General features: G+C 45.9%; 2 protein-coding genes across 2 annotated transcripts; both read right to left on the bottom strand.

The window, feature by feature from the left end:
* Positions 1-42,187: 42,187 nt before the first annotated feature.
* On the bottom strand, positions 42,188-42,709 carry LOC126260285 (ankyrin repeat domain-containing protein 65-like). Its single transcript, XM_049957610.1, has one exon. The coding sequence runs from the start codon at positions 42,707-42,709 to the stop codon at positions 42,188-42,190; it is 522 nt and encodes a 173-aa protein (XP_049813567.1).
* Positions 42,710-47,266: 4,557 nt separating this feature from the next.
* LOC126260284 (ankyrin repeat domain-containing protein 65-like) lies at positions 47,267-48,097 on the bottom strand. Its single transcript, XM_049957609.1, has one exon. The coding sequence runs from the start codon at positions 48,095-48,097 to the stop codon at positions 47,267-47,269; it is 831 nt and encodes a 276-aa protein (XP_049813566.1).
* Between the last annotated feature and the right edge of the window lie 23,992 nt (positions 48,098-72,089).

The raw sequence follows: 72,089 nt of genomic DNA, 5'->3' as shown, positions 1-72,089 counted from the left end.
GCGCAATATCACCGAATTCAGCATGGCGGGGCGGCGTCGTTGTGCAGATGTCGGCCGGCCTCATGGTGCTGCAAGGCTGCGCTCATCTATTCACTCCTAGCTAACTTGCTCAGTACGTAGCTGAACGAAAACTTTCTATCTCCAAGCTCAATCGTTCCGTTTACTAAGTCCTAAACTGCAGAGATGCTCACTCTCTCTCAGGCAAGCTGAGTAAAGAATGTCACATCCGCACTCTAGGCAAGCTGGGAACGGAAGACCTCCACGGAGACTTCTGCCAGTCCACTCTTCGCCTCGGTTTCCCCTCCATCAAAATCACTTACGCCAATTGCAGCGCAAGTCGCATTAATTATGTGTCACTTCCCAGTGCCGACCAAGGCATGCTCTGGGAAGTGAACAAAGTACCACAAAATTTCCCTTCCTCTCGACTTCTGCTATTTAGCTCCTCCCAAGCCACCCATCAAGGTTAGCATCTGCATAAAACACCAATTTTTGCGAAATTCTGACTCCCAGGGGAGTACCTCAAATTCCTTGGTCCTACATTCCCATCGGAGGCCGGCGTATTTCATTCTGTCACTCTTCAACTTATTTACTTCAGACTCTGTGGACCGTGAATTCAGCGTGAAGTTGCTATAGTCATGAACACGCACATTTCGGCCTCTGTTGATCGCTCCACCGTAGCTTTGTGCGGCTTTCTCGCATGTTTCACTGAAAACGGGACGATGGACATTTATCAACAGGTGTACAAGTTCTCTGTCTGCATCCCAGTACACCAGCATGGGGTCAACCACCCTCTCACTGTCACTCAGTCATTTTTGATCAGCCCTACTGTTCGCTCAACGTGAGTTCGGTGATCTTCAATGACTTCATGTAAGAGGCATAGTTCTTGCCATCTTACAATGTAACTTCCCTCCTCCAACTCCTTCCGTACTTTCTAATAGTATTAATAGACGGTCCAGTCACATTAATGTGAACACCGCCTATATTCGACGTCACCGTGGAACAACTACTCACAGACAGCAGGTGGCAACAGTGACAGTAGAAGGTGTATGAAACATATTCGGAGGAGACAGTGCATTCATCATCATAACGCGGAAACAGAGAACTGATGTGCGAAGGGGCACGATCATTGGCTGTCGGGCTAAGGGTGGAAGCATTTCCGAAACGGCTAAGTTTGCAAACTGTTCGCGTGCCGCCGTCGTTAAAAGTACACCGAGTATGGTAAAACGGTGCTATCCAAAACTGGCACCGAGGGAGCTGTGGTGCACCCGGGTCCGTGGGTGACAGGGGTGAACGATGGCTGTGGAGACGTGTACGGGCGAATAGATGTGCGGCTGAAACTTCCTGGAAGATTAAAACGGAGTGCCGGACCGAGACTCGAGAACTCGGCACCTTTGCCTTTCGCGGGCAAGTGCTCTACCATCTGAGCTACCCAAGCACGACTCACGCCCCGTCCTCGCAGCTTTACTTCCGCCAGTACCTCGTCTCCTACCTTCCAAATTTTACAGAAGCTCTCCTGCGAACCTTGTAGGACTAGCACTCCTGAAAGAAAGGATATTGCGGAGAGATGGCTTAGCCACACACACACAGCCTGGGGGATGTTTCCAGATTGAGATTTTCACCCTGCAGATGGAAGAGCAATCGCCCGCGAAAAGCAAAGGTTCCGAGTTCCAGTCTCGGTGCAGCACACAGTTTTAATCTTCCAGCAAGTTTCATATCAGCGCACACTCCGCTGCAGAGTGAAAATCTCATTCTAGATGTGCGTCTGTTGAGCGAGTGACCACCCCGATGAGACAGGGGCCTCCTCAACGGCCGTTCAGCGCACTTGGCTGCGTAGGGGCCTCTGCAGCAAGTGCTCGGTTCAGGCGCGCATGCTGACTGCTGTTAATAGCGACGAAGGTTGGAATTTTTCTCCAGTACCGCAGCTGGACGTGCACTGAGGGCGACAGACGTCCTTCTCCGATGAATCACGTGGCACGCTCCATCGGATAGATGACCGTTCGATCGTCGTAAGGGTCCTGGCGGAAGGATGGAGCGTTATGATTTGGGGGATGTTTCCGTGGCGTTCCCAGAGTGATCTCATGATACCGGCGCAATGGATCAACGAAAGTATTCATCTGTACTTGGGCACCATGTCCATTTCTACACTCATGCTCATAAATTAAGGATGATGCTGATACATGGTGAAACAACGCTCTGGTGGGCGGTTTGCGGGTTTAAATCACCTCGGGGTATGACCATGCCCTGCATTTGACCTGCGGTCGTTGCACGGTGGCGCTGGCGGCAGACCACATACGCAGAGGTGTGTTGGTGCATGTCGGAGTACGGTGCAGCGAGTAAGTGTGCAGACGTTTTCAGACGTGCTAATGGTGACTGTGTGTTGAAAATGGCTCAAAGAACACATATCGATGACGTTATGAGGGGTAGATTAATAGGGCCCTCCGTGTGCCACAAAGTGTAATCTCAAGATTGTGGCAACGATTCCAGCAGACAGGAAACGTGTTCAAATGTGTGTGAAATCATATGGGACTTAACTGCTAAGGTCATCAGTCCCTAAGCTTACGCACTACTTAACCTAAATTATCCTAAGGACAAACACACACACCCATGCCCGGTGGAGGACTCGAACCTCCGCCGGGATCAGCTGCACAGTCCATGACTGCAGCGGCCTAGACCGCTCGGCTAATTCCGCGCGGCCAGGAAACGCGTCCAGGCGATACGGAACGTCCACAGTATACAACACCACAAGAAGACCGATATCTCACCATCAATGCTCGCAGACGGCCACGGAGTACTGCAGGTAGCCTTGCTCGGGACCACAGCCACTGGAACAGTTGTCTGCATACAGACGACTGAACAGACGTGGTTTATTCCCCTGGAGACATGCAAGGTGCATTCCACTGACCCCTGGTCACAGGAGAGCCCGTAAAGCATGGTGTCAAGAACGCGGTACACAGTCATTGGAACAGTGGTCCCAGGTTATCTTCGCGGACGAGTCCAGGTATAATCTGAACAGTGATTCTCTCCGGGTTTTCATTTGGCGTGAACCAGGAACCAGATACCAACCCCTTAATGCCCTTGAAAGGGACCTGTATGGAGGTCGTGGTTTGGTGGTGTGGGGTGGGATTATGATTGGTGCACGTACACCCCTGCATGTCTTTGACTGAGGAATTGTTACAGGTGTATCTGGACGTCATTTTGCACCAGTATGTCCGCCTTTTCAGGGGTGCAGTGGGTCCCACCTTCCTCCTGATGGATGATAACGCATGGTCCCACCGAGCTGCCATCGTGGAGGAATACCTTGAAACAGAAGATAATGGAGCGGTCTGCCTTTTCTCCAGACCTAAACCCCATCCAGCACGTCTGCGATGCTCTCGGTTGACGTATCGCTGCACGTCTTCAAACCCCTACGACACTTCAGGAGCTCCGACAGGCACTGGTGCAAGAATGGGAGGCTATACCCCAGCAGCTGCTCGACCACCTGATCCAGATATGCCAACCCGTTGTGCGGCCTGTGTACGTGTGTATGGTGATCATATCCCATATTGATCTACCAGCAGGACAATGCAACGTGTTACACAGCTCGCAGCGTGCGTGCGTGGTTCGAAGAGCACAGGATGAGTTTATCGTACTACCCTGGTCACCAAACTCCCCGGATTTAAGTTCAATAGAGAATCTGTGATACCGCTTCTATCGGGCTGTTCTCGCCTTGGATCCTCAACCGAGGAACCTAGCTTACCTGGCCAGTGCACTGGAGTCTGCATGGTTCCACATCTCTGTCGGTACATCCTGGAACTTCACTGACTCTCTTCCTGAACCTCTCGCAGCAAAAGGTGGTTATTTACGATTTTGGGGGTGGTGGCATTAATGATACTGGACAGTGTAATAGCCGTAATCATGTTAAGGGGCTCCGGAAAGTCTCAAAATCATGAAAAGTTCAATTTTTACTTTTTTGCGTTTTCTGAATCTGCAGACTATTACCTTTTAATAGATATATAATTTATTCAATTCCGAAGACTACAACTATTTTTAAATTTTTTTTGAAATGTGTTCTACATGGGCGTGACCCACTGTGGCGCTGTTAAACTGCTGTCAAATGGTGTTATTATTAACGTCCGTGTTCATCAGGTACATTTTAGTGATGTGAGATAAAGTATATGTGTTGTGGCTAACCTGTGATGGTTCAATATATATCGCTGGTGTGATTGTCGATTGTTTCATGTTTATTTACTCTGTCGTTATCTCGAAAATATTCGTAATTAATTCTGTTTCTTGAGTCTGTGTTTTGTTGAAGTATAATAATGAGTAAAAGTAAAGTTATTAGAAATCCTCTGAAGGCTTTTAAGAAAAGGAGAAATGTTGGAAAGCCAAAGGTATGTGTTATTACTGTAAACAATAAAGACGATGAAAATCCCCAACATAGCTTGTGTCCCAAAGAAGAAGACAGTTGGTGTAAATATAACAAAGGATTGCTAACTGGTGAAGTGTACACTCATAAGCATAGTCTGCCTCATGCAATAATGGAGGTGATAAAACCTATTTTCAGAGACTTAGCAGCACCTGAACTGTTGAAAGCGTGTATTCACGGAAAAACTCAAAACCCCAATGAAAGTGTAAATAGTGTTATATGGTCGAGAATCCCCAAGACTGTATTTGTTGGAATAGAAACACTTCACTTTGGTGTGTATGATGCTGTTGTGACTTTCAATGATGGCAACATTGTAAGGTGCAAGGTATTTAGAAATATGGGAATGAAGATAGGTTCTAACATGGTACGAACGATGCTTGCTTTAGACAAGTAACGCCTTCGGGCTGCAGACAGGGCTGTAAAGAGTCTAGAAATACAAGCAAGAGTAAACAGGAGGAGGAACAAGAGGAAGCTGGAGGAGGAGTTTGCAGAGGATGAAGATAATCCATCCTATGGACCTGGAATGCACTAAAAAGTTAATCCAATCTTTGTCGCTCGATTCCCAAAACTTTTATTTTCTCATACTAATTACATGTTTTCTAAGGATCTTCCAAACATATTTGTTTCAAACTTTCAGTAAATGTTACACAGTACCTTCTGCATAATTTAACACAGCCTTTTTCCAAAAAACTGTATATTTTTGAATATATAAATAAAAAACTGCAAAAAAATGTTGTGAATTTTCATTACAATTGAAAAAAAATCATCTGTAATAACTGAACTAAAATTTTGTAAAATCCCTGTGTTAAGTTGTAGCCCATATTCCAATAAATAATCTGTAAAAAGTTCAGCTTCCTACCTCAAATACTTTGTGAGGAAAGATGTAATTTATAAGCGTTATTTTAACATTGCAAGTATAGGGCGTTCCGGAGCCCCTTAATTGTGATGAAGCAAGAGTTTGGTGTTACCTGCGCTGCCCAGTGGGAAATGAGAGCTGATACCTAGCTCACGGTCAAGACAAGAAAGCTGCTATCTGGTTTGCAGTTTAGTGGGACATGACAGGACAGGGGAGCGGGGAGAGTACTGGCGCTTAGCGACAGCAGCGGCATCGCTTTTTCACACGTTGGTAGGTGTGAGTACTGTTGAATCACTAGTTTAATAAATCATGACTGTGAAACAATAACACGTAAATAGTAAAACACTGCACCAGTTACGTATTTACTCATGCTTACGACAGCACGTTTCGAGGATATATTCTCATTGTCAAATGCAGATATTTACGTAAGTATTATGTGCACTCGACAATGAGAATAAATCCTTGAAAGACGTTGTGGCAAGCACGAAAAAATACGAAACTGGTGCAGGGTTTCATTACTTAAATCATCAGAAAAACCTGTTGGCTGTGTTGGATAGAACATACTGTTTGGAATTTTGAAGTTATCAGAGGTAAAATACAGGGAACGAAAGTTTGTGTACAACTATTAGAGAAACCATAAAGACGAATTATACGGAGAGACTTCAGATAGTGAGTTGCAGATGTAAGAAGTAAGGAACATTAGCAATTAACGCCCCGTCGTGTTACACAAGTCGTCCTACGCTGAGATCACTGCGCAACTGTAGTAGCGCATTCCCTGAAGAGAGCACGTGTTCCGGATTTAATGCACAAAACAGTTTTGCCGTAGAGAGGGTAGAAGTTGCAATGCACCGTGTGCGACTGAAACGATGCTGAGACTGGAAAAATGTACCAAAGTCGAAATTCGCTTGACAGTACACGAGCCTCGTGGGCAAAACGTCTAAACCGCACACAGGTTTATCGCTAAATTCTGTCGGTATGTAGACTAAACGCAATGTCGCTCCCAGCTGTAGTGAAACGGTCAGCAATCCAACCAAACACGTACGTGGTTGGTGGTAATCCACCAACAGTACCCAGATCTTGCACCATGCGATTTCCATTTTCTTAGAGAAGTATCCCGCTTATTTCTTGGAGACTTATATATAATGATCGACAATCCTTGTTCGTCGTCTTAGAAGAACAGGGACTCGACCCAGAAACACTACGATTAATCAGACAGACATTAGCTGACACAACACCGAAAGTCAAATTCCTGGGTGAAATCTCTGATCCCTTCATGATCAAAACTGGAGTGCGCCAAGGCGACGGATTATCCCCACTATTATTCAACCTAGTCCTGAACAAAGTAATGAGGGAATGGGTAAAAGGACTGAAAACTCAAACATACTGGAAACCAACACGATTAGGAAGCTGCCGGAACAAAATAGAAACATCAAACCTAGCTTTCGCAGACAATGAATCAACAGCAACGAAACAAATAGAGGTACTAAAAGAGTGTGCAGAAAAAGTTGGGCTGCAAATCTCTTTCGAAAAGTCTGAATTTTTCAGCTCAAAATTAAACATAACAAAATTAGACACAAAATACGCCAAAATAAACAGAGTTGCACACTTCAAGTATCTAGGTGAAGTCCTTAAACATCCTGGAAGAGAAAAGATTGCACAGAAGACTCGACTACAAAAAATGAAGAGAGCGTTCGGCAAGACACAGCACGTATGTAATAAAAAATGCGTGTCCATTCACACAAAAGTCAGACACTACAACACAGCGATCAAGCCTGAAATACTGTATGCAAGTGAGACGCTAACACTCCATATGAAAAGTGACATGGAAAGCATACTGAAGGAAGAAAGGATCGTGAGGAAAATACTAGGCCCAAAGCTGGCAGAAGAGAGATACAGATTACACTCTAGGAACACTACGGAGAAGACGTCAAACATAGCAGCAGATGTCAGAAAAAGAAGGTTGAAGTTCTGTGGTTACATCATCAGGCTATCACCAAAACGACTCACCAAGAGAATTCTACTTTGTGTACAGCTATCAATAATACTATGGATCGCAAGTCAAACTGGACCTAGAAATAGCAAAAATCGATCCAATAGAAATCGATGACAGAAATGTATACAGGGACAAGATATACAAGTGGAATGTGAGGTCAGAGAATGAAGTCCGAAAGAAACCAGGGACAAAATGGACTGAAGATAGAAAGAGACTCCATGGAGAAAAAAATGAGAGAATCGTGGAAGATCAGAAAGAATGCTCAAATGAGACAGAATGCTTTGCGTGATCCTACAGGGTCTCGTTGCAGATAATATATGTATATATAGAACCAACCCATTGCACAACCCCCACCCAGGGGGTAAAATAGGATCTAGCTTACCATTAAGTACTCCGTCATACGCTGAGGACCAGATAATTCTACAGGAAACAGAAAATAACTTACAGATTGACCCAAAAAGCAATATATTACAACAACTAAATCTGAAAATACAGCAAAGAGAATGGCTTTCAAAGGAACAAATCCAAACAGATCGAAAATAATAAATGAGAAAATTTTAGAGCAAATATTACATTTCAGTTATCTGGGATGTCATATTAGTTTTAACTACGACAACGACGCAGAGAAAAGGTTAATAAGTATTAACAGTTGGTAGAGATTTGGGAAGAAAAATAAGAAAAGGACCACAAATGAAATTCTATAAAGTTATGGCTGCACCTACTTTTGTATATGGTTCCCAATCATGGACAGCTATAAAAAAAAAAGAAAAGAAAAATCACGGATGCAACTAGCAGAGATGAAGTTCATGAGATATGTTAGAAGCTACAATAAAATGGATAAAATAAGGAATGAAACAATAAGATCAGATTTAAATATCTTTTCTACACTCCTGGAAATTGAAATAAGAACACCGTGAATTCATTGTCCCAGGAAGGGGAAACTTTATTGACACATTCCTGGGGTCAGATACATCACATGATCACACTGACAGAACCACAGGCACATAGACACAGGCAACAGAGCATGCACAATGTCGGCACTAGTACAGTGTATATCCACCTTTCGCAGCAATGCAGGCTGCTATTCTCCCATGGAGACGATCGTAGAGATGCTGGATGTAGTCCTGTGGAACGGCTTGCCATGCCATTTCCACCTGGCGCCTCAGTTGGACCAGCGTTCGTGCTGGACGTGCAGACCGCGTGAGACGACGCTTCATCCAGTCCCAAACATGCTCAATGGGGGACAGATCCGGAGATCTTGCTGGCCAGGGTAGTTGACTTACACCTTCTAGAGCACGTTGGGTGGCACGGGATACATGCGGACGTGCATTGTCCTGTTGGAACAGCAAGTTCCCTTGCCGGTCTAGTAATGGTAGAACGATGGGTTCGATGACGGTTTGGATGTACCGTGCACTATTCAGTGTCCCCTCGACGATCACCAGTGGTGTACGGCCAGTGTAGGAGATCGCTCCCCACACCATGATGCCGGGTGTTGGCCCTGTGTGCCTCGGTCGTATGCAGTCCTGATTGTGGCGCTCACCTGCACGGCGCCAAACACGCATACGACCATCATTGGCACCAAGGCAGAAGCGACTCTCATCGCTGAAGACGACACGTCTCCATTCGTCCCTCCATTCACGCCTGTCGCGACACCACTGGAGGCGGGCTGCACGATGTTGGGGCGTGAGCGGAAGACGGCCTAACGGTGTGCGGGACCGTAGCCCAGCTTCATGGAGACGGTTGCGAATGGTCCTCGCCGATACCCCAGGAGCAACAGTGTCCCTAATTTGCTGGGAAGTGGCGGTGCGGTCCCCTACGGCACTGCGTAGGATCCTACGGTCTTGGCGTGCATCCGTGCGTCGCTGCGGTCCGGTCCCAGGTCGACGGGCACGTGCACCTTCCGCCGACCACTGGCGACAACATCGATGTACTGTGGAGACCTCACGCCCCACGTGTTGAGCAATTCGGCGGTACGTCCACCCGGCCTCCCGCATGCCCACTATACGCCCTCGCTCAAAGTCCGTCAACTGCACATACGGTTCACGTCCACGCTGTCGCGGCATGCTACCAGTGTTAAAGACTGCGATGGAGCTCCGTATGCCACGGCAAACTGGCTGACACTGACGGCGGCGGTGCACAAATGCTGCGCAGCTAGCGCCATTCGACGGCCAACACCGCGGTTCCTGGTGTGTCCGCTGTGCCGTGCGTGTGATCATTGCTCGTACAGCCCTCTCGCAGTGTCCGGAGCAAGTATGATGGGTCTGACACACCGGTGTCAATGTGTTCTTTTTTCCATTTCCAGGAGTGTATTAATGACAAGATAGAAGACAACAGAATGAAACGGAAGGATTATGTAAACAGAATGACGGAAAACAGACTGCTAAAAAGGTAAAGAATTATCGGCCTACTTGGAATAGAGGAGGATGACCTCGTAAGAGATGGATGGATCGATGGATGACAGATCTAATGATGATGATTGTGGTGAAAGAACACCTGGGAGAGGGCACGCGGGGAGATACTTTCCAACGATGAGGACGTTCACCCGTGGTGCTCGAATGAATCCGTCACCAAGGAGCGGATGTCTGTCGTCGACGAACAGAGCGATTGGAAGAACGCTCCAGACGTTGTTCACAGAGACTCGCTGACTGTTGCAAAATAGTGTTGTATATTTGTATTACTCTCATGTGTAGCGCAGCATTCAATAAAGGTCACTGGGCCTGCCGTAATGGTGTGTAACTGACTTCATGAAGTCCCCCCGTAAGAATCTAGCGGAATTAAAGGAAAACTATATTTCAAAACAGAAAGAGACCAGGTTGCAGCTTACCGCTGGTGCAAAGACATTGGCTTGAAAATGGAACTGTAAAATATTGTTTATGGAAAGCATCACATTTACGACGTCAAGCCTATTAAGAGGAAATAATTTGGTCAGAAAGGTGAAAAGAATGAAAATCGTCAGTTGTGGTAGCGAGTGTTTTGATGGTGGGAAAAAAGAACTGTTTAGTGACGTTAGGAGCCCGGAGCCCTGCTGATGCTTACGCTGATGCTAGACGGGCGTTTTTTTAACGCAGCTTTTATGCGATAAATAACGCAAGAAATATGAACCCAGTGTTGTGCATGACGCAGCTACACGGTAGGGAAATTAACGCACACTGTCGAAGGACAGCCACATTCTCAAGGTCGTACCGCAGACGGATGTGCCTGGACCCATTTTCTTGCGTCAGAAGTCTCAAGTGGTAGCGGCTACACATGCGTTAAGTAAGGCCTATTTCACATTATACCGTTTTGATCGTGCGGCAGAAAACCGTACGAGTTTTAGCCGTCACTGTGTGGCTTTCACATTGCACGGTTTTTTGACCAGTTGTAGATATCTATTGAATTTGCTCAATGTGCGTGTGAAGATGAACCGTAAAAGAATTTTTGCTATGCGGTTGCTTCATCGTCGTTGCCGAGAAAGAGTTAAACACCGCCTTTTGTGGGTGGACCCTATTAACCAGAGAAGAGAGGAAGTAGGTTTATTTTATACACACTTTGAAGATTATAGGAACGACGGAAAAAATTCTTTAACTATTTCCAAATGTCTATTATCTTCTTTGACCAATTACATATAGAACTTAAGGATGTGTTACAACGACTTAACTTCTGAGGTCATCAGTCCCCTAGAACTTAGAACTACTTAAACGTAACTAACTTAAGGACATCACACACATCCATCAGCAGTTGAATCTAAAGATTTTGTAGCAGGACTGGCTGTATTGTCACTTTGTGGCTATAGGCTCTCTGCGGAAAGGTGGTAGAACTGCGTTAGGCCTTCATGACTGCTAGTGGAAGGCGAGGGGTGTAGTGATGGCACTTTATTTCTTTGTTGCTAAGAACTGCGATGTTGAGAAGTTCGTAATAGTTGAGTCGGAAAAAAAAGTTGTGTTTGATGTAGCTGGAGGAGGATGAACTTGAAACGGATGGTACGTGGACATGGAAGCTGCATTTTCGCTAGGTGAATAAGAATGAACTTGAAACTGATTATAATAGGGCCTGGGTGTGTGTGACGGGTAAATGAAGAAGGCTGAACTGTTAATATCTTTTTTCTTTCGTATATATTTTCTGTAGCTTTGAGAACTCCCATCTGAAACAGCAGATAATCCTGTGCATCAAAATTTTCCAGATGAGGATTGAGACTAAGTAAAAATGACATTTTGCTGCATCGTTTGTCTTCTTCTAGAGCTCTTAGTATTTTCATTTCGATTTCATCAGGTTTTCTTTGTTTTGTGTTCGTATGACGGTCGCTTTTGGATGTGAATTGTGTGGCTGATGTATCAAATGGCTCAGAAACATTCTCAATATTTTCAGCGCAGACCTGCCTTCCAGTCTGGCAGCGTGTTCCGATTGAAAACTGTGCGCAAAAAAGCAAAACTGTAACAAAAAATTTCCTCTCCAAACTAAACGTTATAGGTTTCTTTTTCCTTTCCGTTCGATGTCGACAGTTAAAAAAAGACTCCGGCAGCATTTTATTTAGGACTGGGTAGAATATGAGCAGGACATCCAACTCCTTCTACATTTTTTCCTAGTCCTTTAATTTGGTGAAACACATTCCGATGGCCGCGTCGATGAAGCCCTCCGAAGTTGGTACTGATATTGTCTCCACAAAAAAGCGATTAATTTGCAGTTGTCTTAAAACGTCTAGACAAAACTTTGCCGTTGTCTCTGACGTTTCGTTGGTCAGCGAATCAAACTTCAACAGCTGCTGTTGTACTCCGTTAGTTTCGGTAAAGTATTGAAGAACTAAAGAAACATCTTTTCAGCCTTGTTCGATGCGTCTCTGCTCATGCCATAAAATGAAACTTCTTGCAGTTGTTTTATGCTGTTTAGACAGAGTATGGTGAGAATATTTTTAACAATCGCTGTCGTTTTGCTCCTTCCTGTAGACTCCTTTGCGGATACAGGGTATATTGTGGCACTCAGTTCCACAGTACAGTCAAGACAGCTGAAAGATTAATGATGCTTGACAACTTTGTAAGCTGCTGTTAGTTCTGCAGCAGCAACGAGCAGTTCATCGTGGGTACCTTCTTTAATCATGACTGCAGAAACAGCCTTTGATGTCGATGCTACCGCGAATCTATTTGTATGATTCTTCATACAAATGTGTTGCCTCACATTTGCCTTACCTCCGTGAGTCGATGAGGTGAAATAGCTACAAATCTCACACAACGCTTCCAGATCAGTATCCTTTCTTGACTGAAGGCCACCCTTTCGTGTAATCATTCAAAAAGTGACAATTTCTCTTTCCAGTCTTAGGCATTTTCGTACGCTGTGATAAGAAGAGTTAATTAGACAGCAAACAGACGACAATAATACTTTAGTAATAGAAGTAGACGTTACTATACACTTCACGTGCTATATACGCGCAGTAAATATTTCAAACATTACTAACTTGCACTCGTAGTTTACAAAGAATCATCTTATCAGATCGCTATTCAAATGGCAACTTGCTGATTCTTCCGCGTTGTACTGTTGAAATAGCTCCAGTCCCGTACTACTGCAGAAGTTTGGTATTTTCTCGAATGATGGCGCCAGATCAAGAAGGTGCCTGCATCGTCAACGTATGACACGCAACATGCAACGCTATCTGTGAGACGACCTCGTCACCATAAACTTGTTGACATAAATAAAGTTGAGGCTGCATAATAGCTCAGATGGGGTTACTTCTGTACTTGAGCAAAAGTCGTGAGTCTACTTTGCAAACTCGGGACAAAATTGGGTCTTGTCGGGATGTCGTTACAAAAAGGTCCATACCAGTGATGGTCCCGATGCATCGGGTTGCATGGCGACCCTAAAAAATACATCGTGTAGCAGGAGTGCTCCCTAACATGCGTCTTTTACCGCATAAAACATCGCGTTATTTAACGCATGGTAAAGCCAGGTGTTTGCGGCAAGTAAACTTTGCAGTGATTTCTGTAAAATTGTTGCGTTAAAAAACATCCTTGAAGCCTTAGCCTTCGTCGGCACACGGGACGAGGCAAGTAACGTTGACGTGCACGCAGACTGAATGTCCCACGTCACAAGTTACAGCGCCGCCGGCGAACTGCACGAAACGGCTGAAAGTTTTATTTGGTTTGCAAATAATACAGTTTGTTCACAAAAGTGGACGCGCATAGAATTCCTGCGTTAGCTCTATCAAAATGAACATTTCCTTTCGTAACCATATGCTAGTCATATTCTTCTGTCAGTGGTATACGAGGGTCACTCCAAAAGATATGCACACTATTTTTGTAAAAATACAGTTTTCATTCTGCATATGTGAAAGTTTTACAGTGTGTAGATACATCCTTCCCGCTTGTTTTCAAACTTAGTTCAACCTGTTCCCGTGTGTAGCGCCTTCACAGCATGTCTTCAAGATGGCTGTACATTTGACATTCGTCGGAAGCAACGTGCTGTCATAGAATTCCTGTGCTGTGAAAATGAGACAGTGGGAAACATCGACAAGAGGTTGAAAAAGGTGTAGGGAGATGCTGCTGTCGATCGCAGTACAGTTAGTCGGTGGGCAAGCAGGTTACGTGATGAAAGCAGGCACGGCCATATTGAGGATTGTCCTCGCAGCGGCAGGCCTCGTACTGCACACACTTCAGACAATGTGCAGAGAGTTAACGAATTGGTGACTGCTGACAGACGCATCACAGTGAACGAATTGTCACGCTACGTTGGGATAGGCGAAGGAAGTGTTTGCAGAATACTGAAAGTGTTGGCATTAAAAAAGGTTTGTGCCAGGTGGGTTCCCAGGATGTTGACAGTGGCTCACAAAGAAACAAGAAAAACGGTATGCAGCGAACTTTTGGAACAGCACGAGAATGGTGGAGATGAATTTCTTGGAAGAATTGTGACAGGTGATGAAACATGGCTCCATCATTTTTCAACAGAGTCGAAGAGGCAATTAGTGGAGTGGCATCATGCAAATTTACCCAAGAAAAGAACAATACAAAACCACACCTTCTGCTGGAAAAGTTATGGCTACAGTGTTTTTCGATTCCGAAGGACTCTTGCTTGTGGACATCATGCCAAGTGGAACCACCATAAATTCTGATGCATATGTGACGACACTGAAGAAACTTCAAGCTCAACTGAGTCGTGTTCGACCACATCGATAAAAGCAGGATGCTTTGCTGTTGCACGACAATGCACTGCCACGTGTCAGTCAAAAAACCATGGAAGCGATCACAAACCTCGGATGGACAACAGTGAAACACCCGCCTTACAGTCCTACCTGGCTCCATGTGATTATCATCTCTTTGGGAAACTGAAAGCCTCTCTTCGTGGAACAAGGTTTGAAGATGGTGACTCACTTGTGCACGCTGCCAAACAGTGGCTCCAACAGGTTGGTCCAGAATTTTACCGTGCGTGTATACAGGCGCTGGTTCCAAGATGGCGTAAGGCAGTTGAGAGGGATGGCAATTATGTGGAGAAATGAAAATATTGTTCCTAAAGGTTGTATCTACACACTGTAAAACTTTCAAACATGTAGAATAAAAGATGGATTTAAAAAAAAAATAGTGTGCATTTCTTTTGGAGTGACCCTCATAAATAAAAACATAGAGAATTTTGAAAAAAAAAAAATGGTTCTATTAGTTTCGCCTTATTTAAAGGCATCTTCAGACAGTAGAACTCTGGGTAAATAATCATCTCATGAAATGAGAAGTCAAACGTATAAAATTACACCCAGGCAAAAATGCGCTAAGTCCATTTATAACGCTAAAATACGAACAATGCCGACTGTCACAGTTTGTACCTGGTTACTGCATGTCTGTACATTAATATCCGTGAACGTGTAATCAGACAAACGTGAACGGTACGTGTCCACCCAGGAAAGACGTCAGCTTATAGAAGTTCACCAAATCAAACAAGCAGAGAGTGCACTTATATTTCCATAACATCGAATATTACAGAAATTATTTGTATTAATTTCATACGAAACTGCAGCAACGTTTTAGAAAACGTGAATGTAGGTGGGGGGGGGGGGGGTTTACAGTGGGACACGAACACTCATCCCATGTGTTGTCGGTCTCGTAGCGCGGTGCCTCAAAACACTACGCCCCGCTGAAATTCAGCTTGTATCGGCCTTGTTTACTTTGAAAGGGTACAGTACCGCCCAACATTGAAAATAGGTACAACATACTTCATTATTTTTGTCAGAACAACACATTTTTTCTAATAATAACTCAATTAATACAGCGAAGCCGGATACCAGTGTGGGAAAGAATGACAATTTATTTATTTAATTGATCACATGTGCACTCCCACAAAATAAATCCCTACATCCAGTTTGGTGAGATCTGTGAAATGAATGAATGTATGGTCGTCTGCTAACCGCAGATAGTGAATGTGAATATATGATCATCTTTGAGACGATCCTTTGGTGGGACCAAAGAGATGAAATTTACCTGAGCTTTGAGCGCCTGAAATGTGGCTGACCAATACGGTAGCAAGGTGCTCCCCCACTTCGGCAGAGGTGCGGGAGGACCTGAAGAAGGGCCATGTTTCGGCACTCTGCCGCTGGATCTTGTGCTGTTAAGACCAATCTTAGGTGTGCTCCGTAAAGACAAAAGAGTGGAGACATGGTATGCATGTGGAATAGTTAAGAGTAGTTTGAAATAATAATTTCTCTATTTCAGGAACTTTTGTGGGGAGAATTAAATGTCAGGCAGGTAATATTAATGGGATCATAGTAATCTTCGGAAGTGACCAACGGGCACAATGAAACCACGTGTAGCAATAAGTTGAAATACTTCCGTGTGCTTAAGTTAAGCTGAATTACTAGCGTGTGTACTATAAGTTGAAATATTTAAGGAATGGCGTGTGCAGGACTTGAAATTAGAGACGAGTACTTCCACGTGGTGAGTACTGTGTGAGTCTCAATCTGTGTATGAGACTAAGGATAAAGAGAAGTACTCGTCCATGGTATCAGTTGAGGACTCGTGTGTGTGATGAATATGCTCTTAATATTACTTTGCATGTTATGTTTCCGTGTGACGCTTGATTCAAACTATAATACTCTGAGAGAGAAGCAAGGTGAGTCAGCCATCTATCCAGCAACGCCACTTGGCTTGCATTGCACAGGGGAAGACGTGCATATATCTCCAGCGTTCATAGTAGGAAAGAAGAATTACGAAGTTGGGCAGTGTCGTATGAAACTGGGATAAATACTAATTTAAGTGGGAAAGCTGAAAGTGTTAGTGTTGTGACTATTTATTGTGTTGTATTCATGTTGTAGTGTGGTGTATGTCATGTAATTGGGGTATGTGTGGTTTGCATGGGAGAGTAGCAAGGTAGTTTCAGAGGTAGTGGGTTATGCTTGTTCCTTCTGTACCGCTCGATCTGGAGGAAAGTTTCGTGATGATGATTGTGAGAGTCGAAGTGTGAGATATAATAAAAGATCCACCATCCTATCCAGAAAGTGCACTGTAGCGTTAAATAATTACGAGACCATAAGATAGAGAATCACCAATGTAAAGCCATGCCCACTGGGCGGAATTTCTCATGTGTTATTGTTGTAGGTTATAGAATTTGTGTGTTTAGGTTATAGAATTTATCGGAATAAATAAGATAGTGAAAAGAAAAAGATTGGTGGTCTTTTCCTTCGAATTGTATGTTGTCATGATATCAAGAATTTATAATGTGTGCGCCATTCATATTCAGTGCGATGGCCACGTGTTGATAAAAGCCGTTAAATAAAAAAAAAGAAAAAGGAAAATGTGGTTTTGCCAGTGCGTAGTGAACAGTCAGAGTTCTGTAAATTACTGATAGTCAGATGTGCGTTGCCGTTGCGTATTATTCATACAGGAGGATAATTTGTAACTTGTCAGTACGAGAGTTCATGTTACTCGATAAATAACAATGAATCCACTCGCTTGGCAGACCACTCATCTTGCAGGCCTGACTGCTTGATGCCACAGTATGAGCAAGGCATGTGGGTGCCTCTCAACTTTAATCACCAAAATGCTATCGGCATTTAATTAGATAATAAATCCTTAGAAGAACGACACGTTGTCGTTGATCTTAAATGAGCCGTTGCCTTAAAACAGTTTACTCTCATTACATCCGTCATTTTATTACAACAAACCGTACCAGTAACGATTCGTTCTCGAGACATTCAACACGCTAGTGCTTAGAAACAGCATATATTCACTGCGTGGAACGTGTACTATAAAACCCGTCGGATACGTACTGCAGCTGAACACTACAAACACAGTATGGCGTCTTGCTTGCCGCCTGTGACGTAGGGAGCATTCTTGTTTGCTATTGGTTCTACTTTACGTGGCACGTTGCCGAAATTATGTGAGCGTGGTCTCCGTTCTTTCGGACTAGTACGGAAGAACAGGCAGCAAGCATTCATGCAATTTGAGTGGCCATCTGGGTCAAGAATCCACCGTGTTCAGTGCGGATGCAGAAATACGTCCGACGTCTTGCGGGAATCTCAGGGAGCGAATATGGAGTATAATGGACAGGGTGGCGCTCGGTGGGTGTGTGGGTTAAGCCGGCCGGGGTGGCCGAGCGGTTCTAGGCGCTACAGTCTGGAACCTCGCGACTGCTACAGTCGCAGGTTCGAATCCTGCCTCGGGCATGGATGTGTGTGATGTCCTTAGATTAGTTAGGTTTAATTAGTTCTAAGTTCTAGGGGACTGATGACCTTAGAAGTTAAGTCCCATAGTGCTCAGAGCCATTTTTTTGTGTGGGTTAGAGAGCCTATACAGGGTGTTACAAAAAGGTACGGCCAAAATTTCAGGAAACATTCCTCACACACAAAGAAAGAAAATATGTTGTGTGGACATGTGTCCGGAAACGCTTACTTTCCATGTTAGAGCTCATTTTATTACTTCTCTTCAAATCACATTAATCATGGAATGGAAACACACAGCAACAGAACGTACCAGCGTGACTTCAAACACTTTGTTACAGGAAATGTTCAAAATGTCCTCCGTTAGCGAGGATACATGCATCCACCCTCAGTCGCATGGAATCCCTGATGCGCTGATGCAGCCCTGGAGAATGGCGTATTGTATCACAGCCGTCCACAATACGAGCACGAAAAGTCTCTACATTTGGTACCGGGGTTGCATAGACAAGAGCCTTCAAATGCCCCCATAAATGAAAGTCAAGAGGGTTGAGGTCAGGAGAGCGTGGAGGCCATGGAACTGGTCCGCCTCTACCAATCCATCGGTCACCGAATCTGGTGTTGAGAAGCGTACGAACACTTCGACTGAAATGTGCAGGAGCTCCATCGTGCATGAACCACATGTTGTGTCGTACTTGTAAAGGCACATGTTCTAACAGCACAGGTAGAGTATCCCGTATCAAATCATGATAACGTGCTCCATTGAGCGTAGGTGGAAGAACATGGGGCCCAATAAAGACATCACCAACAATGTCTGCCCAAACGTTCACAGAAAATCTGTGTTGATGACGTGTTTGCACAATTGCGTGCGGATTCTCGTCAGCCCACACATGTCGATTGTGAAAATTAACAATTTGATCACGTTGGAATGAAGCCTCATCTGTAAAGAGAACATTTGCACTGAAATGAGGATTGACACATTGTTGGATGAACCATTCGCAGAAGTGTACCCGTGGAGGCCAATCAGCTGCTGATAGTGCCTGCACACGCTGTACATCGTACGGAAACAACTGGTTCTCCCGTAGCACCCTCCATACAGTGACGTGGTCAACGTTACCTTGTACAACAGCAACTTCTCTGACGCTGACATTAGGGTTATCGTCAACTGCACGAAGAATTGCCTCGTCAATTGCAGGTGTCCTCGTCGTTCTAGGTCTTCCCCAGTCGCGAGTCATAGGCTGGAATGTTCCGTGCTCCCTAAGACGCCAGCCGGCCGAAGTGGCCGTGCGGTTAAAGGCGCTGCGGTCTGGAACCGCAAGACCGCAACGGTCGCAGGTTCGAATCCTGCCTCGGGCATGAATGTTTGTGATGTCATTAGGTTTAACTAGTTCTAAGTTCTAGGGGACTAATGACCTCAGCAGTTGAGTCCCATAGTGCTCAGAGCCATTTGAATCATTTTTGAACCCTAAGACGCCGATCAATTGCTTCGAACGTCTTCCTGTCGGGACACCTTCGTTCTGAAAATCTGTCTCAATACAAACGTACCGCGCCACGGCTATTGCCCCGTGCTAATCCATACATCAAATGGGCATCTGCCAACTCCGCATTTGTAAACGTTGCACTGACTGCAAAACCACGTTCGTGATGAACACTAACCTGCTGATGCTACGTATGTGCTTGATGCTAGTACTGTAGAGCAATGAGTCGCATGTCAACACAAGCACTGAAGTCAACATTACCTTCCTTCAATTGGGCCAACTGGCGGTGAATCGAGGAAGTACAGTACATACTGACGAAACTAAAATGAGCTCTAACATGGAAATAAGCGTTTCCGGACACATGTCCACATAACATCTTTTCTTTATTTGTGTGTGAGGAATGTTTCCTGAAGTTGGGCCGTACCTTTTTGTAACACCCTGTATAGGGAGAGAGTGGCCAATCGGCCCGTGGTCGCCATGTTTTTGCTAGATTGCGCGCGGGACGTGCAAGTAGGTAGCGACGCAAGCAGAAAGCTAGCTTCTTCAAGAGTAAAATAAGGCATGTGTTCGACGCATGAGACCAAAGCAGATCTTCCAGCTTAATACTCGGTACATGATTAAAACAAATGTCATTCGTCTATGGTTATACAGGCCTCATAAATATGTAAGCAAATGGAAGTATCGTGAAGCAGTGTGTATGTCTGCCGAATTTCAACAGCTGTATTTTATGATGCTATAAAAACATTGACAACTGATTAATGAGAAAAAGAAGTTTCATTTAATGTATCTCAGAGTACATTATGCTATTTCAGATTTTTCCGTGCGGGTATTCATCGCTGAAATTGGTAAACTCTTGTCTCTTTCCGTCCCCACATAATGCATTTTAAGTGTGTGTCGATCTTATACATTTACTTATGCTGGCAAAACATGTCATTCTGTTCACACTTTTACGAACTCTATACCACAGAAAATCGAAAAAATATCAATACGTAGGTACTCTACTGAAACAGCAGAAAGTAATTCGAAGTAGGCAACTGAGTATCCACACGATAAATACAATTTACAGGAATGTGAGTAGCCAAGACTACAGAGACAAGTGCGAGTCGCCAGTCCGAAGTATGTAGACTTAGTGTTCCATATGCATGTTACAACACATCGCGTAGCATGAATTGTCACTCTAAAACCATTAAAAGTCTAGAAAATAACGTTTAAAAATACCTGGATTAAGCAGGATTCGAACTCACGACCTTTGGACTGCAAATTCAAAACTTTACCCATGTGCTAGTATATCACACTATCTAGTTACACTGTAGAGTTTGTATAGTGTCGTGGAAGGGATGTATCAGTAAAAATGTTATTCTGTAATTTTTTAATTTCGTTTTGTAGGCATTATAAGCACATAGAAAGAAATTGATTGTTCGATACACAAAGACACCAACCGAGCTTTCTAACAGTTTCTTCATTTCTTCGGAAAATGAGCATCATATATCCATGTTCACTTCGGGTTTTTGCACCCAACAGCGGAGCAACCTGGCAGTCCTCTTGACTGTCCTTGATGATTTTGAATTTCAAATTATCAGTGACGCTCAGTAAATCATGTGAAATAAAAATTTTGCCTCTAAAACTGCTGTGAAGTTCTACAAGTATCGTCATAGATCCGATCAACAGAGTAACTGTAAGGTAATTTACGTAAATAGAACCGACAGAGAACATGCAAAAGTCCTTCAATATTACCGTATTAACAACGTGTACATAATTGTGCAATGGAATTGGCGTTCGAAGCGTTGAAGAGAACCAATGGTACAGAATCACACACAGTACGAAGTCGGCGTCAGTTTGGTAAAAACATGGCGTCCTCGGCTCTTAGCCAATCAGCGACGCTGTCACTATTGGCCACTCTCTCCCTCTATGCAGGCCCTCTAGTGTGGGTAAGTCGGGACGCTTGTCGAGATAGTGTCGATGGCGCAGTGGTTAACTGTAAATGCCTAGTAAGCAGGAGATCCCGGGGTCGAATCCCAGTCCCGTATACATTTTTACTCGCCGCCGCTGATTCCGCGTAATGTCCCGATGCAGCTGAGAGCAGTGTTTCCTTTCCTTGTTCCCCTCTCCACCTTCAATATACATATAATGTTGCCGAAATATTGCACAACTTCTTTTGTTTTGCACGTGACGAAATGACTTCTCAGCGAGAAACAGCAGGAAGTGACGTCACAAAACTCGTGGAGCGCCACGTCACCGTTAGCAAAGTCGTTCCTCATGCCGACAGCTTTAGAACGTGGAGCCTGCGGATGTAAACAGACTAGGGCGTATGGCGAGGCGAGGCGCTTTGGTGGCCAGTGGCCACAATGTGTGCGCGGACCCAGCTGGAGAGCGCAGCCGCGGTCAAGGGCAGCATTGATGGGTCGCGGGGGGGGGGGGGGGGGGGGGGAGGGGTCAGTTAGCGGCACCAGCACGGCACAAAGGCAGCCCCACCTGGCTGGCTGGCTGGCCACTGGTCCCGCACCCTACATTGCCGCAGTGGCCGCGTTGCCACACCGCGATCTGAGGCTTTCGACTCCCATACATCACCGACAATGCACGACCGCGGGGTCCGAGATTGCTGTTACACCGTGTACTAATCCGCTTTTGCTGGCATGTCGTTGCATTTCGTTTCACGTGAGGTATGTAACATCCACGAGATAAATTTTAGCTACAGTGCGACGAGAGGAAATTATGGAAATTATGCCTCTAACAGTTATAAACATTACCTATCCGACATATAGAAAAACAGTGAAATAAAACAAAACGATGATAAAATACGGACGCAACACGCAAATCAAACTGAGGTCTGTTAAGAAATTGTTATTATTTGTTAATTATTACTTGAGAATAGAGTTCATTATTATTATTATAAATATCAGTGAATAATTATTTGTAACTTTATTTCCTCTCTCAATAAGCATTATCTGTGTTAATTATTTCTTTCCACTGCAAGGAGCGCAGCCATTGATGATAGCGAACTGTATCGCAGTTTTATCTGTATCAAAGGTTTGCTTGATGACAATTAGTCTAAATAGTGCAAAATATGAAAGTAAAGTTTAATTGGCATTTATTCAAGTACTTATCCTGTTAAAAGGTAATTTGCTCTAACAATAGAAAGTCTGTCAATTGTCTGCCGCCATCTTAACAATTATCTCATCGACAAATTCAAATTACGCTACGCAACTCCGCAGACATAAATGCCGAAGGTAATAAAAATGTGTAAAAATAAATGTCACCGGTGGTCCCGAACCCATTTTAATGGAATAATTCGAATCAGTTCGTTCTTTAAAAACAGTGCTCATAGCACGATACATATAACAAACTTTTTCTTGCTGATGTATGGAGCCGAAATTAATTACCCACGAGTTGCGAAGAATACTGTTTCAGGTAGCATACGTCAGTGTTGTGCGCGGCTGATATTCGGTGGTTTTAATGATCATTTTGCTGAAGATAACTGTTTCCGTAATAATCAATAGTTGTATGTTGTATGAACTGTGATTTAGTGACACACAACTTACAGACAACACTTTAACACAACGTTAACGCGGATTTCTTTAGCAACTTGACCAAATCTTTAGCCGGAAGAAAAAAGTATTTTGTAATTACTCACTGTAATGAAATAACATTATCATTTTCATTTACAAATTATTGAAATACCAAACCACTGAATAACACAGCGCACGCCAAAGTACAATCAGGTAGTATGATAATGATACATTGTTAAGGCACATCGACTGACGTGACAACTACTTTACCGGCGCATTTAACTTGGACACTATTGTTTAGCCACGTGGTCCAACTAACCAGCAGTGATCTGAGCAGCTGCAGTTACGATGTAAAAAGAAATGAGCAGAGAAACAATGTAGCTTAGAACGTAATTTAAAATTTTAAAAATAGTGAAATAACGTTCGGGAAATGGCCAACAACACAGCACGCTTCTTAGAGGACCAGACGGAAGGCGTAACTTGCTCTCGTTCTGGACTATCATAGTACTGTAATTAGAAACAACGGTGATGGAAAATCTTAACTTACCGCCGGCCGAAGTGGCCGTGCGGTTAAAGGCGCTGCAGTCTGGAACCGCAAGACCGCTACGGTCGCAGGTTCGAATCCTGCCTCGGGCATGGATGTTTGTGATGTCCTTAGGTTAGTTAGGTTTAACTAGTTCTAAGTTCTAGCGGACTAATGACCTCAGCAGTTGAGTCCCATAGTGCTCAGAGCCATTTGAACCATTCTTAACTTACTAGTACTTCTGCGCGAGATGTGTGCGACACTGGCCGAGCGGTTCTAGGCGCTTCAGTCCGGAACCGCGCGACTGCTACGGTCGCAAGTTCGAATCCTGCCTCGAACATGGATGTGTGTGATGTCCTTAGGTTATTTACGTTTAAGTAGTTCTAAGTTCTAGGGGACTGATGACCTCAGATGTTAAGTCCCACAGTGCTCAGAGCCATTTGAACCATTTTTTTGAACCATGTGTGTGACACAAAAGTGTACTGCAGGGATTCCACGGTATAGCTAACTATTGAAGCCACTGAAGGTACTAACTTACAGTCAGTCGTCTAGTAATCTCTCAGTTCCTTCCATATTCGAATCCGAAAAAAAGTATTTCGGTACTGAAACTGTCATCTGCTACACTGATAACTGATCGATCAACAACAGAATCCACGAATCTAACCAAACGCGACATTTTCTCTTCTTTTATTATGAGGTGCTTTCATGTATCCCGCCAGCGTTCGACAGCGACGCGAGCCAAAGCTTTGTGCATCAACTCCAGACCGTCTGGCAGCTTAAATCTCTTGTTATTTCTCGGTACAAATCCCTTAACTTAGCTCCAGATCAGCACCACTGGGTTCATGTTGCAGTGGTATGGTAGCAACCACACAAATGTAGCTTTTTTAAATCGTGTGATCAATGCTGTCAAAATTAATGTTCTCCATCTTTCCACCACGTTTATTAGTCTGGCTCGTGAGAGACCACTTCTGTGCTATGAAACTGTGACGTCTCCTGGCAAGACATTTACAAAATCGTTAGAATATATAAAAAATTATAAAAATTAACATTTGTCTGTATTACTATTTCATTACTGTATGAATGGCTGTAGATTATGTATAAAAGGAAATAACAATTTTTCATTTGTATGTTTGTGCAATATTCATGTATTTATATTTCACAAATAACGTCTATGGTCGGCGAATGTACGTATCGAAGCAGACTATGATAATTCACAGAGAACAAAGAAAGATGTATATTAAATTGCCTATAAATAGTGGAGGTTAAAACTTTACTCTCTCTGTCTTCTTGTAGCTGTTAAAGTTGTAAGAGCCTGTGACGCGCGCTTGAATGCTTAGGTAGCCTTCGTTTGTCCTTTTAACGAGAAAGACGCCATTGGAGGCTTATATTTGTAAAAGGTGTGTACTTTCAATTTATGTTGATTTTTTGAATATAGAAATAATTATTACCATTACCTGTAATAATTTATTGCTAGCTTGCCCAAGATTTCATTCCACATTCTTAGTAGTTTTCAGCACATTTGGAATTTTTCCATGACGCAGAGCCGTCCAGCGATCGCGGGAGCCGCTACCACGACAAATTCTAATTAAATTGAATGAAAGCAGTTTTCCCGCAATATAGCGTGCAGGTAACGGTAAATTAAAATTATCTCTTTCAGCTTCCTGGAGACTTCAGAGGGAAATTGTGGATTTTATTAAGCCATTTTCAGGTGGACATGCGTAGCTGCTGTTATGTTATCAGTAGAGGTCTGCGCAGATAAGAAAAGTGCAATCCACATCCGCAAGGTCCTAATCCGCAACCGCAACCGCATCCGCAGCAATTAATCCGCATCCGCATATATTTAAGTTTTGAATGAGTAATTAATAGTAGTAGACAGTAGTACTTAGAATTGTGGTATGTAATGGCATAGTTATTGTTCCATTTCTGCGACAACTTAACTACTTTTGACTTCTTAAAAAACAGGAAATGCTCTATACCTACTCTAAAGCAGACCATTCCAAACAGGAAAGCATTGGCGCTCCGGAGCACACACAGTAGCGGCTCGGATCTCGTGAGATTGGAAACGCTATTTAAAAAAATAAAATTCAATGTAATAGCATTAAATGATGAAAATACATGTATAGAAACAATTATATTTCGCTGCTCTTGTGCCTAGGCAGCTAAAAATGACGATGGTTTTAAACTGTTACTAGCGCATTGCATCATTTACCGACAGTTTTTTTGTACTCACTGCTAGGATGTGTCAAATTTTGAAGCCATTCATGTCAGCTGATGATTATATTATAGCTTACGCGTTCAGTCCTCGTCATTTCCAGGTGAAAATATTTACAGTATTAGGCCTACACTGCAAAACACTGGCGCACCTGTGAAAAAGTTAAACTGCCAGCAATAATTGACGTTTTCTGGAAGAAATAACTCGTCTTCCGAAGAGTGACAACAAAATCAGTGGTTATAGAAATTAGGAGTCCATTTAGCTTTACCTAAAAATACGATTGAAATCTCGAACCTCATCTTGTGGCTGATTCATCGAATTAAGACCTAGCGATAAATGAAATGTCTGTTTCATTCTCAACTAAACAAAGTTTTTCACACTTTAAAACATCCTCAACATTGTTCTAAATTACTAAGACAAAATTTGCTGTAGATTTCGGAGTTAATACTTTCAATGTTAAAAAATATTTTTTTTCAGAGTTTAATGGAACTGCAAACGATTTCAAGATGTCTATATAAAAACCACTGTCCCATAACTTCAAATGTTAGGCACTGTTCCCTGTTAAGCAATACCGAGTTACAGTTAAAATGTTCAATTTTGTTACGAATTTCAGCCCTTATCTTTGCTAATTGGCTGGTAAATTAAAAGACACATTATTATTTTGGATGATTTGAATATTTTGTAAGTTTTCAATGTGATCAAAATAGTCTTTCACGGGCTATCGCAGTCACAGCTTGTTGGTGGTCGTGAGCCGTAGTTTGAAGTCCCACTTGTAATTAATTACATGGCCCGCCGTGCCACCGCTCCGGCCGGGCTGTTTCACTGTTCACGAAGAGCGACGATGTTCGGAGGCTGCAAGTGTTACTACAGTGCACGCTAAAATTTAGGTAGGCACTTATGAGATCATCATTACCTAGTTTAATAATATTGACGTGTTAGCTGTTGAATGTTCTTGTTGCGAAGAGTAAAAACTTAAAATTGAGCTCTTTAATATGAAAATTACAACAAAACAAATTGCTTGTTAAATATTTCCTTCTTTAACCTAATGCTACTTAAATGTTCTTGTTGGGAATGGTAAAAATACTAACAATATGTCGAGGAAATTCTTCATTATAAATATTACAATAGAAACTCACAGGAGGATTTAGATCCTGGAGAAGCTGCCCAGAACAGATAATCACCTTGAAGTTAGTTATGGATGTCTACAAAAGAAGGCAAAAACAACTAGTCATAACCTTTGTAGATTTCAAAAAGGCGTATGATTGCATCCATAGATCTTCAATGATGAAAATATTAAGGAATTTTGGACTTCATCCTAAATTAATAAAAATGGTACAGTTAACCTTAACAAACACCAAATCCAAAGTAAAATTTAGAGGAGAAATATCTGAACCATTTTCGATTAAAACAGGGTTGAGACAGGGAGATTGTTTATCACCATTGCTATTCAATTGTGCTCTTGAATATATAATGAGAGAATGGTACAAGGAAAATCCTATGAATATTAAAATTGGAACTAAGAAAGATAAAATAAACCTAAATTGCTTGGGATTTGCTGATGACCTAGCATTACTAGCTAATAATATTCAGGAAGCCACGAAACAAATAACAAGCTTACAAAATATAGCACAAAAATTAGGACTCCAGATATCATTTGAAAAGACTGAAATAATGGTAACGGATCCACTTGTAATAGATCACATCACAGTGAACAATAGGGAAATTAAAATAGTGAAACAATTTAAATACCTGGGTGAAATTATAACACATAAATTGGACGAGAAACCTGCATGGCGAGCAAGAACTAATAAAATGATAAAAGCTCAAAAACTAACATGGTCTACGTACAATAAAAATGTCTATCAATTAAAACAAAATTAAAACATTACAAGACGGTGGTTCAACCAGAGGTTACATACGGAAGTGAAACTCTTTTTAAAGTCACCCAGAAAAACAGAATTGACAAAATTTTAAAAGTAGAGAGAAGAATTGCTAGAACATGCATAAATAAGAAATATCAAAAAGCTGGGCAATGGCGGATAGTTCCAAATGAAGTGGTATACAGAGAACTGGAGCCCATCACTGATACTATACGAAAGAAAAGGATCTCTTTTTGTGGTCACATTCTGAGGACACTAGAAACCAGATTATCAAGGAAAATTATTGAGAAACTCTGGAATTTGAAACAACAAGGAGGATGGCTTAAGGAAATAAGAGAGGATATGGAAGAACTGGAAATAACTCTGGATGATTTGCAGAACAAAACGCCAAATTTAAAGAAGTTGAGGGACACAAAAATAAGATTTGAACCAAAAATTGACAAACGACATACAATGAAAAGGGTATTTACAGATAAGGAACGACGAAAAGCATCGGAACGAATGAAGAGATACTGGGCCACTCGGAAGGGGAAAATACCAAAGAAGAGGACCAGAAATGATTGACTGAAGTGGTCCAATGAGGCCGTAAAAGCAGAAGAAGAAGAAACTCACGGGCTTCAGATTAAATATTTTCATCTTCTGCTTGCTTCTGATTCAAATACTGTATAAGAAAGAATCAGATGAAAAAAAATTGTAACTAATTCAGATAAGCCCAAAAAATACAGTGAAGTAAGAGAAACTGTACAAGTACCTTTTTACTTTGGAAGATTACTATGCAGGAACATGACGTCATCAATCGTCTGTGGCTTCAAAGACGTGCGTCGGACCTGCATTATTTGTCCCGCAGTAGAGAAGCTTCTCTCAGATGGCATGCTGGACGCTGGAATGCAGTGCACGAAGTATGCGAGTTTGGAAAGACGCGGATAGACGTTTTCACGTCCATGCCACCAAGCTATCAGGTCGATGCCTTCCGAAAATTGGACTTTATCATTCGTATATCTGAGAATTTCATCTGACACAAAGTCAAGATCTCTCGTCGATTTATCTTCTGAGGAATCTTCAAATTCATTAAAAAGTACGTCAGACTTCTGTTTTTTGCAGGAATTCCAGACGTTTCCTCCTTATCTTTTAACTGTGGACAATTTCTCACAACATTATTTTTCGCTTCCTTTACAACTTCATCTTTTTTCGGCACTGCTAAGAAATTTTAGGTTTTTATATTTTGGATTCAAAAACGTTGCAAGATTATGGGTTACTGTTACGTCTCATTTGCTGATTAAAATATATTTGACTGTACTCTTTAAATCTATCAGAAATGGGCTGTCGCCATCATTTTTTTCAAGGAAGGAGAGAAGTTTTAACTTCCACAACACACATAAATAAAGCGTAGGGGTTTTGGAGACTTCGAGATCACAAGAAGCTTTTTTAAATGGTGTCAGAAAGGTTATTATATCTTCCAACCACCTCTTGTCTATAGAATCAATCAAATTATCTTGATTTTTCTCTGACAAAGTTGACAGAACTTCAAACCATTGTGAATTAATAGACTCAAATATATCTTCTGAAGGCGATTCTGAAGACCAGATCTTTTAAAGAAAGTTGTGATAGCTCGACAGGAATTTATTAGTCGCTGCACGTTACTCTTCTCATCATTTGCGTCTCCTCGAGTCGTGTGCTCCAGCACAGTATTAAGAATGTGTGCTGAGCACAAGAGCCTCTTGTATTGGCGAAGTGCTGCCACAATATTTGGACCTCTATCCGTAACGAACACGATGTTATTCACAGTACTGAATAAATCGAACGACCGTAGTATCTTAATTCAAGTTTAATGGTTTCTCCAGGGTTTTTTTTTTTTTAATCTCACTCTCAAAATTTCTGGTGCACAACACTCGAGCCTCAAGTTTCACTTCTTCTTAATTAACATAATGTGCAGTCACTCCCATATAGTTTATTTTACGGTACGAATCAGTCCATAAATCGATAGTTAGTGCTCCACCTGTATCTCTGAAGATATTCTTCACTTCTGGGGGGAGTGTTTCACGCAGACGATCGGCCGTTTCCTTCAAATTTCTGGATATGGTGGTTGGATGAGGTAGCAGTTCCTTAGCGCTCACTGCACCGTACTTGGCCCCCACATCAATAAGAAACTGTGCCGTCTCGAGAAACCCGGTTCCACACGCAGCTTCGAATGGTAAAATGTCTTTGCTGACAAAATTGATAAGTTTTTCTGTCGCGTCTGTCTTCAAATTTGGCGGAACTTAAAGAACTTTCACGTCTCTCTTGGTATTAAAATAAGTAATTATGCTACTTTATCCAGCCTCACACGAATGTTTTAGCAAATTTGAAGTTCCACTTTTGTGTCCAGTGTAGGAAAATACTTTTTTTACATGCAAAACAAGCAACTATATCTTTTATCTTATCGTTGGCATCAAATACGTATCCGAATTTTTCTTCCAAATTGGCGATTTCAATTTGTTTTCCTTCACTAATGTAAAATCACCTTTTTTCACCTTACACGAAATTGTATCCATTGATATGATGTTAATTTGAAGAAAGATCTCTCACTGCATTTGCTACGATGCACGTTGTCACTCGGTCACTACAAAGCGCTAACTGAAGGCAGCGGAAAATTGCAACGGGCACCTGTCTGGTAGACAGTGGGCAGGTTTGCCACCCAGAGAGCCACACAAGAGACACGGTCGCGGAAACGGATTAGGCGCAGGTCTCTTGGGTACAGCTACGTCGTTCGTAGCCAGGGGCTGAGGACAACAGACATCCGCTCTATCCGGGCCCTGCAAGATTCCATGAATGTCAACAGACTTGAAGTTTTCAACTAACATTGCAACATACGTACTGGGCAGATGCCTTGCTCATTATCCGCAGATGACCCGCGGATATACGCGCCGGTCGCGATTTTATCCGCTAAGTAACAAATACCGCGGATATATCCGCGGATATCCGCATCCGCGCAGACCTCTAGTTATCAGATATGTAAATAATTCATGAGTGATAAAATTTTACTTGTGTGTGATCAAAGACTGCTGTGCAAAACCTGTTCTGGTTAATAACATAAAAATCAAATTTCATCTTTTTTTAGTTTCATGCTCTCATGTTAGTCGAGGCAGTCAATAGTGTTCATATATTTAAAAAAATCCACTGCAGCTATTACGTTTAGTGAACAGAACATACTGTAACTTGCGTACAGGTAATAAGAGTAATTTTCTGTGCATTGAGGAGATGAAAGTAGCTAAGTGCATTTTTTATTCCATAATTAGTTACAGTAATGATACTATGTTCCATATCTAACAAGCCAGATCAGTGTTATATAAAAATAGTTTGCAAATTAAAGATCGTACGTCCACAGCAGGAAATCTTTCAGTGTTGTGCGTATTCCACATAATAGGTCAAAGTGCATAAAGTTAAAATATTTTCAACTGCAGAAACTAATAGCGAGAATTTTATTTTATCTGTCGTGCTCGCAACAGTGAGCAATACAGAATTAATTAAAATTTTACGCCATATAAATTGCATATAGAGTAAAAAGGGTGTGCGGCGGTGATTACGCGACAAAACGCTGGACGCACTCCAAATAAAGAGTATTCGGTTTCCATTTTTGTCCTAAAATTTAATTTGTAATATTTTCTTAATTTCAACTGTAGTAAATGCAGTTCCCCAGAAAAGTTTAAAAGTGATTTTCTCTTAAAAGTGTGAAAAACGCTAAGAATGACCTATTGCTCGCCACTTTTTGACGGTCTTCCACTCGCGTGTTTCACTACGGAACAGGAAGCAGCTCACAAATTATCGCATTAACAACGTGACAATCAGACCACAACAGTAGAGAGACTACGAGTGGACACGATTTTTGAAATAAAAACATTACTGAAATATGATTAGGAAAAACGTCGATAGCTGTCGAACATTAGAATATCTTAAAGTTTCATTTACCTTAACAAAGTAATAAGGTATTTGAAAGATAAGCAGGAGCCACTTCCACGAGTTTACATGTGGTACGGCTGCTGACCAATCATCGCAGTTTGTTTACATCAGGTTTATTATGGTGAACAAAGTATACAGAGAAGGTTCAGTGACGAGAAGCGATAGCAGCGCGACACTTCTTTCTTTTAGACGGCGGGAGTTGCTGCCCAACTGAGTTCTACAACGGAAGGACTGCTCACAGTCCGGTTCCAGTATAAAATATACACTAGTGTGTTATAAAGTTGGGTACTCATAGGGTCGCCCCCAAGTTGCCCTGAAGAGTTGTGCAAAAGTCACTCCCACCGTGTGCTGACCCGTCTCAGTATTGGTTATGATAATAGCTTATAACATTCAAATGTCATGCCTTTTGAGTAGGTTCCTCTCCTAAAATATGACTTTCAGAATAAAAAATTACATATTCACATCTACAATGTGTTTTATTGATTTCTCGGAAGAAGGGACTAAGTTTCCTTATCAGTTCTAACGTGGATCTGCAAATTTTGGTCGCTTCATTGCTAAACCATAAACTCAGATGCCTACTTCCGTCGCTTAAATTTTCTGATAGGTCTTACAGACACATTTCCTACTGTACAGGGTTTGTTGGTAAACGTATGGGGAGGATGGTTTTTAAATTGATACATTATGCAATTTATTAGCTTTAAATTGAAATTAATGGGTCCTGATATACAGTCTCACATTGAAGGTTAAAGACTCTAAGTGCACTCTGACTTCGAAGTAAATCAAACAGTCACAAAAACTACCTGACTATATACACTCCTGGAAATTGAAATAAGAACACCGTGAATTCATTGTCCCAGGAAGGGGAAACTTTATTGACACATTCCTGGGGTCAGATACATCACATGATCACACTGACAGAACCACAGGCACATAGACACAGGCAACAGAGCATGCACAATGTCGCCACTAGTACAGTGTATATCCACCTTTCGCAGCAATGCAGGCTGCTATTCTCCCATGGAGACGATCGTAGAGATGCTGGATGTAGTCCTGTGGAACGGCTTGCCATGTCATTTCCACCTGGCGCCTCAGTTCGACCAGCGTTCGTGCTGGACGTGCAGACCGCGTGAGACGACGCTTCATCCAGTCCCACACATGCTCAATGGGGGACAGATCCGGAGATCTTGCTGGCCAGGGTAGTTGACTTACACCTTCTAGAGCACGTTGGGTGGCACGGGATACATGCGGACGTGCATTGTCCTGTTGGAACAGCAAGTTCCCTTGCCGGTCTAGGAATGGTAGAACGATGGGTTCGATGACGGTTTGGATGTACCGTGCACTATTCAGTGTCCCCTCGACGATCACCAGTGGTGTACGGCCAGTGTAGGAGATCGCTCCCCACACCATGATGCCGGGTGTTGGCCCTGTGTGCCTCGGTCGTATGCAGTCCTGATTGTGGCGCTCACCTGCACGGCGCCAAACACGCATACGACCATCATTGGCACCAAGGCAGAAGCGACTCTCATCGCTGAAGACGACACGTCTCCATTCGTCCCTCCATTCACGCCTGTCGCGACACCACTGGAGGCGGGCTGCACGATGTTGGGGCGTGAGCGGAAGACGGCCTAACGGTGTGCGGGACCGTAGCCCAGCTTCATGGAGACGGTTGCGAATGGTCCTCGCCGATACCCCAGGCGCAACAGTGTCCCTAATTTGCTGGGAAGTGGCGGTGCGGTCCCCTACGGCACTGCGTAGGATCCTACGGTCTTGGCGTGCATCCGTGCGTCGCTGCGGTCCGGTCCCAGGTCGACGGGCACGTGCACCTTCCGCCGACCACTGGCGACAATATCGATGTACTGTGGAGACCTCACGCCCCACGTGTTGAGCAATTCGGCGGTACGTCCACCCGGCCTCCCGAATGCCCACTATACGCCCTCGCTCAAAGTCCGTCAACTGCACATACGGTTCACGTCCACGCTGTCGCGGCATGCTACCAGTGTTAAAGACTGCGATGGAGCTCCGTATGCCACGGCAAACTGGCTGACACTGACGGCGGCGGTGCACAAATGCTGCGCAGCTAGCGCCATTCGACGGCCAACACCACGGTTCCTGGTGTGTCCGCTGTGCCGTGCGTGTGATCATTGCTTGTACAGCCCTCTCGCAGTGTCCGGAGCAAGTATGGTGGGTCTGACACACCGGTGTCAATGTGTTCTTTTTTCCATTTCCAGGAGTGTAGTTACAAGGCCACCTGTCAGTGTGAAAACATTTGACCACAATTACATGAAACTAATGCGCGACTCAGATGAAAATGCATCTAAAGAACTGCAGTTGAATTCAAGTCATTAGCAAATGAAAGTCTGAATCTGGATTGTGAACTAGAATAAGTGACTTATTGAGCGCTGCTCGTCCAGTAAAACTGCCTGATTGCTGCTGGTCCGATCTCACCGCGTTGTCTGTTGAGACACAGAGCGTCAGATGGCTGCACGTTGTGAAGTGTTAGGCCGCCTGACGTGAGCCCACTGTATCTCGCAAGCGCTGCACAGGGTCACGGCGGCAGGCAGCTACGGCAGGTGTTGTGGAGCGGCGCTTCTCGGACGAGGTCAGCAGTTACAGTCCTACTCGTCGGCGGCACCAAGAGTCACCCTTCTGAAGTTCTGAGTTGTACCTTTTCGGTTCGTTTACGGCGGGTGAAGTGCTTATGTTCGGGGGAGTTGGACTTTAGCGAATCAAAATTGCAGAATTGTTACTTTTATAAACTACTTTACTACTTTGTGGTTAATCACGCGTTTCTGTGGCAACGGAAATGTCCTCTCGACCCATTCTTCGTGGTCTCCAGCCAGGAGCGGAGTTCGTTCCAAGTGCTAACATTTACGTTTCTCCCTACCGCCAGTCTTCTCTGTTTTCTGTCTCCCCTATCCCCATCAATGTACTCCACAGCTTGTTGCTGTTAATGGATGGGAAGTAGAAAAAATCCTAGATTCTGGGTGCTTTTTCAGGCGGCTAAAAGTGGAATAAATCTTATGTTTTAGTGGCAGCCTGCTGTCTCAAGAAGAGTCGGCTGTATGCGTCCGACAGTTTTCAGGCTCCGGCATGTCCTTACAGTAAATTGGGGAAGCCAGCTTTGCTTTCGATCAAAGCGGTCCCGCTAATCTTTCCGGGTGCACATCGTGTCGGAAGGTACTGGAATGGCCCAGGGGATATTAGCACCCACAGCCGCACACTCGAGCTATAATTTTCGACATTAATTTTTTAACGTTTGTGGCTTTACAGCCACCATAGCAATTTGAAGCTCTTCTGAGAACAGTTGAGAGGGCAAGACTGTGTAAAGTGGTGTGACGCACCGGTGACGGATGGTTTATTCGCTAAATTGTGGTCCTTCCCCGCGATTGGCTGCTGCGTTCGGAAGTAGTGCGCCAAAGTGATAAACTTCTGTTGTTTCTGTTAGAAAAACTGAACAGTGAACTTACTTGCATTTAATGTTAAAGCATGCCAGTAGCTATCATTGCATCATTTCAAACGTGTTGATTACGAGCAGAATAATGAACTGCCAACCGAAAAGGCAGACGAAGCACTTCGGAGATCTTCGGGTCACGCCGAACTTGGATGGCGGGCGAAGTGTTTCGGCTGTAAGATCGTAACGCTCGGCTGTCTGGGGTCAGACGTCTGCGGCAGTCGGCACTGTTTAATAACTTAATTGGCAATTTGTACACGCAATTGGGAACTAGTTTGATAGTAATTACGCAAGCCCGCAGTTCATTTTGTTGTTTATTCTCTGTGAACGTGTTCAGAATGGAAACTCTGTGCGATTCATGAAGTGGACTGTAATTGTGCGGTTTTTCGTGTTCTGCTAATAAATAGCAAATGGCATCGTGTTTAAACGAAGAAATTCAAAATTTAATTATTTACAGTATACCAGTTTTTCGCTTACAGTGTATTACAGCCTCAATGTAATACACGGCATACGTGCCGTTTTCTCCACAGGGGACCAACAACTGCAGAAGAGAGCAAGTTAGAGAACATTATTCAGAACTTATGCATCCAACTCACGACGGTGGAAGCAACAAGATACCTTGCGTGTACTACAGAGTTAGTACAAGTCAGATCACTGACACGTCCTGTGTGGTAAAAACAGTTACCAAGGAAATTTTCGAGGTAAGGGTTTTATCACGTGTAAGTCTCTTTCGCTATATTCCTTCCTCTTTCACTTGCCATAAATCCATACTACTACTAATTACAACTTCAAGTGAAATAAATGATTCTTAATACTGTATACTGTAACAATTCCCATCAAGCGAGATTGCTCGTCACTAGTCTCAATTTCGTTTAACTTCGTAGCACTGAGGCGGAATAATACTGACATTCTGAGTGATTTATACGTGGAGCTACTATTAGGAAAAATCACAGTATGTATCTGCATTGCGAAATCTAACTATATGGTTTCCTTGTAATATTTCTGTCTAAATCTGTAGTTGCCGTAATTCTAAATGCAACGGAATGTGGTCCTCGTTTACGCATAGTTGTGTTGCGTGCGAAGTACGAAGCTAATCCGGAAAGTAAGGTTACAAGAATTTTTTTGAGGTACAAAAAATGAATTTAATGTTTATATCCATTGTAGTATAAGTCTATTTTTTCACATAATCAGCATTTACCTCAATCAATTTTCCCATCCGTGGTACGAGCTTTGAGTCCTGTGTCACAGACATCTCCCGCCGCATTTTTCAGCCAGTTCTTTACTTCGATTTTCACGTCGTCGTCGTCGTCGTCGTCGTCAGGAATGTATTTTCCATGGAGGCGTTCCTTCATTTTAGTGAACAGACGATGGTCACTAGGTGTGAGATCGGCGATGTGGGAGATTGTTTAAAACCTGTTAAAAAGTGAAATACCTCCAGCTGTGTTAAGGTGTTTGTTTTATTGGCAACTAGTTTCGATGTTACATCATCTTCATGTCCACACTTGACAGCAACTGTATGTGTCTAACACTAGTAGTCAGTGGTGATATAGGCCTTTCGCATGGAACACGCCTATCTCACCACTGACTACTAATGTTAGACACATACGGTTGCTGTCAAGTATGGGCCTGATGATGATGTAACAACATCGAAACTAGTTGCCAATAAAACCAACACCTTAACACAGCTGGAGGAATTTCGTCATTTTTTTAACATATTAAACTAGCTGACGTCCCAAGTCGTCCATTTCAATTATGGATATACGAAGAACGTTTAAAACGTCCTAACCAAACGAAGTCAAGTTTTAGGTTGCATGATCGGGATGCTGACGCGTTTTCTGATGGACAACTCCGGTTGTCAGCATCCCACGACGTTTGTTTTGCATGGCTCCACGAAGTTTCTTCATTGTGTCTCAATATCTTGCAGTATTTATTGTTTCACGTCTTTCCAAAAACTCTACGAGCAGAACCATTTTCTGTCCCAAAACACTGACACCAAGGTTTCCGTCGCTGTTTGCCAAGTTTTTAATTTTTTGGCTAGAGAATGAGGATGGCGCCACTGCATTGTTTGTCGTTTGCTCTGGAATATAGTTATAAGCCCAACATTTCCTGCCACTATAGAGTTGAGAAAAGCCTTGCCTTGAGTCTCAAAACGGTCAAGAAATTCGCGACGCATTCGGGAGGACGACAGTTCAAACCAGCGTCTGACCATCCCGATTTAGATTTTCCGTGATTTCCCTAAATCTCTTCAGGCAAATGCCGGAACTGTTCCTTTGAAAGGGCACAACCGACTTCCTTCCCCATCCTTCACTAATCCGTTGATACTGATGACCTCACTGTTTGGCAACCAACCAAATTCGCGAGCGGAACTGACTTCATTTTATGGGCTTCGGTAAGCATCTTGGCAACCATCGCGCGCACAGTTTGCGATAATTTAGTCTGTCAGTTACCATTTCGTGAACAACAGTTCGTGAAATGTTTGGACGGACTGCATACAGGTCGTCAATTGTCGAACGGCGATCAGATAGCAGATGTTCAATTTTTTGCACCACATCAGTTTCAAGAGACTGACTTCGTCATCTGTCTTCATCGTTAATTTCTGTCCTTCCAGAATTTGAATTCCATACCCATTTCGTCACATGCTTCCTTGACATTAGGTACGTCTCCTCTATAAAGCAAAAAACAATTCCTCTATAAAGCAAAAAACAATTTCGCGATGAATCGCACCGGCGTTCCTGCGCTTAGGACAACAGTGAGTCGTTAACAAACTCAACCTCGCGGTATGTGCCCGTCCGCGAGAATACTGTGCCGCTACGCGAGGCACGCACGCTGCTGCGTCACTAGACGTCACAGTGCCACGTTCCAGTACACAGCGTAGCGTGAAATGAATCTGCCATGTCCGATTTGGAGAGGAACGTGGCCAATGAGGTGCGACATCGTTCTACAGTTCGCGCAAACTACGTTTACTCTCAGTGCAGCAATTGATGGGAGCGACCGTTACTGGGAAATGCTTTTATTGTCGCTCCCATCAACCACCCCGCTGAGTGTCAACTTAGTTTTCACGAATACTACGAGGGCAGTTCAATAAGTAATGCAACACTTTTTTTCTGAAACAGGGGTTGTTTTATTCAGCGTTGAAATACACCAGGTTATTCCCCAATCTTTTAGCTACACAACACTATTTTTCAACGTAATCTCCATTCAATGCTACGGCCTTACGCCACCTTGAAATGAGGGCCTGTTTGCCTGCACGGTACCATTCCACTGGTCGATGTCTGAGCCAACGTCGTACTGCATCAATAACTTCATCATCCGCGTAGTGCGTCCCACGGCTTGCGTCCTTCATTGGGCCAAACATATGGAAATCCGACGGTGCGAGATCGGGGCTGTAGAGTGCATGAGGAAGAACAGTCCACTGAAGTTTTGTGAGCTCCTCTCGGGTGCGAAGACTTGTGTGAGGTCTTGCGTTGTCATGAAGGAGAAGTTCGTTCTGATTTTTGTGCCTACGAACACGCTGAAGTCGTTTCTTCAATTTCTGAAGAGTAGCACAATACACTTCAGAGTTGATCGTTTGACCATGGGGAAGGACATCGAACAGAATAACCCCTTCAGCGTCCCAGAAGACTAACCATGACTTTACCGGCTGAGGGTATGGCTTTAAACTTTTTCTTGGTAGGGGAGTGGGTGTGGCGCCACTCCATTGATTGCCGTTTTGTTTCAGGTTCGAAGTGATGAACCCGTGTTTCATCGCCTGTAACAATCTTTGACAAGAAATTGTCACCCTCAGCCACATGACGAGCAAGCAATTCCGCACAGATGGTTCTCCTTTGCTCTTTATGGTGTTCGGTTAGACAACGAGGGATCCAGCGGGAACAAACCTTTGAATATCCCAACTGGTGAACAATTGTGACAGCACTACCAACAGAGATGTCAAGTTGAGCACTGAGTTGTTTGATGGTGATCCGTCGATCATCTCGAACGAGTGTGTTCGCACGCTCCGCCATTGCAGAAGTCACAGCTGTGCACGGCCGGCCCGCACGCGGGAGATCAGACAGTCTTGCTTGACCTTGCGGCGATGATGACACACGCTTTGCCCAACGACTCACCGTGCTTTTGTCCACTGCCAGATCACCGTAGACATTCTGCAAGCGCCTATGAATATCTGAGATGCCCTGGTTTTCCGCCAAAAGAAACTCGATCACTGCCCGTTGTTTGCAACGCACATCCGTTACAGACGCCATTTTAACAGCTCCGTACGGCGCTGCCACTTGTCGGAAGTCAATGAAACTATACGAGACGAAGCGGGAATGTTTGAAAATATTCCACAAGAAATTTCCGGTTTTTTCAACCAAAATTGGCCGAGAAAAAAAATGTGTTGCATTACTTATTGAACTGCCCTCGTACATCACAAGCAGAACATAGCAGCCGCCATATTGTATGGCGTTAAACATGGTAGCTGGGGGGTGTCCTCTGAGTACATGCTATGAATGTAAGCTGTTTCAAATCATCAGCCAATTGCTCACTTGAAAACGAGTCGTTTTAGCTATGGCTTGCTACGAAGTGTCAGGGAAAAACATACCGGTAGGTAAAGGCTTTCTGGAGTTGATGTTTTTAGTGTTGAAATGTTTGTGCTACGAAAGTATACCATTTCGATGGTGCAGCACAATCTTTCTAAAGCGCGTCCTTTTAATACAACTTACCAAATTAAATATCAAACAATGACATTTGTAGATACTGTCTTTCAGATGTGTGTAATATCCGGAGACGCAGTTGCTGTGCCGGAGCTGTGGTGCAGAGAGGTAGCAGGTTCGTTTTCTGAAATATTCTGGATTATTCTTATTCATGAAGAAGTATTTTCATAAATAGATGTTTATAATAAATGAATTTGCTGCAATTCTTGCTGGAAAAGCCAATGACTGGAACGTTTCCCCAGAAATCTTAAACTGCCAGGCAGTCCGAAAATAAACAAGTTACACACTGGAAGGTTTTGCTATTACGAAACTTTCTGTAAAATATATATATACCTTCCTGCGTGGCCAAATAAAGAGTGAGCAAACTGGTAACTGTGGGAACAGATTGAGCTGTGAAGGAGTTAAGACTAAGTTCGAACTGCTGCAGGTTTTTTTTTTGTGGTTTTAGGGCGCACAACTACAATGGTCATTAGCGCCCAGACTAAGTTAGGAATGCACTGCGAGGCACAAGGTTAAAACAGCAACTAAAAGGGACAACACTATAAAAGACGTATTAACAGGCATAGGATTAAAAAACAGCATAATCAAATGACAGACAGGTTTGTCAAATGGATAAAACGAGGAACGCGAGCAGCTGCTCCTGGGTCATCCGCTAAAATTGCATCCATAGTACATGGCAGGCCAAGATCAACACGCAGTTTATTAAAATTCGGACAGGACGTTAAAATGTGGCGTACAGTCAGCAATTGCCCACATGGGCAGAACGGCGCCGGTGCAGCCATCAGCGAATTGCTGCAGGATTTGTCAGGAAACAGTACACCACGAATAAGTGCCGCTTTAATTTCCAGCTGGTTTCTTCGAGCGTCCTGCGCAACCCTGGAAAGAACTTTCGGCACAGCAGTTTTGAGCCAGGTAAGTCCGTTTCGTTGTAATTTTCGAGGCAGACGACTACATAGTCCTTTGTGGGTACAATGCTGGTCGCTACGGCATTCTGTCAATGGTAATTCATGTTCCAGCTATTGTAGGTTGGCACTATCATTAGCAGTACTGACAAGACACTGGAATTAGAAGCGAAATATAAATTTAAATTCGTTAACTTTTGCTGCATATATCTACATTTAACCGTCTTCAGTAGTAATGTCTTTTTGCCACTGAATAAGTTTTTTTTAACAGTGTTAGTTCCTTTGAGGAAGTTATGTGCTTGATCAGGTCCAGAGGAACAGTGGTTGAGTTTCAGTGCTCACTTAGCACTACGACGACTGTGTTGCTGTGTGTATCTGCCCTTACCTACGTTCTCATAAGCCACTAACTGCTAAAACTTAGTGCCAAGCTATCAACGACGTGCTTCATTTCCGTGTTAACATTTTAAGCTCACTGCAAAAATTTTTAGAACTAAAAATTAAGAAATAATTTATTCTGTCAACTATAACCAAAAACACTGATTTAACGAGGAGTTTGACCAACGTTTGATGAAACTTCCTGGCAGGAGAGCTTCTGTAAAGTTTGGAAGGTAGGACACGAGGCACTGGCAGAAGTAAAGCTGTGAGGACGGGGCGTGAGTCGTGCTTGGGTAGCTCAGTTGGTAGAGCACTTGCCTGGGAAAGGCAAAGGTCCCGAGTTAGAGTCTCGGTCCGGCACACAGATTTAACCTACCAGGAAGTTTCATATCAGCGCACACTCCGCTGCAGAGTGAAAATCTCATTCTGGCAACGTTGGATGTTCTCCAATGGTATAAATAAAAGTCGAAATTTGTCATTTTATTACATCACTGCCTAAAACAACAAACTCTGTAGTACATAATATTTTTGTGTAGTGCATAACAAGTTATTTTGTACTCTAGCAAATGCTGTCGAATAAAGGTTGTTAAGATGCTCATATGATGTTAAAGGAATGAAATGTGTCATTTAAGAATGGCTGTTCATTAAGGCTCCATTCCCTTGTCCTGATCGCTCTTTCATTACGACATGTCTGAAGCTATAGCAGTAGAGTGCCATTGTCACACTGTTCAGGAAGAACGCTTTCAGCTGCTACAGAGTTTATCCAACCGATTAAGTTGAATATTTCTGAAATGTGATAGAAGGCATTTTCGAAGAAATGCGATTGACACTGTCTGCTGCCAAACAAGATTCAGGGAGTGAAGTAGTGATTCAATGTGGCAGATCAGAAAAACACAGAAGCGATGTTTTATGCTTTTATTTGAACTGGACACATTCTCATGCAGGCTGGCAGTGTTATCTGTGCGACTTGGGTGAATTCAGTCTGGAAGATTCACAGATACACAGTACATATTTTTAGCAATTTAAAACACTCGACAGAAAGAAACATTTTTGCAAATTCTTTGTTCCAGCAGAGTTCACCAATGAAACCGCAACTTCGTTATTATCTGGGTTTAAAAATTCAACGTCATTCGTTTTGAGCTACTCACAGAATTGCTAGGGATTATCAGCTTTCTTCCTCATAGAAGGATAAATGGTACGTGTAGGGAGGATGGCTAATCACTTGCAGGTGGAGAGGATGCACTCCAGGAGGCACTTGTCCTTTTTGCTGTCGTACGAAGTCTCGCCCCAAACTCTTCGTTCCCGGGCGTTGCGGACGTGCTGGCACCCACCTTCTGCTCCAAGTGTGCCTCCCCTGGCAGTGCAGTGGCACAACGCAGCGCGCTCTACTCCATGTCGCGGTCCTCCGCCGCCCCCGCCCCCGCCGCCGCCGCGTCGGCAGAGTAGCAGCGCACGATGTCTGCCACGGCGGCCGCGTTGTAGCGCAGCGCGCACGTCAGCGGCGTCAGGCCCTCCGCGTCGACCGCGTCCGCGTCGGCGCCGCGGCGCAGCAGCTCCAGCACGGCGGGGGCGCCGGCGCGCGTCGCGGCCACGTGCGCCGCGGTGCGCCCGAAGTGGTCGGCGCGCTGGCGGAAGCCGGCCAGGCGCACCAGCGCCGCCGCCGTCTCCTCGTCGTCTGCGAGCAGCGCCCATGTGAGCGCGTCGCGGCCCGCGGCGTCGGGCGCCCACGCGGGGCAGCCCGCCCCCAGCAGCCGCGCCGCCGCCCCCGGCATCCCGGCCCGAGCCGCCCAGTGCAGCGGCGTCAGACCCGCCGCGTCGGCGGCCGGCTCCAGGCAGCACGGCGCCTCCAGCAGCAGAGCCGCCGTGGACTCGTTGCGCGCCTCCAGCGCCCGCATCAGCGGCGTCATGCCTCTCTCGTCACGGGGCCACCTGGGTGCAGACGCGGGCGATTAAGTGGACATTGTACGTGACATTCGTTGAAACTTGACATTTTCTGTTTTCTACTCCATATTGTACTTCGGACTTTCCTGAACATTTTGGTTGTGAGTGTGTGGGTTTTATTTTAATCAAGTTGCGCAATTGATTAATCCAACAAGTACCCTTTGGCTCCTGCAGGAAAGTTTCCACCTCACACTACTACAGAAGTCAGACAGATGCTCCTAATGTACCAACAAGAACTGCTTTTAAAACATTCAGCAACAAATATCTTCTGGAGTCATCCTCTGTAAGGGAAAGACACACACAAATATTCTATATATTCTTACGTAACTAGTGGGATACTTGGGTATGGGAGTATTGCTAGTTAGTGCAAGAAAAACATTAAACGAACGAAAAATTATTTATTACAAAAAAATTGTAAGAAATCAAGTCAAACTTTTTCTTATAAAATAATAAATTTTCCGGATTCTTTTCGGAACAGTAGATTGCCTCTTATGGATGGGAATGCTATTAATTTACAAAGTATGGAAAGGTTCTTTTCTCCCTTTTCTTTAAGAATGTTATTTACTCGGCAGAATGGCTGAGAGCCCTGCCTACACAACTTTAATAACTTTTCTAGGTACAGTTAAGGCTGTTGTGTGAGAAATGTAGTGGAGTGTACTGTTAGGGAAGACAGATGGAGCTCGCACACACTGTAGAACATGTGGTGTCACCGCTAGACACCACACTTGCTAGGTGGTAGCTTTAAATCGGCCGCGGTCCATTAGTACATGTCGGACCCGCGTGTCGCCACTGTGTGATCGTAGACCGAGCGCCACCACACGGCAGGTCTGGAGAGACGCACTAGCACTCGCCCCAGTTGTACGGACGACATTGCTAGCGACTACACGTACGAAGCCTTTCATTTGCCGAGAGACAGAATAGCCTTCAGCTAAGTCCATGGCTACGACCTAGCAAGGCGCAGTTAACCATATCTGGAGAGAGTCTCACTTGTGTTAACCATAGCGATGTACCACAAGAGGGAATAAAGTTAAGTATATGAGAAGCTCCGTTCTTTTCTTTATAGCATTCATAACGTATCCTGTTTCAGACTTAACGCCAGTCGGCGTGTGTGTACGCGTGCCTTTCGGTTACCCGTCACTGTGGACTGGCTGCCTTGTCAGTCCACTACAGAACACAATACCGTGAGCTGCGACAACTGCTGCCTGCGGCTGTCATGTGTACGCCAGACTCGACTTTTAGAACCTCACTGCGCACTTGCTATTTACTTATTAGATTTGCGTATCTCTTACATGGATTCATACAAAATTGACTCCCTTATCGAGTTTGGGTTCGAATGAAGCATCTTTATGTTCAGAATACGATTGTGAGGACGGAATATGTAAGAAATGAAGGTCAGGAGACCACACCACCTTACATGGTATATAATTCATTAAAATCAGACAATTGTGGGACTTTCAAATAATATTTTGAATGTTGACGTGTGGCTGTCAAATTTCGCAGCTTCACATATGCTGCCACAGTTGAGCAGTCATCTTGGGAACTACACAATCTAGAAGGCTGTGACTTTCTTTGCTTTGTTCTGTTCTGTGCCTATTGCTGCGTCTCAGAAGCTGGTATTACGAATAAATCTGAAAACCAAGCCGGTAACGAAACTGATGGCAAACCAATAAAATGTCCTGGAAGACTAACAAAGTAATTGGTGAATAACAGGAATATGGAACACCATTAGAAATAACTATTTAGAGGAGATGAAAAGAGCTGTGTGGAGCACTTTCTTTCATCGAATATTAACCGATGAAAAGCCATGTCATGCTTTGTGTCCACCTCCAGCAAACAGTGTAAATATAGGCAAGGTGAATTTTCTGGCACCCGGCACGAGTTTACACAGACATTTCTTCCTTTGGCAGTAATGGAGGCAATCCTATTTAAGATATTTGGCAAATCCTGAGCTACTAAAGAAGTGTTTACATGGGAAGACCCAGAATGTGAGTCCTTCAATAATGTCTGGTGCTGTGTCCCTGAAAGAGTATTTCTCTAAAGTTGGCAGCGTCTGATGCTGTAATAATGGTGGGATCTGAAAGACATAAGGTTCTGGAAAAGATAGGGGAAAGATTTGGACAGACCACAACTGAAGGACTGCGGGAACTGGACGGGCTTCGTGTACGTGAAGCAGAGTTAGCTGCTCAGCAGATGACAAAAGAAACAAGAAAAAAAGGAGGTGGAAAGCACTGGGCTGTTGTGACACTGAAGAGAGACTATTGGCCAGGGCAATTCTAGAGCATAAAAGACGCAGAAATGTAAATCTGTATAAGAATTTGTACTAAAGTTTTAAACCTCAATAGCTCTGAACTACATTTTTTGCAATAAAAGACCCGTTTTCTAATAAGTACTGATGGTAGAGACATGAAATTTTCACAGCATGCCAAGTGAGAGACTCAACACATATGGAACTAAATTAAAATATCCCAAGTTTTTTTTGTTTTTATGTTTATTTACAAAATTGTCAAAAAATTAAGTGAACGAAGATAACATGCCCCACAATACAATTTTAGTAATAATTCTAGTTCAGTCTATCTAGAAAGGAGCAGTCAATAATTATGGAAAATAAGTTGGTATCTTAAAAAGTTCAAGATAATGGGTCACAAAATTCGATAATGTAACGTTGGTGGCATAGGACATACAATGTCCCCTTAACTGCATTTGGCAGTAGTTGCTCTATCAAAATACAGGAGTTACAAAAATATGTGGACACAGCGAAAAATACACTAACATATTACTATCTTTACGACATTTCTCATCGAGTTGCTTCTCTCACACAAATGATAAAATTCAGAAACTCAGAGTCACCACCAGCCCAAGCCCTTCCTAACCATTAGAGAAAAACGGAGCTGGAAAATTATTAGTTTAATTACTTAAATAATTTAATTACAAGTATGTAAATTTCTTTAAGTAGCCAGATAAATAGTACTCCATGTTGTGCATGAAGCAACTAGATTAATTCAGGATCGGAATTCTGAGTAAGTGGGTAAGATCAACACGACAATTTATCTTTGAAATCAGGTTGGGATGATAGAGAAAAGCTTTGGAAGACATAGGAATGAAAACAGTATGAAACTGACTACATTTACCTAGGAGAATACGAAGAAAGAATTGACTGAAGGACAAAACTTCTCTTTAAAGTCAGTACCACCATTAGAATTTTTTATTTGCACTGTTAGATTTACACTTACACAATCATGTAAGAAGACACAAACAGGCAAATTCCCTATTTATAGATCTCCGGAAAGCGTTCGACACGGTACCCCGATGCAGACTAAACGAAGGCACGACCATACGGAATATGTTCCCAGATATACAGGGTGTTACAAAAAGGTACGGCCAAACTTTCAGGAAACATTCCTGACACACAAAGAAAGAAAGAAAATATGTTGTGTGGACATGTGTCCGGAAATGCTTCCTTTCCATGTTAGAGCTCATTTTATTACTTCTCTTCAAATTACATTAATCATGGAATGGGAACACACAGCAACAGAACATTTGCACTGAAATGAGGACTGATTGTTGGATGAACCATTCGCAGAAGTGTACCCGTGGAGGCCAATCAGCTACTGATAGTGCCTGCACACGCTGTACATGGTATGGAAACAACTGGTTCTGCCGTAGCACTCTCCATACAGTGACGTGGTCAACAGCAGCAACTTCTGACGCTGACGTTAGGGTTATCGTCAACTGCACGAAGAATTGCCTCGTCCATTGCAGGTGTCTTTGTCGTTCTAGGTCTTCCCCAGTCACGAGTCATAGGCTGGAATGTTCCGTGCTCCCTAAGACGCCAAAAAATTGCGTCGAACGTCTTCCTGTCGGTACACCTTCGTTCTGGAAATCTGTCTATGCATACGTACCGCGCCACGGTTCTTGCCCCGTGCTAATCCATACATCAAATGGGTATCTGCCAACTCTGCATTTGTAAACATTGCACTGACTGCAAAACCACGTTCGTGAATAACACTAACGTGTTAATGCTACGCCCGGGTTCGATTCCCGGCGGGGTCAGGGATTTTCTCTGCCTCGTGATGGCTGGGTGTTGTGTGCTGTCCTTAGGTTAGTTAAGTTTAAGTAGTTCTAAGTTCTAGGGGACTTATGACCACAGCAGTTGAGTCCCATAGTGCTCAGAGCCATTTGAACCATTTTTTTGTTAATGCTACGTACTGATGTGCTTGATGCTAGTACTGTAGAGCAATGAGTCTCATGTCAACACAAGCACTGAAGTCAACATTACCTTCCTTCAATTGGGCCAACTTGCGGTGAATGGAGGAAATACAGTACATACTGACGAAACTAAAATGAGCTCTAACATGGAAACTAAGCGTTTCCGGACACATGTCCACATAACATCTTTTCTTTATTTGTGTGTGAGGAATATTTCCTGAAAGTTTGGCCGTACCTTTTTGTAACACCCTGTATGACTGCCTCGAAGACAAGGGATAAATAATGGAAGAGGCCAAGTGACCGCCCACCGCCGGCGCCTACCTGGGCGGCCCGAGGCGCAGCAGGTGCTCCACGATGTCCGGCGCGCCGTTGGCGGCCGCCCAGTGCAGCTCCGTGCTGCCTGTGTCGTCGACGCGCGGCGTGTAGGCCGCCGCGGGGAGCAGCATCCGCGCCGCCTCCAGCCGCGAACGCCGCAGCGCGCAGTGCAGCGCCGTGCGGCCGAGCGCGTCAGCGGCTCCTGCAGCGGCGGCCGCCCCGCGCGCCGACAGCAGCAGCCTCAGCGCGCCGGCGGCTCCCGCGGCCGCTGCCACATGCAGAGCCGTCTGCCCCGCCGCGTCGGCGGCCGCGGCGTCGGCCCCCGCGCACAGCAGGGCGCCGCACTGCGCCGCGTCGTCCCACCTGGCCGCCTTCATCAGCGGCGTCTGGCCGTCCAGGTCGCGGCAGTCGACCTGAGCGCCCGCCTCCACCAGCAGCCGAGTCGCGGACAACTTGCGCGTCACCGCCGCGTAGTGCAGCGCCGTGAAGCCGTTCCTGTCTACTGCCTCTAGGTCCAGAGCCGTGGCACAGCGCTCGCCTAGGACTAGCAGGCTCCTGAGGATAGCCTCGTCGCCCACGCCGACCGCCCAGTGTAGGGAGGTTTTGCCGCCGTTGCCGCGGTCGTTCGGGCCGTCGTCTGACTCCGCGAACCGGCGAATCGTCTCGCGGTCGTCGACAGCCGCGGCAGCTATGAGTGGGGGTGCATGTTGCGCCATCCCTGCCGGGACGGCCTCTGTCAGCGAGGCAATAGCCGCCTCCACTTTCGCCTCTGTGGCATCCAGAGCCCTATAGTCCGAGGGAAATGGTAGTGGCTCCTCACACCCGAACATCATCGCCACAGTAAGCGTGCTGCCGCTGAAACATTGCAGTCGCACTTTAGATTTCATTTACTTCACACTCTACCGATCATTTATACAAAATAATTTTTATTTGAGAAACCAAAAACCCGAATTCATTCAAAACTAGATATTCTCCAGGCTATACAATCTAAATCGTGCCTGTTGTTCCTTAACACCTGCAGTTCTTCCAATTTCTGAATTTTTACGATTTTGTACACTGCTGGAGCAGTAACTGTAGAATGGTTGGTTGGTTCAGGGTATGAAAGGGCCAAACTACAGAGTCGTCACTCACTTTTTCCTGATGCAAGCAAGGCTCAAGGTACAAAAACCCCCACACCACACCCAAAAAGAAAAGCAATGGAATGTACAAAAAAACAGGGAAGCATACGTCACAAGGAAAAGTAGAAGTATTAAAACCATAGAGCGGATCGTCTGGGCTGGCTGATCACAATAATAAAAGAGGATGAGCCATCCACTCTGCAACAGAAAATGTCCACCCCAGAAAGATAAGACGAGATAAACACATGTAGGGAAAAGACTACCACAATCCTATTTTAAATCTGAAGCTTTTTGAGCCCATTGTCACTCAAAGTCAAGGGAATAATGGGCATGACAGATTTGTGTTGATGAGTGCTGATGAACGGAGTGTTACCATTATCAACACTGTAGAAAACTGCAAGAAAATGAAACATCTATTTGCTGATCCTGTGTATCGCTGATCAGCAGAATCACTCAGGTGATTTATGTGGAAAGGTTTCTGTCATGAACTTGGCCGCATAACGGAAATTTACAGACTTTCAATGTAGAACAGTAGTCTGAACTAAGCGTGAGAGATTCTATTTCTGAAATTGTTAGGGAATTCAATATTCCGAGAGCCAGAGTGTGCCAAGAACACCAGATTTCAGCCACTACATCTCCCCATAGACAATGCAGTGGCTGAAGTTGTCAGCGGTAACAAAAGCAGCACTGCGCGAGATAATTGCAGCAATCAATGCTGAACGTGCGACGAACGTATTCATTACGACAATGTGTCGAAATTTGACGTTACTGGGCTGTGGCAGCAGAAGACTGTCGTGCGTGCCTTTGTTGTAGGGCGTAAAAACTAGACACACACACACACACACACACACACACACACACACACACACACACACACACACACACAACCATAGAAGTTAAAAACGACCACACGTTAATCCCAGTCAACAGAAGGAAAGACAGCTAAAAACAGGAACGTGGAGAAAGGTCTATAATATACGCCATAGAGAAACTGAGGCCCTGGACTAAAGGTTAAATGTCCTCCGCCATATTGCTAAGACAGATAAAAAGTGAAAAGTCGACATCCCATGTGTTTGCTAAAACAGCCAATGACTATCACAGCAAACATAAGTAGTTAATGAAGGGCATTCCATCAGGAAATAGCGCACTGTCAAAGGTTGAATGCAATGAGCACAAAGTGGTGGGGGAGCACCACTGAACAAATGGCGATGGCTAAGAAGACAGTGCACAATACGCAACCTAGTTAAGATCATATCATGGCAAGAGGGCCTGGAGGAGGTCGTCCAAGCCACTGGGAGAGGCTTAACAACTCAACTTGTTACCAGGAAGGGAGGACCAGTGGTGATGCAAAAGGGACACCATCTCTTGACACTCGGCAACATAGATTGTAGGAGGGAGTGTAAGAAGTAGAGGGCTGAGGTAAGAGGACTGCAGCCTTGGTAGCAGAGTCAGCGGCCTTCATGCCAGTCAGATCAACGTGACCAGGAACCTACATAATCATCACATTGGCTCCAAAAGTTAACAAGTGACAGCGTTCTTTGAACTCTTACACTAAGGTTGGTTGGTTTAAAAGAGGGGGCAAGGGACCAAATTGCGACGTCATCAGCCCCCTTGTTCCCAGTAAAATACTTACATAAAGGAAATAAGAAAAAGACTTACAGTATAACAGGAGAAAGGAAGAACCGGAAGAACGACAGAAGGACAACCAACACCACTATGGACAAAACAGGAAAATAAAACCACAGAGGCAAGAAACAGAAGGGGTAAAAACAAGAGAGCAGATGACCGTGGCTGGTCGACCACGAGAATAAAAAGGAAAAGCCAGCCACTCAGCGACACATTAAGACATCCACCCTAAAGGCATTAGAGTGGAGAACACAAAGGGACAAAGGACATGCGCGAAAACTTACATAGAATGCAAAACCCACCGTCACATAAAATGTGAAACTAAACTAGCCAATGAGGCGTCAGCTAAAATTAATGGCAACGAGTCCAGTAACTGAAGAGTCTGTCGCAGGGCAGACAAAAACGAACAGCTCAAGATATGGGCCACTATCAGCCGGCCACTGCACCGACACTGAGGTAGGTGATAACGGTGCACGAGGTAACCATGTGTCACCCCAATATGGTCAATGTGGAGCCGACAGAACCACAGAGTCCCTGCAAGAGGCACATGTGGTGGTCTTCCACACATTCGTAGTCTCCTTAATGGTACACAGTTTTCTGTGTGTACTGAGGTTATGCCATTCCATCTCCCAAAGCAACAAAACGTTGCAGTGTAGTACTGAACACAGGTCAGGTCAGTTGCAGAGAAGCCGATCTCTGTGTAACCTGTTTGGTCAGCAAGTTCGTTGCCTGGGATCCCGACGTGACCTGAGGTCCACACAAACACCTCTGGACAACTGGACCGTTCCATGGCATAGATTGACTCCTAGATGGACGATACCAAAGAATGATGAGGGTACCACTGGTCGATAGCTTGTAGGCTGCTCAAGCAGTCAGTACACAGAAGAAACGACTTCCCAGGGTATGAATGGAAATGCTCAGAGCATAAAATATAGTCACCATCTTGGCAGTGAAAACACGAAGCAGCCATTGGGCAAGGAATGCTGTTCAATATGTCCTCCATAGACATATGGGCAGCCGATGTGATCATCAGCCATCGAGCCATTGGTATAAAGTACTTAGTGGCCTTGGTACATGTCCAGAATCTAGAGGAAGTGGCAATGGAGAGCCGCAGGGTTAACCAAGTCCTTAGGGCCATGTGAAAGCGCCAGGCGAAGCTGCGGCCTAGGTGTACACCATGGAGGTGTACGTAAATAGACCTCTAGTAGAGGCAGTAAAGGCAAGGACTCCAGTTCGGAAAGAAGAGATCAGAAACGAACTGCAATTGGAAGCCCTGACCTGGGACTCTGATGGGGGATACGAACTGCCATGGGTGGGAAAAGGAGACAGTGATTCGGATGCTCAGGAGAACTATGAATGTGTGCAATGCAACTGGCCAGCAGTTGTGCATGCCTAACCTGCAATGGAGGGACTCCAGCCTCCACAAGGACGCTGGTCACCAGACTCATCCTAAAAGCTCCTGTCGCCAGGCGAATGCCACAGTCGTGCACTGGGTTGAAAAAGGGCTCTGTAGAGCTGCAGCAGCGTAGAGCTATCTTCACCCCAGTATGTTATTGCTCAGGCAGCAGAGGGCATTCAGGTGCTGTCAGCACTTCCGCTTCAGCTGACAGTGAGGAAGGCAAGTCAATTGGTCATCGAAAACCAGTCCTAAGAATCGATATGTCTTCACTACAGTGAGTGGATCGTTACTAAAGTAAAGTTCTGGTTCTGGATGAACAGTACGACGACGAAGTGCGTAACAACGACTTTGCAGCCGAAAACTGGAAACTGTGGGCTCGAGCCTATGGCTGCAGCTTGTGGATGGCTCCCTGTAGGCAGCACATCAACACCAGCACTGGTGGTGCAGTACGAAATGCAGAAGTCGTCTGCATTCAGGGAGGGTGATGTGGACGGCCCTAGAGCTGCTGCTAGACCGTTAATGGCCACTAAAAATAGACACTCAATATAGAGCCCTGTGAGAACCCATTCTCCTGGATATGGGAGGAACTATGGGAGACACCAACTTCGACACAGAAAGTGTGGAGAAAGAGAGAGAGAGAGAGAGAGAGAGAGAGAGAGAGAGAGAGATCGGGAGCTGCCCTCTGAGACCCCACTTGCATAATGTGGCGAGCATATGATGTCACCAGATGGTGTCACTTTTCGTAAATCAAAAAAAAAAATGCACCCAGGTGTTTCCATCTGAAAAAGGCTGTTCGGATGGCAGAATCGAGGGAAAAAATATTATGTTAGAGCGACCCTGGTGAAAGCCGCCCTGACATGGAGCCACTAGGCCACGTGACTCCAAGACCCAACCCAACTGCTGACACCATACGTTCCAGCACCTTACAAAGAAAGTTTGTGAGACTGATGGGCCGTTAGCTATCCACATCAAGCTGGTTTTGACCGGGTTTGAGCATCGGAATGATGGTGCTCTCCCGCCATTGCGATGGAAAGACGCCATCGCACCAGATCCGAGGAGATGTCGCTTGTAGTCAGACGAGAGATGTTTAATCATCTGGCTGTGGATGTGATCAGGCCCACGAGCTGTGCCAGGGTAATCTGCAAGGGCAATGAGGAGCTCCCACTCTGTAAATGGGGCGTTATAGGATTCACTGTGGCGTGTAGTGAACTAGAGGACTTACCCTTCCAGCCGTTTGGGAGTGCGTAAAGCTTGCGGGTAGTTCTCAGTTGCAGAGGCTCGAGCATAGTGCTCAGCAAAGTGCTCAGCAATCTCGTTTTGCGTCACATTTATGTTAACACTGGGAAAACTTTAGGGGCCTGGTACCAGAAAACACGTTTGATCTTTCTCAGACCTGGTAAGATGTGTGGTGGTCTATGGTGGAGATTTATCTCTCCAAACACTCCTCCTTCCATTGTTTGATAAAGTAGCGAAAAAGGGCACATAGCTATTTAAAAGCTATGAGGTGCTCCAGGGAAGGGTACCACTTATGCTGCTTTAGAGCTCGCCGAAGCTCCTCAATTGCTTCAGCGACCTCCGGCGACCACCAAATGACTGCCATACGCCTTGGGTACCCTAAAGAGCGAGGGACCGCGTTTTATGCTGCAGAAACAATTGTTGTAGTCACCTGCTCTACCATCACATCGATGTTACTGTGTGGGGAAGATTCAATAGTGACAGCAGAGATGAGTTTCCCAGTCCACCTTGTTTAAAGCCCATCTGGCCAGTCGTCCGTGGGCCCCACACTGAGGCAGTGACTGGAAGATGGGGAAGTGGTCACTACGATACATGTAGTCATGTGCTCTCCAGTGGGTTGATGGGAGAAAAATTGATTGAAAATTAGTGACTAAGTAGCTGCCAACAGAAATGTTTTACGAGGCAGAGGTCGAACAGACAGTAAAGTTTGACAAGTCTGCCTCAGTAAGCATAGTATCATCCCACAAGGCATACGGCGTTAAGATCTCCCAAAAGTAGGAAAGGTTTAGGGAGTTGATCAATCAGTGCAGCTAATACATTCAGGGGTACTGAACCATTCGGAGGAAGATATACATTGCAGTCAGTTATTTCCTGTGTCGTCATTTTGGTCGGTTGGTTGATTGGGGTTGAAGGGACCAGACAACAAGGTCATCAGTCCCTTGTTTCAAATGTGATACATTAAGATAGTTTGACATCTCAGAAAAGTCAGAACGATGAAAGGGAAAAGGCTAAAAAACGTAAAAGTGCAGTCATGTCGTCAGTGGTAAAAACAAAATGAGGTAAGTCAGCAAGAGAGTGACCCCAAGGCTATGCTAGATGCAGGAAATATCCCACCTCTGAAGCAGTAGAGGCAAGATCACCTGAGACTTAAAAGCGTTCAACCGCTAGAATGTAGAAGTGTGTATGGGTAAAGGAGACCAACAAATTCTAAAAAGTGATAAAAACAGAGTAAAAGGGGAAGAAGAGGAACTTTGTCAGGGAGGGGAGTCTGGAATGTCTAAACACAGCTTACAGTGGGAGATACCCCAACACTCACTGCCCTGCCCCAACACCAGAGTGAGATTAAAAACCTTAAAACTGAGAATAAAAACCACTTTCCCAGAACCAGTTCGACTATCTGGGAATCGTCAGCCAACAGTAAAGGTAAAGTGCAGGGGAGTCTTTACTTAGTACACAGAGCCAAGAGAAGGGGGCATTCCACCAAAATGTGGGCTACTGAATGGAAGGCTCCACAACCACAAAGTGGTGGTGACTCATTACACAAAAGAAAACCATGGGTCAGCCTGGTATGGCCAATGTGGAGATGACAGTGTGGTAGAGTCCCTTTGGGAGAAGTGAAAGGAAGACCGCCACAGCCCTGGTGTCACCTTAATTGCATGAAGTCTGTTAGACAAGGAGGTAACCTCCCAAGAGTTGGCCCATGATTGTGCGAAATTGGATTTGGTGTGAAGCTGTAAATCCGCTGCAGGAGGGATTACAGAGAACGGGGGGGGGGGGGGTGGTAAGTGACTGCTCCCTCAGCCAAACTATCAGCAAGCTCATTACCTGGGATACCCACATGGCCAGGGACCCAAAGGAAGTCAATGGAACAAGCAGCACGGTGAAGATCAGCGAGATGGTCATGGATGGCAGAGACCACATGATGGCGCGAAAAACACCGGTCAATAGCCAGAAGGCCACTCATTGAGTCTGAACATAACAAAACACGTTGTGTTGGGACTGCTTAATAAAGGTAAGGGTCTGCGAAATTTCCATCAGTTCCACAGTAAACACCCCACATCTAGATGGCAGCAGATTATTTTCCGTGCCAACAGAGGACATAAAGGCATATCCCATACAATCAGCAGATTTAGAGCCATTGGTGTAAAAAACAACAGCATCCTGAAACTCACATAAAATTCGGTGGAAAAAGGAACGGAACACCATCGGGTTAATGGAATCTTTCGGATCTCAGCGGAGATCCATCTGAATTCAGGGGCGAGGAACTAACCAAGGGGGGTGGGGGCGAATGTGGAAGACAGGACAAAGAAGGAAGCTGAAAATAACAGTGAAGAGACGAAATGCGGAGCCCAACCAGTAAACCTGCCCGAGGTTTTTTTTGTGGGGTTTAAGGGTGCTCAACTACTGAGGACATTAGCGCCCAGTCACTGTTGTTAGAGCACATGGAATCTAGTAAAACTCAAGGGGAGAGGGGGACACCAGAAAGACCTGACAAAGATGCAGATAATATAAGTAAAAAGGTTAGATGTCTTTGGACAAGCCAGTCAAAGTTATAAAACGCAGAACACGAGCAGCTGCTCGAGCGTCATCAGCTAAAATATCCGGTAAAGTAGATGGCAGGGACAGGACAACACTAGATTGACTAAAACGGGGACACGACAATAAAACATGGCGCACTGTTAATGCCTGACCACAAGGGCACTGCGGGGCTGGGTCACCGGAGAGCAGGTAGCTGTGGCTAAACCGGCAATGCCCAATCCGCAACCTGGTCAGAAGGACCTCCTCTCGCCGAGATGGTCGGGAGGAGGTTGTCCAAGCAGTTGGGAGCGGTTTTACTGCCTGGAGCTTGTTTCCTTGGAGGGATGAGCAAGCATCCCACCACAACGACAAGCCTCTTACAAACATCCCCACGAACGTCAGATGATGGGACACAATGGGAGGCTGGCCGAAGCAAGATGACTGCAGCCTTGGCTGCAGCATCCGCAGCCTCTTTCCCAGGCACTCCTACATGTCCGGGAACCTACAGAAAGCTGACAGGAGAACCATTATCAGCGAAAGAATGGAGGGACTGCTGTATCTGTTGAACTAAGGGATGGACCGGATAGGGAGCTCCAAGGCTCTGAAGAGCACTGAGTGAGTCAGAGCAGAGTACATACGATGAATGGCGGTGGCGGCGGCGGGCATACTGAACGGCCTGATGGAGAGCAAAAAGCTCGGCCGTAAAGCTGGAACATTGGTCGAGGAGCCGGTATTTAAAGGTGGCGGCCCCGACGGCAAAGGCACAGCCTACACCATCGTCAGTTTCGGAGCCATCGGTGTAAATAAAGGTGTGACCGGCAAGTCGAGCACGAAGTTCGACAAACCGTGAGCAATACACTGCAGCCGGAGTACCCTCCTTCGGGAGTGAGCTGAGGTCGAGATAAATATGAACCGGAGCCTGGAGCCAAGGTGGTGACGGGCTCTCACCCTCTCTGAAGGTGGTAGGGAGGGCAAAATCCAATTGTCTAAGCAGGCGACAGAAGCGGACTCCAGGGGGCAGCAGGGCAGACACATACAACCCGTACTGACGGTCGAGAGAATCGGCGAAGAAGGACTGGTAAGAGGGGTGGTCGGGCATAGACAACAGCCGGCAGGCATACCGACAAAGCAGTACGTCGCGCCAGTAGGTCAATGGTAATTCGGCAGCTTCAGCATAAAGACTCTCGACAGGACTAGTGTAGAAGGCTCCGGTCGCAAGACGTAACCCCCGATGGTGGATGGAGGTGAGACGGCGTAAGAGAGATGGTCAAGCAGACGAGTAGACGAAGCTCCCATAATCCAGCTTCCATCGGACTATGGACCGATACAAGCGAAGCAGGACAGTACGATCCGCTCCCCAAGATGAACCACTAAGAAATGAGGATATTAAGGGAACGTGTACAATGGGCCGCCAAGTAAGAGACATGTGGAGACCAAAGTTTCCTGTCCAATCTGAGCCCTAGAAACTTAGTTGTTTCCACAAATGGGAGAACAACGGGACCGAGATGTAAGGATGGCGGAAGGAACGCTTTATATCGCCAAAAGTTGAAACAAACTGTCTTCTCTTCAGAGAACCGGAAGCCATGCCACGCTCCATGAGTATAGGCTGTCTAGACAACGCTGAAGGCAGCACTCCAGGAGGCATGTTCTCTGGGCACTGCAGTAAATCGCGATCGACAAAGAGAGCCCGAGACATTAGATGGAATGCAATCCATAATTGGATTGATCGCGATGGCAAAAAGGGCTACGCTCAAGACGGAGCCCTGAGGCTCTCCATTCTCCTGGAGGAAGACGTCGGACAATACGGAACCCACACATACCCTAAACTTTCGATCCGTTAAAAAGGAATCGATAAAAAGGGGCAGGCGACCGCGTAGGCCCCACCTGTGCATAGTGCGGAGGATACCTCCTCTCCAACAGGTATCTTAAGCCTTCTCCAAATCGAAGGACACGGCTACAGTGTGGCGCCTTCGCAAAAAGTTGTTAATAATGAATCGACAAGGTCACAAGGTGGTCAACAGCGGAGCGGCGGCGACGAAAGCCGCATTGGACATTGGTAAATAGCCGTCGATATTCAAGAATCCGAACTAACCGAGCATGAACCATGCACTCCATCACCTTACAGACACAGCTTGTAAGGGAAATGGGGCGGTAACTAGAAGGAAGGTGTCTATCCTTCTCAGGTTTGGGTATAGGAACAACGACGGCGTCACGCCAACGCATGGGGACTTGACCTTCGGTCCAGACGCGATTGTAGGTACGAAGAAGGAAGCTTTTGCCCGCCAGAGAAAGGTGTGCCAGCATCTGAACGTGAATGTCATCTGGCCCCGGAGCAGAGGACCGGGACAGTGCAAGCGCACGTTCGAGTTCCCGCATAGTAAAGGGGGCATTATAAGTTTCCAGATTTAGCGAGTGGAAGGAAGGTCGCCGAGCCTCTTCTGTCGCTTTCCTGGGAAGGAAGGCAGGGTGGTAATGGACGGAGCTTGAAACCTCCGCGAAAAACCGGCCAAAGGCGTTGGAGACAGCCACAGGATCAACGAGGAACTCTTTACCTGAGGTCAGGCCAGGTACCGAGGAGTGGGCCTTAATGCCCAACAGCCGGCGCAGGCCACCCCATACGACAGAAGAGGGAGTAAAAATGTTAAAGGAGCTGGTGAAAGAGGCCCAACAACCTTTTTTGCTGGCTTTGATGACTCTACGGCACTGCGCTCGGAGTCGTTTGTATCCAATACAATTCGCCAACGTAGGATGGCGGCGAAAGGTGCGTAAGGCAAGTCGTCGAGCACGGATGGCGTCTCTGCAAGCCTCGTTCCACCAGGGGACGGAAACGCGACGTGAAGAAGAGGTAGTACGAGGAATGGAATGTTCGGCAGCATTGACGGTAACAGCCGTGAGGTATTCGACCGGACTGTCACAAGTGAGAAAATCGTGGTCCGGAAAGATCGCCAGGGAGGAGTAAAGTCCCCAGTCAGCTTTCAGTATGTTCCAGCTCGAAGGATGTGGGGATGGGGTGTGGTGCAGGAGACGAACGACACAGGGGAAGTGGTCGCTCGAATAGGTGTCAGAAAGGACACACCACTCGAACCGACGGGCAAGAGTGGTAGAACAGATCGAGAGGTCCAAGTGGGAGTAGGTATGAGTAGAGTCCGAGAGGAAGGTCAGGGCGCCAGTATTGAGGCAGACAAGATTGAGATGGTTGAAGACATCCGCCAAGAGTGAGCCTCTTTGACAGGATGCAGGAGAGCCTCAAAGAGGATGATGGTCATTGAAGTCGCCAAACAATAAAAACGGCGGGGGAAGCTGAACAATCACGTACATCATGTCAGCCTGACTAACTGCGGATGACGATGGAGTGTAGATGGTACAAACTGAAAAAGTAAAAGCAGAAAGAGTAATACGGACAACTATTGCTTGGAGTGGGGTGGTCAATGGGATGGGATGGTAATAGACATCGTCCCGAACGAGCAACATGACCCCACCATGAGCTGGTATACCGTCCACAGGGGTGAGGTCATACCGCTCCGAGGTATAGTGGGTAAAGGCAATACGGTCAGTCTGGCGCAACTTGGTTTCCTGGAGACCAAGGACGAGCGGACAGTGCAGGTGGAGGAGCAGTTGTAATTCCTCCCAATTAGATCGATTACCTATGTTCCAATGTAACAAGGCCATCGCTAGTCAAAAAGGGGGGAACGAGACAGGGGAAGAGCTGGTCACCTCGACGGCCGCGGAGGGCCAGGTTTCGAGGGAACAACGCTACAACCGGCGGGAGGCGGATCCTGTTCCATCGAGTCGTCGCCAGCTGCGGCCGCTGTCCCTGGTTGTGTAGGAGGGGCAGCATCATTTGCCGACGAGAGGCCAGCTGACCGCCTGGCAGCAGATCGTCCCGGCGAAATTGAGGACGGCCGGGAGCAGCGACTCACGGATGGAGCGTCAGACGAAACGCGCCGGGGTGGAGAGGGGGATAGAGACTACTTCTTGGAGGCCTTCTTGGAAGTCCGAGGAGGCACAGGGATGGTGGGCTGGACCCGAAGAAGGTCCTCACGCGCGGGGTCCGTTTTGGAACGCCGGATCTCTGAAGCTGGGGTCCGGAACGTTTCCCCGGTGGACGCCTGAGAAGAGGATCGCTTCTCAGGCGGCGTGGGGGAGGAGGAGGAGGAGGAGGAGGAGGAGGAGGAGGAGGAGGGGCCCTGGGGCAGATGGGGCGGGGGCCACGGGGGAGGAAGATTTGGAAGGGAGGGATTTGGGAGGCGGAGGGAGAGACCCCAGATGGGGGAGGAGGTGGAGGGGGGACAGGATAGGTGTGAGGATACCGCGGAAGGAGTGGACACAACTGAGGCAAACGAAGTGGTCAACGGCACGGGATGGAGGGGGTCATACTTCTTCCTGGCCTCAGAATAAGAGAGACGATCCAAAGTTTTGAGTTCTTTTATCTTCTCCTTCTGATATGTGGGGCAGTCTAAGGATCTAGGCGAGTGGATGCCAGGACAATTAACGCACCGAGGTGGTGGGGTGCATGTATGTTCCTCACGAAGAGGACGGCCACAATCGCCACAAAGGGGCTCAGCCTCACACCGTGACGACATGTGCCCAAAGTGCAAACACCGAAAACAGCGCATAGGAGGCGGGACATAAGGTCGCACGTCGCACCTGTAGCACATCACCTTTACCTTCTCCAGGAGAACGTCCCCATCGAAGGCGAGGATAAAGGCCCCGGTGTCGATGAGACGGTCTTTGGGGCCGCGCTGGACACTCCGGACGAAATGCACGCCTCGGCGCTCCAGGTTGGCCCTGAGCTTCTCATCAGATCGCAGCAGGAGGTTCCGATGAAAAAAACCCCCTGCGTCCTATTTAGTGCCAGATGCGGGACAATGGACACTGGGATGTCCCCTAGGCGATCGCACGCCTGGAGCGCCGCCGACTGTGTGGCGAAGGTGGTCTTTATAAGAACGGACCCCGAACGCATCTTACTGAGAGCCTCGATTTCCCCAAAGATGTCCTCAATGTGCTGAACAAAGAACATGGGCTTGGAGGTGGCGAACGTCCCCCATTGGTTCGAGAACAGACCAAGTAGCGGGGAAGTACTTCCTTTTGAAAAACTCTGCCACAGAGCGACCTGATACGTGTTTACGTTTCATCTGCGAAACGTCCACCCCGATACCACCCACTCCGACCAGGGGCTCTCCCCACAGGCGCCACCCAGCCTTAGCAAGGGCCATCTGGCAGGATGACCGTTGCCGGGAGTCCTGATGCCCCAAGGAATCGGGCCGACGTGGGGGAGGGTACAGCTCAGGTATCGGCAGTACGATCCCTGTGTTGTCAGGGGGCTACTACCTAGAGGGTACATGACGACCCCACCACAACGGGCTGGCTACCCTGCTGGATTTCGGGTGCCATGGAAAGTCCATCATGATCGTAGGTGCAGATGGGGACGCACTATGGGCGTAACTTGTGCAACCCTTCAGGCGTTTAGGCCCAATTGGAGGAATAGTGGGTGTGGTTACAACGCCGTTACAATGCTGAGTGCCACGGTCTTAGTGCACTGAGGACCAGTGGTACACCACTTAAGGCGTCCTTCCCCAAAAGGCTCGTACTTCTGTAGAATTTTGAAAAATGGAGGTCAAACCCCAAGGGGGACCATCACATGAAAGGAAAAACGGTTGAAACTCCTTTTAGTCGCCTCTTACGACAGGCAGGAATACCTCGGGCCTATTCTTACCCCGGACCCGCAGGGGGGCTGCCCGAGGGTGGGAATCAGGTGGGCGACGTCCATGGTCTGGAAACAAGATAGACTAGGAAGGATGAGTGGGAGAGGAACAGACAGCGATTGCGTAAGACACCAGCAGCAGAGGCCGCCGAACACAAAGGGGGGGGGGGGATCCCAACTTCAACCAGGAGACTGTCAACAGGGCTAGTAGGGAAGGCACCGGTGGCCAAACAGATACCATGATGGTGGACTGGATCCAGCACATGCAGTGTGGAAGGAGCAGTCTAACCATAAATTTGACAACCATAGTCCAAGCGAGGCAGAGCTAAAGCACAATAAAGGCAGAGAAGGAAGGAGCTGTCAACACCCCAAGAGGTGTGGGCAAGGAAGCGAAGAACATTGAGTTTATGGAAACATCCTACTTTCAGAAGTCTGATATGAGGCAACCAAGCGAGTTTGTTGTCGGAAAGAAGACCAAGGAAACGAAACTGTGGGACCACAGTGAATTGAGATAGTGCTCTGGATCGGGGTGGATCGTAGTACAGCGACAGAAGTGGACCACCCACGATTTTAAAGGAGAGAATTGAAACCTGTGGAGGGTCCATGCAGAGGCACGTCGTATAGCTCCCTGGAGCTGCCGCTCTGCGGATGTCATCAAAGAGGAACTAACCCAAATGCAGAAATCGTCCACATACAGAGCAGCAGGGACCAAAGGTCCAACAGAGGCCACAAGTCCATCGATAGCAATTAGGAAAAGAAGTACACTCAATACAGAACCCTGTGGGATGCCAGTCTCCTGGGTCTGTGGAGAACTAAAAACCAGTACCAACTCGAACCCTGAACGACCGATGGAACAGGAATTGGCTGATAAAAATCGGGAGTCGTCCCAGAAGACCCCACTGATGAAGTGCCAGTAAGATGTGATGGCGCCAAGCTGTGTCATAGGCCTTTCGAACGTCGAAAAATGCTGCAACCAAATGGCGGCTCTGGGAAGAAGCCTGCCAAACTGTGGATTCCAAACGAAGTAAATCATCAGAGACTGTCCCTCTCTGAAGCCACACTGGTAAGGGGACAATAGATCCCGAGATTCGAGGAAAGCAGCCGGATAGGAGGCTGATGCTGTTGCAAAACGGGTCACAAGACGTCCTGCAAGAAACAACAGGTCCCTACAAAGGCTATCTGGGAGGTGAAGGCCTGGGAGGGTGGACTGGCGATGGAAACGTTGGAGAGAGCGAAGTGTAGCTCATACCCAAGACATAGGGACAGTAGAACCGAGGAAAGAAACAAAGCGTTCCCAACATATCCGTTTGCTCTGTTTGATTAGATAACAGGCTTTAGCGCGAAGGCGTTTAAAGGTAATATGGTTGGCAATGGATGGGTGCCTCTTAAGGTGTTGCAAAGGACAACGGCAATCACGGATGGGAATTGCAATGGCTGTACGCCACAGGACTTGCCGGCGGCGAAATGGTCCAGATGAGCGCGGTACAGCAAGGCTAGCAGCGCGAACAATCGCGTCAGACACGTCATGTAGGTCGTCATCAATACAACCTGACTTGCGCCATAGGGTGGTGGGGTTTCGTGTTTCGCCGAATAGGTCAGGAGTACACTACACTCAGCTGGCGGCTACATGGGTAGCGGAGGCTGTGTGGCGTGGACTGGGCGGTTTTTTAGGTTAGAACGCCTCGGGAAAATACCGGGTGGGTTGCAATCCCAAAGGGTGCATGGCAAATACAGGACGTGCTTGGATCAAGGAACAGTCGGAATTGTAGTTGTAAATTGTTGTAGTTGTGCTGGCGAAGTCCCTGAGCTTCAAGCGCTAATAGAAAGCACAGAAGCTGAAATCGTTATAGGTATAGAAAGCTGGCTGAAGCCTGAAATAAGTTCTGCAGAAATTTTTCTGAAGTCTCAGACGGTGTTTAGGAAAGATAGATTAGGCAGAATTGGTGGAGTCAAAATATCCACGGATGTACTGCCGGTCTACAGTGTTTGTGTCTGTCAGTACTGGTTTATCTTGTAGTGAAGTCGAAGTAGATACTCAGTGCGAATTGGTATGGGTGGAGGTTATACTTAACAGCCGAACTAAGTTAATAATTGGCTCCTTCTACCGACCCCCAGACTCCGATGATATAGTTGCGGAACAGTTCGGAGAAAATTTGAGTCTCTTAATAAATAAATACCCCACTCATACGGTTATAGTTGGTGGGGACTTTAACCTTCCCTCGATATGTTGGCAAAAATATCTGGTTCAAAACCGGTGGTAGGCAGAAAACATCTTCCGAGATTGTCCTAAATGCTTTCTCCGAAAATTATTTCAAGCAGTTAGTCCACGAACCCACATGAATTGTAAATGGTTGCGAAAACACACTTGACCTCTTAGCCACAAACAATCCAGAGCTGATAGAGAGCATCATGACTGATACAGGGATTAGTGATCACAAGGTCGTTGTAGCTAGGCTCAATACCGTTTCTTCCAAATCCACCAGAAACAAACGCAAAATAATTTTATTTAAAAAAGTGGATAAAGTGTCACTAAAAGCTTTCCTAAGAGACAATCTCCATTCCTTCCGAACTAACTATGCAAATGTAGACGAGATGTGGCTCAAATTCAAAGATATAGTAGCAACAGCAATTGAGAGATTCATATCTCATAAATTGGTAACAGATGGAACTGATCCCCCGTGGTACACAAAACAGGTCCGAACTCTGTTGCAGAGGCAACGGAAAAAGCATGCGAAGTTCAAAAGAACGCGAAATCCCGAAGATTGGCTAAAGTTTACAGACGCGCGAAATCTGGCACCGACTTCAATGCAAGATGCCTTTAATGGGTTCCACAACGAAACATTGTCTCGAAATTTGGTAGAAAATCCGAAGAAATTCTGGTCGTATGTGAAGTACACAAGCGGCAAGACGCAGTCAATGCCTTCGCTGCGCAGTGCCGATGGTACTGTTACCGACGACTGTGCCGCTAAAGCGGAGTTATTGAACGCAGTTTTCCGAAATTCCTTCACCAGGGAAGACGAATGGAATATTCCAGAATTTGAAACACGAACAGCTGCTAGCATGAGTTTCTTAGAAGTAGATACCTCAGGGGTTGCGAAGCAACTCAAATCGCTTGATACGGGCAAGTCTTCAGGTCCAGGTTGTATACCGATTAGCTTCCTTTCAGATTACGCTGATACAATAGCTCCCTACTTAGCAATCATATACAACCGCTCGCTCACCGATAGATCTGCACCTACAGATTGGAAAATTGCGCAGGTCGCACCAGTGTTTAAGAAGGGTAGTACGAGTAATCCATCGAACTACAGACCTATATCACTGACGTCTGTCTGCAGTAGGATTTTGGAGCATATACTGTATTCAAACATTATGAATCAACTCTAAGGGTATGATCTATTGATACGTAATCAGCATGGTTTCAGAAAACATCGTTCTTGTGCAACGCAGCTAGCTCTTTATTCGCACGAAGTAATGGCCGCTATCGACAGGGGATCTCAAGTTGATTCTGTATTTCTAGATTTCCGGAAAGCTTTCGACACCGTTCCTCACAAGCAACTTCTAATCAAGCTGCGGGCCTATCGGGTATCGTCTCAGTTGTGCGACTGGATTCGTGATTTCCTGTCAGGAAGGTCGCAGTTCGTAGTAATAGGCGGCAAATCATCGAGTAAAACTGAAGTGATATCAGGTGTTCCCCAGGGAAGCTTCCTGGGACCTCTGCTGTTCCTGATATATATAAATGACCTGGGTGACAATCTGAGCAGTTCTCTTAGGTTGTTAGCAGTTGATGCTGTAATTTACCGTCTAGTAAGGTCATCCGAAGACCAGTATCAGTTGCAAAGCGATTTAGAAAAGATTGCTGTATGGTGTGGCAGGTGGCAGTTGACGCTAAATAACGAGAAGTGTGAGGTGATCCACATGAGTTCCAAAAGAAATCCGTTGGAATTCGATTACTCGAGAAATAGTACAATTCTCAAGGTTGACAATTCAACTAAGTACCTTGGTGTTAAAATTACGAACAACTTCATTTGGAGAGACCACATAGATAATATTGTGGGGAAGGCGAGCCAAAGGTTGCGTTTCATTGGCAGGACACTTAGAAGATGCAACAAGTCCACTAAAGAGACAGCTTACACTACACTCGTTCGTCCTCTGTTAGAATATTGCTGCGCGGTGTGGGATCCTTACCAGGTGGGATTGACAGTGGACATCGAAAGGGTGCAAAAAAAAGGGCAGCTCGTTTTGTATTATCACGTAGTAGGGGGAGAGTGTGGCAGATATGATACGCGAGTTGGGATGGAAGTCATTACAGCAAAGACGTTTTTCGTCGCAGCGAGATCTATTTACGAAATTTCAGTCACCAACTTTCTCTTCTGAATGCGAAAATATTTTGTTGAGCCCAACCTACATAGGTAGGAATGATCATGAAAATAAAATAAGAGAAATCAGAGCTCGAACAGAAAGGTTTAGGTGTTCGTTTTTCCCGCGCACTGTTCGGGAGTGGAATAGTAGAGAGAGAGAGTATGATTGTGGTTCGACGAACCCTCTGCCAAGCACTTAAATGTGAATTGCATAGTAGTCATGTAGATGTAGAAAGAGGGAGAAAACACGACCCGTACAGTGCATAGAGGCCAATCACCGCGTTGAGAAGACCAACGAGGTAACCTGTCCATTGGGGAGCCGGAACGGATCGATAGAACCAACGGGGAATGGTCACTATCACTAAGGTCGTCGTGTGGCGACCAGTGTAATGAAGGGAGGAGGGAGGGAGAAGAAAGATCAGTGGCAGAAAAGGTACGATGACTGGCACTGAAATGAGTATGGGAGCTATCAGTTGCTGAAGGACAGCAGTTAAGGCAGCAGGTGTAAGAGTCCTATCAGGAGGGAGATAAAGATTGCAATCCGTGATCTCAGAGTCCAGGTGGACCCTAACAGCAACTGCTTCCAATGTAGTCTGAAGAGGAATCCATGTGCTAGCAACGTCTGTACAGACGAATGTAAAAACGCCACCAGAGGCCCGCAGGGGGCCGACCCTATTTCGACAGAAAACACGGAACCCACAGAGGGTCAGTGAGTGATTAGTAAAATGAGATACCTGAAGAACCACACAAGGTGGAGAATAAAACTAAATAAGTTATTTCAAATCCGGAAGGTGATGGTAACATCCATTACAAGTCCTTTGGATAATCACAGAACGACGATTCAAATGGGGGTTGAACAGGCTAAAGCCAGTCACTTACAAGGAGGGGTTCGACATCCATGAACGACGGGTCAAAATCTGGTTGTGAAGCCAGGGATGGGACCTCTTGTGACACCATAGGTTCCTTGTCCCGGGACTTATGTTTCTTCTTTTCTGTTTGAGATCGAGGAGGGCTGTGTGGCATAAAGGAGCCAGCTGCAGCAAGATCGGGAACAGACAGATTGGGCGACCTGGGGGCCGACAGACCATGGTTCTCGCTGGGTTATAGGATTCACTGCAGCATGTAGTGAAAGAGGACGTTCCCTTCCAGCCGCTGTTTGTGTGTGTGAAAGGCTGGGGGTAATTCTCTGAGGCACTGTGCCTGGCAATCTTTATTGCGTCGGTACGTAACTCCCAATTTATGGTAACACCGGGGACAGCTGTTGGGGGCCTGGTACCCGGAAAGACGTTTGATCTTAGCCCCGACATGGGAAAGTAACGTGTGGCACCCAATGGTGGAGATTTATCTCTCCCAACACTCCTTCAGTTGTTTCATAATGTAGCAGACATGGGCACGGAGCCATTTAAAAGCTATGAGGGGCTCCAGGGAAAGGTGCTGCTTATGCTGCTGTAGAGCTTGCCGACCCTCCTCAAATTCTTCAGGAACTGCCTTATGCCTCGGGCATCCTAAAGAGCAAAGGATCGCGTTTTCTGCAACAGAAACAATTGTGCTAGTTACCTGCTCAACCATTGCATCGATGTTACCGTGTGGGAGAGATTCAGCGGTGACAACAGAGGTGAAAGTTCCTCGGTCCGCCTTGTTCAAAGCTCATCTGGGCAGGTGTTCGTGGGTCTGACGCTGGGGCAGTGACAGGGAGATGAGGAAGTCGTCACTATCGCACAGGTCGTCCTGTGCTCTCCAGTGGATAGATGGGAGTAGTCCTGGGCTGCAGATCGATAAATCAATGGCTGAGTAACTACCATGAGCCACATTGAAATGTGTGGCAGCCCCAGTATTTAAGAGGCAGAGGTCGAATTGCGACAGTAAATTTTCGACATCTCTGCCTTGGCCAGTAAACGTGGTACTACCCCACTAGGGGTTATGGGCATTAGAATCTCTCAGAAGTAGTAAAGGTTTAGGGAGTTGATCAATCAGTGCAGCTAATACATTCATGGGTACTGCACCACCTGGAGGAAGATATACATTGCTGACGTTTCCTGCATCGTCCATATTCTGACAGCCACAGCTTCAAGAGGGGTTTGAAGGGCACAGCATCACTACAGACTGAGTTTAGGACATGGACGCAAACTCAACCTGACACTATTACAGTCATTACGGTTCCTGTAATATCCATTATAGCTGCAGAGGGCAGGGGTCCACATTGCTGGGAACCAGGTATCGTGGAGCGCAATGCAGATAGCATGTGTAAAGCTTAACAGTTGCCGCAGCTCAACCAGGTGGTGCAAAAAACCCCCGCAATTCCACTGGAGGATGAAATCATGAGAATGGGAAGGCGTGGAACATACAATGATGCTGTTTATGCCTCAGTCACCTGCTGCCACCGACTGATTGCCTGGGCAGTCTATATCTGTTGTGTCTGAGGATCTGGTGAGATATAGGTCTGCAGCAGACGGCATAATGTCTACCCAGTCCTCAGCTGCAGAGCTTGTAGGTAGCGGTGGTGTGGGTGCCACCGCAATTTCCTTGGTCTTAGGAGTTTTCTTTTTGGATTTCTCTCGCTGCTCCTTGGATTTCCCTGGCTGGGAGGACTTCACTCGCTCATTCTCCAGGACTGAGCATGAGCTTTAAGCCCTACAGCCAGCTGCGTTTGGGCTCTTCAGCCACTGGCAGGTGTCATCTTTCCCACTAGAAGGAACCTGGGAAGGGAGTGACCTGAGGGACCCCTTCCTAGCGAGAGAAGCTTAAGGAGACTAGCGCTTCTCCAGCTTAGGAGTGGGGGACGGATGTCCCCAATGGTTGGGAGGGGGGGTTGCTCCCTAAGTAGTTGGTGAGAAGCGACAGGGAGGGAAATGCCCCACCATCAAGAGGGCAGGTGGGTCTTCTGACTCAGTGGTGACCTGGGTTGGTGGAGCTGATGGTGCCAGAACTGTTGTAGTGGTGGCATAAGAGGATGTCACACACAGGATGCAGGAGTTCAAATTTTCTCTTATTCTCAGTGTAGGTCAGTCTGTCCAGGGTCTTTTACTCCATTGTTTTCCTTTCTTTTCCATTCCTCCTGCAGTCAGGCTAGCAAGGCGAATGGTGCTCTTCACAGTTGACAGACAGGAGGGGGGACATGATATATTGGGATGTCTGATTTCTAAAAATCTTGGCACGTTACGCTTTAAGTACCACGGGAAGACATGGCCTAACTTCCAGCACTTAAAGCACCCCACTGTGGGAGGGATACATGGCTTGACGTCACAGTGGTAGACCATCACCTTGCCTTTCTCGGGCAATGTGTCACCCTGTAAGGCCAAGATGAAGGCAGTGGTTGCAACCTGGTTATCCCTCAGACCCTGTTGGATACGCCGGAAGAAATTAATACCTCCCTGCTCTAAATTGGTGCGCAGCTCGTCGTCAGACTGCATAGAAGGTCCCTGTGGAATATAATATCCTGGACCATATATAAGCTTTTATGAGGTGTGATTGTAACAGACATCCCCAACTTACCACAAGTGAGTAATGTCCGTAAATGGCAGAGGATGCCGTTTTTTACTAAAATGACCCAGAGCGCATTATGACAAGCCCTCCACCTCCCCAAACCTGTCCTCCAAATACCCCACAAAAATCAGGCTTCATGGACATGAAAGATTCATCAACTCTCGTATATATGAGGTACCAGGGTGAATAAGCTCCACTGCCGTCCTTAGCCTGGCGTTCCTCCCATAGTGTAGCCAGGGAGAGGAACGACTTGGGGTTATTTCTTACCACTGAAGTTAGACTTACCGACTGCTGTTGGACCACCAGCAAGAGATGACATACTATGCTTCATGGCATATCATCCGCTCTGATGCCACCCACTCTGACCAGAGGTCCTCCCCACAGGTGCCACCCAGCCTCAGGAAAGGCCACCTGGGAGGATGGCCATTGCCAGGAGTCTATTCCCCAGGGCGATGGGCATCTACTTCTTGGCATATTTGGGGAGTTAACGGTGCAGGCATCAGCAGAGTGATCGCTTTGTTGTCTGAGGGCTAGAACGAAAATGGTACATGGCAGCCCCACCACAATGGCCTGGCTACCATACTGGATATCAGGGGCAAAGAAGTCCATGGTCATGGTCGGCACAGAAAGTGACACTGTATAGTGCATGGTGGAAAACGCACCCAGGAAGGTGTCCTCGCCCAAGAGATGGAGAAAGAGCAGGACCACAATGCGACAACGTGAAAGTGGGCTGAAGATCAATGCATGATGGACACGATGCACCATGTAAGGTGCCCTTCCTCAATTGGCTCGCTCTTTGGTACATTTTGAAAATTGGAGGTCAAACCCTAGAGGGACTGTCACATAAATGCCGAATCGTGTGAGACTCCTTTTAGTCACCTCTCATGACAGGCAGGAATACCTCCGGCCTATTCTAACCCCTTAACCCCTGGACCCACAGGGGGGTCGACTGGGACAGCCGTTTACTGCTAATATCTCAGTGTCTTTATCCGGTGCTGACTGGCATTGTTCATGTCACTTGCCGAGTCTGGAGAAATGCAAGTATCTATTTTGCAAAAGTGCAGTCCCTTTCTGAACAACTCAAGTTGTCCGCCTTTACTAAGCAACTTAAGTTGCTTGATTGTAGTTGTAGTGCCAGTTGTTGCCAGTTTGTTGCTAGTTGTAGTGCCAAAGTAGAAAAAACACGGTACAGCTGGATAGATGTAGATTTTGAGCGAATTATTGCATATGCCACCTGGACAATAAATTTACTGATAACAGTTTCACAGTTGTTCACCAACTGTTAGTAGCATAGCTAGCACAGCAACAGCCGTGTGGCACTTTTAAAAGGGAATGCTCAGTGTCAAAAGTCTGTGGTGCAAATGTGTGCAGCAAGCAGGCAACCATGCCATGGAGATGCACTTTTGTATCCTGCAGTTGGAAAGGGGACAGATTGGGGCCTTCAGAGAAGTGCGCTGGTCGTTTCGGAGAATTGCCACGCAAGTTGGATGTGCTGTGTCAGTTGTGCAATGATGCTGGCATCACTGATCACGTGAACGTTCCCACAAGCATAGACTAGGTTCTCCATGTTCACACAGCACAGACACCCTCCTGGGTACTCTTAAGGGCAGCAGTGACATTGTACAGCTACGACAGCACAGGTAAGATGTCTTAAGTGTCAAGACATAGAAGATTATGCCTGTTCGCAAGTGATGGTCATTTTTTAGTACAACGTAGATCTGGTGAGTGCTGTCTTGTAGGGTCCAAGACACATTGGCCCCATCTCAGGCCTTTTTGTCTGAGCAGCCTATTTCCATTGTGTCTGTGGGTCCTGCAATATCGAGGACTTCAGCAGATGCCAGAATCTCCACCTCATCTGCAGACACAAATTGTAGGTAGTGGTGGTGGTGGTACCACCACAAATGCCCTCGTCTTTGGGACATTCTTTTTGGATTTCTCTCACTGCTCCTTGGGTTTCCTTGGCTGGGAGGCCTTCATCGACTCAGTCTCTGGGACTGAGGATGAATGGGAAGCCCTACAACCAGTTGCATTTTGGCTCTTCAGCCGCTGGCTGGTGTCTTCTTTCCCACTAACAGAAGCCTGGGAAGGGAGTGATCCAAGAAGCCCCTTCCTAGTGAGAGGAGCGAAGAAGACTTACGCTTCTCCAGCTCAGAAGTGGGGACTGAAATACTGGTGGGGGGGGGGGGGGCAGTGTTGCTCCCAAAGTATGTGGTGCAGGAGCAACAGGGAGGGAAGTGACCCACCATTAAGGGGGCAGGTGTAGTCTTGTGGGTCTGAGAGGTGACTGGGGTTGGCAGAGCCGATGGGGTTACAGGTGTTTTAGTGGCAGTGTAGAGGACATAGGCATTTAAATTTCCTATTACTCACAGTGTAGGTCAGTTGGTCCAGGGTCATGTACACCATGGTTTTCTTTTCCTTCTGGAGAATCCTGCAATCAGGCAAGCAAGGCGAATGGTGCTCTCCACAGTTGACACAGATCGGAGGTGGGGCACATTGAGTATTGGGATGTGATGGACGTCCACAATCTAGACATGTGACAGTGGAAGTACAGCGGGAAGACGTAGGGCCAAACTTCCAGCATTTACAGCATCGCATAAGGGGAGGGATATGACCTCTGTTGATTTATCACCCTCTAAGGCCAAGGTGAAGGCACCAATGGCAACCTGATTATCCCTTAGACCCCAGTGGACCAGCTGGACTAAATGGACACCTTGCCACCCTAAACTGGCATGCAGCTCATCGTCTGACTGCAGAAGAATATCCCCATGAAATATGATACTGTGGACCATATTTAAGCTCTTATGGGGTGTGATGGGAATAGTAACATCCCCAGCTTGTCACATGCGAGTAGTGCCTGTGACTGGGCAGAGGACGCTGTTTTCATCAAGACTGATTGTGACCACATTTTGGACAAGTCCCCCACCTCCCCTAACTTGTCCTCTAAATGCTCCACAAAGACTGATGCTTCATTGGCAAAGATCCCTTATCAACTCTTGTACATCCTTAGCCTGGGGTCTCTCCCACGCTGTGGCCAGGGGAGATGAGGGGGAGATGAGGGGTGGGAGATCTGGGGCTGTATTTCTTAGCACTGAAGTTAGACCTTGACTGCTTAGAGACTGCTGGTGTGATCACCAGTAAGAGATGATTTACTACGCTTCATGGCATGTTAATCGCCCTGAAGCCACCCACTTCAACCACAGGCCCTCCCACAGGTGGCACCCAACTGCAGCAGAAGCCACCTGGCTGGATGGCCATTGTTGGGAGTCCTGTCCCCCATGGTGATGGCACATCTACTCATTGGCTTATGTGTATAGTCAACGGCGCAGGCATCAGCAGAGTGAGCCCTGTGTTTTTTTGTTATGGTTTTAGAGCGCAAAACTGCTA

Source organism: Schistocerca nitens, chromosome 5 (assembly GCF_023898315.1).
Source record: "Schistocerca nitens isolate TAMUIC-IGC-003100 chromosome 5, iqSchNite1.1, whole genome shotgun sequence".
Classification (NCBI taxonomy): Eukaryota; Metazoa; Arthropoda; class Insecta; order Orthoptera; family Acrididae; genus Schistocerca; species Schistocerca nitens.
Note: the sequence above shows the minus strand (reverse complement) of the source record. Positions and strands in the feature narration are given on the sequence as shown.

What these genes read in the sequence shown, in the direction of transcription:
- LOC126260285 (XM_049957610.1), bottom strand. Translation starts at nt 42,709, where the DNA reads ATGACGCCGCTGATGCGGGCGCTGGAGGCGCGCAACGAGTCCACGGCG.
- LOC126260284 (XM_049957609.1), bottom strand. Translation starts at nt 48,097, where the DNA reads ATGATGTTCGGGTGTGAGGAGCCACTACCATTTCCCTCGGACTATAGG.